The following is a 69,489-nucleotide window of genomic DNA, read 5'->3' as shown; positions in this document are numbered from 1 at the left end:
TTTCTCACCTAAGGTGCTTGGAGCTGCACAGAAGCAGTCCAGGCCCCAGTTTCCAGGTGTGAATGTGCTCTGTGTGTCTTTGCAGGGCTTGTGGACTGCAAGGGTCTTTCTCCCTTAAGGTGACAGCAACAGGGGCCAGCACAGACTGACCCAGAAAGGCTGCCCTTGTGGTTCTGGGACCTCAGAGCCACTATGGGGGAAGTGACACTGACAAGATGTTGCTAGTGGAGAGTGATACAGGTACAAACAGGCAGGTGCTGTCCTCACCCCAAGGAGGTGCGCAGTGACCCCTGGCCTGGCAATTGACCCACTAGGGTCTCTAATTCCTCACCTGACAAATGGAACTACCCAGACTGCTGATTTCCTAAAGGGAGGGGAGGTGTGAGGTAAGAGTTCCTGAGGACAGGACTAAGTAGTAGGGGTGAGGTGGACAGAGGAACGTCTAGACAACTGCTTTGATGAGGAGGTAGTGTGGAGACAGCCCAGAGACCTACGAGATAAAAGGCGCACCATGTTGGGAAAACTGCAGGGGCTGATGACCTCAGGTGAGACTGAACTTGTGGGAGGAGAGCTTCATTTTGGGGGCAGCAGAAACACATTCTCAGTGGCAGTAAGTGCCACAGAGAAAATTGAGGCAGTCCTGGGGAGAGCCTTCATGGCAGGGACTGGTGTGTGCTCTGGAGGGAGCACTCAAAAGTGCAGGTGCAGGACCCTGTGGCCAGCAAAACACCAGTGTTAAGCGATGGGGAGAGGCCTGGACTATGTAAGCCTGGCAGGAAGGGGCCAGGTCATAAGGGGCCTGGGGGCCTGCTAAGAGTGCTGGGGGTGCAGTAATGGGTTCTAGGGGTATGCTAGGTTGCTGGCACAGTGGCCCCCAGTTAGGAGCAGATGGGCAGATGTGGGCCCACACATCTTTGGTAACTCCAAAGGGCCTGGTGTTATCAGCCTTTGGTGGTCATGGTTCTATCTTATTTTCCAAGGTAGAAATGGCTTCAGGATATATGAGCAGAACTAGGACTGCCAGATTTAGCAGATAAGATGACTGGTATTACATGGGACATATACATACATATGGGCGGCAGTGTGGCTTGAGCTGTAGGGTGCCTGCCTAGCAAGTGCAAGGCCTTGATTCAAACCCCACTACACGAATGTTGCTTTCCGTTTGTCTGAGTCAGGGTTCAACTGGTAGTACTGTGGGCATTTCCTCATAATAGCAAAAGCGTTTTCAGAAGGTGAAAGCTGTGACATCATCCCAAAAAGGTGACTCTGAGGGCTGGAGGGGTAGAACCCCTGCCAGCAGGCAGGGAGCCCTGACACAGAACTCCTAAGTTCCTAAGGGATGGGTTGGAAGGAAAGTCTTACATGAACTCCTACACCCCGAGGACTTCTCTGGCCGTAGGCGCATCTTTTGTTCTAAGAGGTGGGCTCGTGGACAGCTTCAGGATGGGGCTGGTCACTAGGAAGACCAAGCATGAGTGCAAGCTCGGATCTTTCAGCTCACCACCTGTCCTCTGGAGAGAGGAGCTGGAAACTGAGTTTATAAAAGATGAACCACTGTAAGAATCCTTGAATATGTGAAAGCTGGAAAGTCCATTTTATGGGGTAGAGTCTGTGGGGGAGGGGTGGAGAGAGGATGGTTAATGGGTCCAGGGGGCAGTGGGGCAGGAGGAATAGCCTCTAGTGTTCTGTGGTATCATAGGGTGATTATGGTTGAAACAATTCATCGAATATTTCAAAATAGCTACCAGAGAGTATTTTGAATATTCCTAACACAAAGTTAGGATAAATACCTAAGGTGATAGATATGCCGGTTATCCTGATCTGATCATCATACATTATGTGCACATATTGAAGTGTCACACCCCACAAATATGTACAATTATTACGCATCAGCTAAAAATAACACATACATTTATTTATTTATTTATTTATTAGTTTTTTTAATTTTTTTATTGTTGTGCTGGGGGTATATTGTGACATTTACAAAAGTTCTTACAATATGTCATAGTTGAATTCACCCCCTCTGTCATTCTCCTCCCCCCCCATTCCTGGAATAGTTTCAACAGGTCTCATTTTTCCATTTACATACATGAGAACACATACATTTAAAAAGCCCTAGGGCTGGAGGTGTAGCTCCATAGGAAAATAATGCTTTGCATGTTCAAAGCCCATCCCCAGCAGCAAAGAAAAATACTCTCTAAAAGCTGGGTTTGGGGACCAGGTACAGGTGACTCATGCCTGTAATCCTAGCTCCTTGGGAAGCTGAGATCAGAAGGATCAAGGTTCAAGTCCAGCCCAGGCAAATAGTTCCCAAGACTCCGTCACCAAAAATAAACAGAGCAAAAACGAACTGGAAGTGTGACTCAAGTGGTAGAGCACCTGCTTTGCAAGTGCGAAGCCCTGAATTCAAAATCCAGTTCCACATACAAAAAAGTTAGGGTTGGGAAGCTTCCAGGTTGGTGAACACATTCACGTACCTGGAGCCTCAACTCCAGGGAGACAGAAGCTCCTCTGCTCCAGGCCTTTCTGTACCTTACATCCTGTCTTTTATAACAAAATGGTAAATCCCTGAGTTCTGTGATCCATTCTGTCAAATTATCCAATCCAAGGAAAAGGTGATGGGGACCCCGACTTACACCCCCAGGCCAGAAGTTCCAGAGGCCCAGACTTGCAGCTGGCATCTGAGTGGAGGGCCGGGGGCATCCTGGGGACTTAGCCTTAACCTGGGAGGTCTGCTGCTTACTCCAGGTAGATGGTATCCGAGGTGCATGACTTGTTGGACAACTTTTAACATTGAAAATGAAATATCAACTCACCCCTGTAATCCTAGCTACTCAGGAGGCAGAGACCAGGAACAGTTCACAAGACCCTGTCTCAAAAAACCCATCACAAAAAGGGCTGGCTCAAGGCGTAGGTCCTGAGTTCAAACCTCAGTACTGGGAGAAAAGAAAGAAAATTAAATATTGGCCAGGCACTGGTGGCTCACACCTGTAATCCTAGCTTCTCAGGAGGCAAAGATCAGGAGGATCACAGTTCGAAGCCAGCCCAGGCAGATAGTTCTCCAGACCCTATGTTGAAAATTCCCAATGCAATGCAGGCCTGGTGGAGTGGCTCAAATGGTAGAGTGTCTGTCTACTAAGCACAAGGGCCCTGAGTTCAAACCCCAGTGCTGGACATTTTAAAAAGTTTTAAATCAAATTTCATTGAGAAACTGTAGACTCACATTGAGAGGTCTCTCGTGTGTCTTGCTCAGTTTTTCCCAATGAGGACATTTTACAAAACGCTCGTACCTTATCACAGCCAGGGTATTGATACTGATAGCGTCTCCCCCAGTCTCACCTGTGCTCAATGGCGTGTGGAGAATTCTGTAGAGTTGGATCACCCAGCATGATCAAGCTACTGAAGCGCTGTGGCACCACCAGGGTCACTCACAATGTCCACGTGTGGCCACATCCACCTCCTGTCCTCTGCCTTGTCACAGACCACCAGCTTCCACCAGTCTAACCTCTGTTTCTAAAATTGTCGTTTAAGAAATTACATATGTTGAATCACATAAGTAACCTTTTGGGATTAACTATTTTTGCTCAGTATAATTTCCTGAAATTTACCCAAGCTGTTGCATACATCAACACTTGTTCCTTTTTAATGCTGAATAGGGCTGGGTGGTGGTGCCACACGCCTATAATCTCAGCTCTGGAAGCTAAGACAGGAAGACCTCCCATTTCAGGCCAGCCTGGGCAATGTGGTAAGACTCAGTCTCAAAAGAAAAGAATAGTATCCCACGAAATGGATGAACCATTTCAGCACTGGGGCTTGAACTCAGGGCCTGTCACATAGGTGCCATACAAATGTCTTCTCCCAGTCTGCAGCTTGTCCTTTCATCCATCTGCTGAGGGGTATCTGGGTCCCTCCTGTGTGGGCCCATCACAAGTACAGCTGCTATCAACGTTCACATGCAGAAGTCTTTTGTTCTCTGAGATAAATGACCACCACTGCCGGTCACATGGTTGTTGCATTTTAGTTTTTATCTAATTTTTATTTTTGGCAGTACCAGGGTCTCATGCTTGCTAGAAAGGCGCTCTGGCACTTGAGCCATGCCCCCGGTCCACACATTCAGTTTTTAAAGAAACTGCTAAGATGTTTTACCATCTTGCATTCCCACTAGGCAGGTGAGAGGGACCCACTTCATCAGCATTTGGCATTTTGTTTTTTGAGATGGGATCTCACTATGTAGGTCAGGCTGACATTGAACTTGAACTTGTCATCCACCTGCCTCAACCTTCAGGGTGCTGGGATTACAGATGTGAGCCACTACACCCAGCTATGTTAGTTCCTTTTAATAGGTGAGATCTCACTGAGCTTTCAGTTTGCATTTTCTTCAGGCTGTCGATGCTGAACGTCTTGGCATGTGCCTATTCTGCAGACCCTCTTTGATGGAATATCTGTTTTTATCTTTTGCCCTTTTAAGTCAGATTGCTTATTGTTTTTACTGTTGAGTTTTGAGGGGTTTTATAAATCTTGTATGCCCTTTGTCAGATAGGTGCCATACAAATGTCTTTTCCCAGTCTGCAGCTTGTCCTTTTATCCTCTTAACAGGGCTTTTGCAGAACAAACATTTTAATTCTCATGAGGTCCTGTTTACCATTATTTCCTTTTATGCTTTTGGTATCAAGTTTAAGGGTGTGTGTGAGTGTGTGATTGGGGTTTGAACGCAGGGCTTCCCACTTGCGAAGCGGGCACTCTACCTCTTGAGCCGTGCCTCCAGTCCATTTTGCTCTCATTATTTTGGAGATGGGGTCTCGGAAACTATTTGCCCAGGCTTCAGTCCTCTTGATCTCAGCCTCCCAAGTAGATAGGATTACAGATTACAGGTGTGGGCCACTGGCACCTGGCAAGTCTAAGGGTTTTTTTTTGCCTCTCTATTCTTTTTGTAAAGGATTTATAGTTTTACATTTAAGTCCTTGATCCAGCTTGAGTTAATTTTTTGCATAAAGTACAAGCTATTTGGGCTGAGTTTGTCCTCCTTCTCCATCTCCGTTCCCTTCCCCTCCAAATAAATTAGCTAGACTGATTCTTCTTACTTCATTCAAGTTTCTCAAAATTGCTTTAGTATTGTAGCTCCTTTGCTATTCTATGTAAATTTAGAATAATCTTGTATCTACAAAAAATCTTGCTGGGATTTTGATAGGAATTACGTTAAACTCGTATATTGATTTGGAGAAAAGTGGCATTTTTATTATCTTGTGTCTTGTAATCCATGAACATGGTGTGTATGTATTATTCAGATCTTTGATTTCTTTCACCAGCATGTTGTAGTTTTCAACACACAAGTTAGCTATACATCTAGTAGTTAATTTTATTTTAAGCCGCTGTAAATAGTGTTGTGTTTTAAATAGTGTTTCTAGCAGGTAGGCATACAATTGATTTTTTAAAAGACAACAGTGGCTCACATCTGTAATCCTAGCTATTTGGGAGGCTGAGATCAGGAAAGAGCAGGCAAATAGCTCTCAGACCCCATCTCCAAAAATAACCCGAGGAAGAAATACACTGGAGGTGTGCCTCAAGCGGTACAGCACCTTCTTTGCAAAGCACAACCCTGAGTTCAAACCCCAGTCCTACAAAAAAATTTTTTTTTTAACTTGTGTCCTGAGATCTTGCTGAACTCACTCACCAGCAGTTTTATTGGTGGCTTCCTTGGGCTATTTGTGTAGGTAGTTATGCCATGTGCAAACTGACAGCTGTATTTCCTCCTTTAGTGATGAATGCCTGAATGCCTTCTCTCTCTCTCTCTCTCTCTCTCTCTCCAGCTAATACTTCCAGAATTCAGCGCTTTGCTCTTCGTAGCCAGGCGCTCTACCACTTAAGCCACTCTGCCAGTCAGTCTCCCTTCCTCTTGACTGCTAATTGTGTTTTTGAGGGATTGGTTCATTTCTCTTGGTTGTAAAATTTATTTGTGTAGAGTTGTTCATGGTATTGCCTTGTTGGTGGTGTGTTCGTTCCTGATGGTGTATGTGTATGCACATGTATGTGTATGGGTTCATACGTGTATCTGTACATTCATCTCGCTATAGAGAGACACAGAGAAAGAGAGGCTTTTTTCCTTTCTTTGTTTTGTTTTGGTGCTGGGAATTGCGCCCAGAGCCTGGTGCATCCATGCTAGGCGTGTTCACTGCCATTCAGCTATACCCCTAGCCAGAGACATTTACTTTAAGGCATTGGTCTGTGCAATTATGGAGACTTTGTAAGTCTGAAATCTGATGGGGGAGGCCAGAGGCTGGAGGCTCAGGAAAGAGATGCAGTTCTAGTCCAAAGGCTGTCTGCTGGAGAACCAGGAAGAGCTGACGGTACAGGTGAAATTGAAAGGCTGTCTGCTGGAGAATCCCCTCTTCTCTGGGGATCCCTTTTGTTCTTGAGCCTGGCAACATTACGAAAAGGCAATCTGCTTTACTCATGATCCACCAGTTTAGGAGCAAATCCTCCAGAAATCTCCCAGAGAAACCTCATAGGCTAATGTTTGGCCACACATCTGAGTGCCGTGCCATCTACACTTCACCCTCACCACTTCTCTCAGATCCTCCCGATGTCTGCAGGGTCTCCTTCCTGACATTGGTGCTATGTCTTTTTCTATTTTTGTATTTTTTGGTCTTTCTTGAAGTTGGTCAATTTTATTGATCTATTTGAAGAACCAGATTTTTGACCCATTGACTTTTGTTCAGTTTCTTTGATGTCTGTTTGTGTGTGTGTGTGTGTGTGTGTGTGTGTGTGTGTGTGTGATGAGACTGGGGTTTGAACTCAGGGCTTCATGCTTGCAAAGCAGGCTGTCTACTGCCTGAGCCACATCTCCAGTCCATTTTGCTCTGGTTATTTTGTCATTTTGGAAATAGGTTCTCATGAACTGTTTGTCCAGGCTGGCATGGAACCATGATTGTCCTGATCTCAGCCTCCCAAGTAGCTAGGATTACAGGCATGAACCACCGGCACCAGCTGTTTCTTCTTTTCTAAGATACGCGTTTACTATTACAGATTTCCTTCTTGGCCATGCTTTATTTTAGCTGCATCTCAGTTTTTGTTTATTGCATTTTTGTTTTCACTCATCAATAGTTTAAATTTCCTGATTCCTTTTTTTTTTTTTTTTTGAGTCGAGGTCTTGCTTTATAGCCCAGGGTGGCCTTAAACTTGCTATCCCCCTGCCTCTGCTTCTTGAGTTGCTAGGATTGCAGACGTGTGCTACCATGCCCAGCTTCATGCCTTCCTTTTTGAATCATGGATTATTTATAAGTTTATTGTTTAGTTTGCAAGTATTTGGAGTTTTTCTTGAGGTCTTTCTGCTAATCGTTTCTGCTTTTATTCTATTGTGATCAGATAACATATCCTGTATCATTTCAATTCCCTTGAGGTTTGTTTTGTGACCCAGCGTGTGGTCGACCTTGGTTAATATTTCATAGGCGGAGTGACTGGTGAAACATTCTGTAAACATTGTTTACATGTGTGGTTGATGATGTTGAATTCTTTATCTTCACTGACCTGTCTAGTAGTTCTAGAAGTTGCTGCAAGTGGGGACATGGGGGATTGAACTCAGGATCTTGTCCATGGTAGGTGAATGCTCTACGACTGAGCCACGCCCCAGCCCCGACTGGGAGCCTTTCATTGTCTTGTCTTCTAGTTCATGGACTCACTCCTCTATCATACTCGTTTTGCTAGTGAGCTCATCAACTAAGCTTTTTTTACTTTGATTTATTTTTTTTCAGTACTGTATTTTCCATTTGATTCTTTTAAAAAAAATTCTGGTTTTAATTTTTTTTAGGGGGTAAGATTTTCCATTTGTTCATTTGTTTGAAGAAGATTTGCAATTGCCTATTGAAGCATTTTTGTGAGACCGTTCTTTTCGTCAAATAATTCCAAGACCCGATTCATCTCAGTGTCGGCACCTGTCGTCTCTTCTCATTCAAGTTTTGAGTTCCTGGTTCTTGGTGTGGATGAGTCATATTCTAGTTGTAACAGGCTAGCTTAGATATTATGCTAGCAGACTGAAGCCTACTTACGGCTTCCCAATCGTTTTACCAGGCCGTCTAATGTGTAGATTCAGGGCATCCTGGCCCACTCCTGTGGGTTGTGGTTACGATGGTGATCCAGTTTTCAGAGCCCTCGCCTTCCTGTTCTGGTATGTTTTGTTCATCTGGTGCCATTGAGGCTGCTGTTTAATTCTGCAGGTGCTGCTTTTCTGGACAGAGGTACTTCTGCTGCTCAGGCCAGCTGGCTGCATTACCCACAGGCTTTGCCCATCTCTGCTGACCTCCCTGGAGGTGGGAGGTGGGGGTGCTTGGGCTTCCCTCACTGCAGGGTGGGAGGCCGACTAGCACGTTCTGCTGCTGGTTGAAGGGTCAGGAGATGCTGGGCCCAGCTGCCTTTACCAGTCCTAGTCCCAGGCCTGCCTGCTTCCCTCCTCCCACTACTTGAAGTCCTGTAATTGTCTGCTGAGTCCCTTGAAAGTTGTATTTAGCTGCAGGAGCAGGCAGAGATCAGTCCACATCATCTAGTCCTGAACTAGAAGGCTCTAGTTTTGTTTTTCTTTATGTAATTATTTAGACCAGGTATTTAAAGTAGCTTCATCAAGACAGGCCTGGCACACCACTCAACTCCCCTATTCAGTGTGCAGTTCCTGGTTTTAGTGTATTCACAGTCAGGCTGAGAGCAGTTTCATCATCCACAAAAGAAACCCCACACCCACCCGCAGTCACTCCCCATTTCCTCCTCCCCCAACCCTGGCAACCAAACCTGCTTTCAGTGCTTGTAGATTTGCCTGTTCTGGACATTTCCTGTAAGTGGACACAGTAATGTCCTGTGTCTGGCTTCTCTCCCTGGGCAGAATGTTTTCCAGGCTCATCCATGTGTCAGGTCTGCATTTTTTTGTTTTGTTTTTTTAAATGGGACTGGGGTTCGAACTCAGGGCTCGCACTTGGAAAGCAGGCACTCTACTACTTGAGCCACACTTCCAGTCCATTTTGCTCATAGGGTCTTGAGAACTATTTGCCCGGGCTGGCCTTGAACCTTAATCCTCTTGATCTCAGCTTCGCTGGTAGCTAGGATTACAGGTGTGAGCCACTAGTGCCAGCGCTGCATTTATTTTTATTGTCAAATAATATGCCATTTATGGGTATGCCACACTTTATTTACCTATCCGTCAGTTGTTTTCACTTTTTGGCTATTGTGACTATCATTGCTCTGAATCCTTACACACACACTTCATGCAAGACATGAATCTTCATTTCTTTTGGGGACATACATAGGAGTGAAACTGCACATCCCACGTTAACTGCATGCTTAGCATTTGGAGGTAGTGCCCACTGTTTTCCAAAGCAGCTGGGTGGGGGTCCCATGTCTCCATGTCTCTAGCCACACTCATTACCTGGCTGCTTTGGTTTGAGTCATCCTGGTGGTGTGCAGGCTTTCACTTGTAGGTCCCTGATGGCGAATGCCATGGACGTCAGTACATGTGCTCATTGGCCATTTGTATGTCTGCAGAGGAGAAGTGTCTATTTAATTTGGCCATTTTAAATGGCGTTTGTGTTTTTGTCGTGGAGTCAAGGGCTTTGACTTTCATTCTGAAGGAGAGAGAAGCCAGGAAGGTTCTCCAGCACAGGAGCAATGGAGTCACCTGGGTTGCTGCATAGAGACAGAGGTGCAGAACAGTGAGTTGGCACATGGAGTCGATGGTGAGGGGCTCTGGACTAACAGAGGAGTTGGTCCTGTCAGGCTGGTTCTGGATGCTCTGTGAAGGGGGAGCCCACAGAATTTGCTAATGGGTCTGACGTGAACAGTAGGCGCTGCCTCTCACTCAGAAGCGTGAAGGTGCTGGTAATTGAGACTGTTCATTCATGTCTTACAGCTGCTGTGACAAAGAACCACAAGCTGAGTGTCTTAAAGCAACAGAAATTGATTGTCCTACAGTCTGGAGAAGTCACAAATGGGTGACTACAGGGCAGCCTTCCTCTGAAACCTTCAGGAGAGGATCCTTCCTGCCTCTTCCAACTCCTGTGGCTGTCACTTCTGGGTGTCCTTGGCTTGTGGCAGCTCAGTCCATTCTCTGTCTGCATGGCCACATGACTGTCTTCCTGCTATATTGGAATGTTCCTCTTCCTGTAAGGACACTAGTCCCGGGGTTACAGCACGGCCCTGATCTTGATTACACGTACAAAAGCTCTGCTTCCAAACAAGCCTGGGGGTCAGAACTGTGGCTGAGGACTTCAAGACCTTCCTCCAGGAGACACAACTCTTTCCCCAACAGAGGGAGACAACAGAGAAGTTTGGGGATGCAGGCAGGAGCTGAGCCTCAGAGAACCTCAAGAGACAGAGGGGCTGAGCAGGTGTAGTCTGAGAGGCCCATTAGACGTGCCCCGGAGATGCTGAGGAGGCAGCTGGATACAAGAGCTGTCAAGCATAGTTTTCAGAATGTTGAAAACATGACTCATGCAACTCTGAAGTGAAGCTGTGTTGAAGACATATTTAATCATCAGCAAACCAGCATGGTGAATGAAAAAAAACCTGGTTTCAGTAAACTTGCTAGTCTAGATTAAAAAATAAAACTTGGTTAATCTCTACAAGGTCAAAAGACTGGCATCTTCTCTGACTAATCTTTTCTCCCAGACGAAAATAATTCCTATCAGACAAGAATAATTTTCTTAGCCATCTGTTTTCTGCGAGTTAAAATCTGCCCTTGCTGAGTTGTACGGTGTCATAATCAATAGGATGTGGCAAGTTGAACAGTGTGCACCCCCGGAATCAGCTCTGCTGGACAACACTTGGTCAGCCACCACCGAGAGGACGCACACTATCCTTTGGCCTAGTCCTAAGTTTTGGAAAAGTTTTATTAGCTGTCCTTGTGATGATAAGTAATCTCCAAAGGTTATTGTCAACCTTGGAAAGCCGGTTTCTTATGTGCTGACCTGATTCATCTCCACGGCACTCTAAGAAGTGCTAATTAACATGGGCTAGCCTCCTTGTTAGGTGGCACATCTAAGCCACGTTTACGCAAGACTGAGGCGGAAAAGCAACTCTGTCTGGAGGTGTCATCATGAGGAATGTAGGACTGAGCCTCTATGACGCCCCAGATGTTTTGTGATTTTTCTCTTCTATTCCTACCCTAGGAAGCCAAGCCAAACTAAGCTCCCTCAAGTTCACCTGCAGTTTTTATGCATGTAGGTAAGTTCCTGTCCTTCCATGGGTCTAGTGTCTGCCATAGTTCTTGCTTGCCATAAAGCTGAGACCTTGTACATCAGAGTACAGATGCCTGGACAGTGTGGGTCTGAGGGCAGTGTGGGCACTGGTTAAACATGTACTTCAACTCTTCTCCTTCATGGTAGGTGTGTCATGATGGCTAACATGAAATTTATTCTCAAATATGATACCCACACAAGCCTTGGTTATACAACTGATTTGTTTTCTTGTGAAAAGGACTGATTTCTATCTAGCTATGAAGAGTTTAAGGGTGGTTAAAACTATTTTCTTCAAATTCTGCATTAAGAAAAATACTATTTAAAGAATGTTTCATGTGTTCAAGAAGACATAATCTACTAAATTAAAAATTAGAGATAGATTAAGAAGAAAAAGAGGGCTTTATCTTATTCCTGCCAGAAAACAGAACTTGAAAAAAACCGACTAACACCCTGCTTCTTGCCCTTTGTTTGTGTTTGTACTTCTGGCTGGCAGATCTGATGTTCTAATGGTCTAGTGATCTAATGGTAGTGATGTCCCTAGGACCGAGCTTTGGACTGGTGAACAAACAGGGGTCAGTGGGTGATGCATTTGGGGCCAGGTTTGTCTGGTGCAGCCCAGTGGCCACATATGGGGGGAACTGAGCTAACTGAATGTACAGAAACCTCTCAATGTTGAGTTACATAAAGGAAAGGACAGAATTGGAGGTCCGGCCATGAACTCAAGGTTTTCTGACAGCAGAAAAGACATCAGTGTGTGTGTGTGTATACTTAGATGTGTCCCAGCTCTCTCCGCCCAATATAGATGGAATCACACTTTGTAGTGTTCTGTATCTTGTTTCTTCCATTCAGCATGATGTGTTTGAGATTCAGCCATATGGCTTCAGGTGGTGCAATCCATTCATTGTATGGAGATACCTCAGTTCAGTCATCCATTTTACTGTCTGTGTACAGTCGAGGCTTTCCCTCAGTGTTTGCTGTTAAAAACAGTACTTTGAACATTCATGCAGTGTTCCCTGATGAAGTGCAAGTTTCTCAGGCATACACCAAGGCATGGACTGTACCAAGGATAGGTATGGACTTAATCCTGGCCCGGGAGTGGGTATGCCACCATGGCAGCTTGCATCTTCCCACCCTGGCCACAACTTCTCCCATACCACATGCTTCTCTTAAAATGTGACTCTGACACTTCTTCCATCATGAAGTCAGATCTTTATCCCCCATCTCTTCAGTTTGGACAGACTTGTCATTGTGGCAGGAATGATGCTATGGGACTTCTGAGACTAGCATATGAGAAGGGATACAGGTCCCATCTGGTTCTCTTGGGACTCTTGCTCTTGGAAACTGGTCACCATCTTTCAAGGAAGCCTCTAAGGCCCTCAGCCCACAGCTTGAGCCAAGCCACCTGCCACATGAGCGCATCGTCTTGGAAGAGGCTCATCCAGCCCCCAGTGGCCAACGCTGCCTGGGGTAGACTAGCTGTGCCGGTTGAATCCTGCTCAGATAGCAGATCTGTGAACAGACGGAATAAATGTTTCCAGTTACAGAGTTTTTGGGGTGGTTTGTTATGTAGCAATGGATAACTGATACAAATGCACAGCTTCTCTGGTAATGCCGTGTTATTTACCAAGATAATTGTCCACTTGACATGTGGGGCAGTAGGGCGTGTGTTCCAGCCGCTTTACCTGCTCGAACCACTGGACATTTCCAGGTTTCAATGTTTGTGGCTTTTAGTTTGCATTTCCAAAATTGTGAGGTCATTGGCCCTTTCCATGTTGATTATGACTCTGGTGTCTTTGCTCATTATGGGTTTTGCTCATCGCTCTACTGGCCCTTCTATATGTAAAGAGTTCCTTATGTGTTCCGGACACCAACCATTTGCAGAGTATGTATATTGCAAATGTATTCTAGTTTTTTGTCTTCATTCTCTTCAGACTGTTTTGAGGAACAAAAATAGGGTTCATACTTTCCATCCTTTTATTCTTAATGTGTCATTTTTCAGGTGTGTAAGTTTACATAATTTAAGTTAATTGCATTCCTGAGTTTGCACAAAGTAATAAGTCTTCAAGAACAAAAGAAGTAAATTCTTTTTTGTTTGCCTTGAGACAGGGTCTCGCCATGTAGCCAAGGTTGGCCTCAAACTTGCAGTCTTCCTCCTGCCTCCCAAATGTTGGGATTACAGGCATGTAACATCGCACACAGCAAAAGAAGTAAATTTTAAGTATTTGTCAGATTTGGGTGGAAGTAGTAGGCAAAGGCCAATAGCAGGCCTATAGTGAAATCATCCATTTTTAGGTCACCAGCAATTTGAGGAAATGAATTTGGGACACCAAACTTGTGTGTGCTGTGTAGTGCCTAACACTTATGTTCTGATCTTAAAAAGCTCTGCTTTTGAAAACGAGTCTAATTCAATCACAGTTCTCCAATTACTTGTATGAGCTCTAGATTTAATTTTCTTAGAATTTTGATAATTCCTCCTCTATACATTGTGTGATTTACTTTAAAGAGGATCCTTCCTCTCTGAAGGCTTTTCAGCATGTCTCTTCATCCTTGAAATTCCAGAATGTCCTTCTGGCATGCCATACATAGGACTTTTTCTGCACTCCTGTACTCTCTTCCATTCTCTGAGAAGCCATTGTCTGTCTCTGGCTTTCTCATGTGCTGTGGAGCAGGGTTTCATGTCTTTTCATCTTTTCTTTCATGAGACTGTGTCTTGCTTTTGCTCTGTGTTGTGGGAAATCCTTGAGCTTGTTGGTTTGCATCCGGTTTCCCCAAGGTGGAGAGAAGCGTACAGGTTTGGTTTGCTTGCACTTCACTGCTGGCTGTCTTGGCATGTTTGGACTCAGGTCAGTAGGTATCTGTACAGCAGATGTGACATTTGCAGCTCCTAGGTCTGGTGCACATGTGCTCAGGGCCCCAAGCCTGGGGCTGCTCCCATCATGGCCCATGGCGGGTCTGGAGTGAATACTGGCTAAAGGTAGGGCCTTGCTAAGGACTGACTACTGGGTGACCTTGGCTATGGTACTAACCTACTCTGTAGTCTTTTACTTCCCAACCCATACTTTGGGGTGTAGGGGGAACAAGTGCTGTCCAGCAACAGGCCTGTGGGGCTCTATTCCTGACTGGGATGCTTGGGTGAGCAAGGCTGCCCCACTGGCAAAAAGGTATTTGGTGGAGCATCCTGACTAGTGGTGGTGTCCTCCCTACCGATGTGCAGGAAGCTCTCACTGACTCAAGTCAGGAACCAAGCTATATCCTGAGAGGAACAGCCTCTCTTCCTGCAGGGCCTGTCCTAATGCCACAGGCACACATCTCCAGATACCAATCACAAGTCCTCAAGGAAACCAAAGAGCCATGTAGGATTCTACCTCATCTTAAAATACTTTGGAATTAATATTAGAAGGAAAATTGTCAGGAAACCATTGAATTTTAGAATTTAAACCAAAGGCCAAAGCGGAGAAGGCTGGATGCTGAGTACCGATCAGATTTCTAAGCTCCTGCCCTGCCCGTGGGGGCACTCGCTGTGTTTGAAATGTCCAGTGGTCTCTGTAGGTTTTATGCAATACTGGGTAGGGAGTAAGGGTGTATATACCTACATTCTAGGTATATAACACTTAAAGGAGGACGGTGTGAGCTGGGGGACTACCCCTCAGGCCTGGCTGTCAACGGACCTTCTGGGGCCTCCACACTTGTCAGGGACTTCTTCAGTCATCCCCATTTCCTCCCAACATCCTGCTCCACCCAGTCAATGATCCCTCCACTCCAGGTCCAGCCTTCCCTGACTCCAATCTTCTACCCTATCTGGTACCACCAGGGGTAGGGCGCCAGTTACCCACGGCCCACTGTGGGACCCACTCCTAGACTGGTGACCCTCCCTCAGGTTTCCGTGCTCCTGGCTTCCTCCTGGTATCTTCATGGGGAGTCACCCTGGTTCACCCTCCATTCCCAGGGCCTCTGCTCTGGGCCTTCAGACCCACCCTGGTCCCCCAGCCCCACACTCTCAAGACCCCCACCATGGTCTCCCAGAACTACCCTGGCCACCCCATCCCACTTTTCAGGACGCCCACCACGGCCCCCCAGAACCTCCCTGGTCCCCCAGCCCCATACTCTCAGGACCCCCCCCACGGCCCCTCAGAACCTCCCTGGTCCCCCAGCCCCACACTCTCAAGACCCCCACCATGGTCTCCCAGAACTACCCTGGCCACCCCATCCCACTTTTCAGGACCCCCACCACAGCCCCCCAGAACCTCCCTGGTCCCCCAGCCCCACACTCTCAGGACGCCCACCACGGCCCCCCAGAACCTCCCTGGTCCCCCAGCCCCACACTCTCAGGACCCCCACCATGGCCCCCCAGAACCTCCCTGGTCCCCCAGCCCCATACTCTCAGAACCCCCCCCACGGCCCCCCAGAACCTCCCTGGTCCTCCAGCCCCACACTCTCAGAACCCCACCACGGCCCCCCAGAACCTCCCTGGTCCCCCAGCCCCACACTCTCAAGACCCCCACCATGGTCTCCCAGAACTACCCTGGCCACCCCATCCCACTTTTCAGGACCCCCACCACAGCCCCCCAGAACCTCCCTGGTCCCCCAGCCCCACACTCTCAGGACCCCCACCACGGCCCCCCAGAACCACCGTGGCCACCCCGCCCCGCACTCTCAGGACCCCCACTCTTCGCCCTCTCCTGACCCCGGCCGGCTCCGCCGCCCCTCCCCCGCAGGCCCTCCCCGCGCCGCGCTGGGCGAGCGCGCGTCATGGCGGCGGCGGCGGGCGGGGCGCGTCTCGCACGCAGCGCGCCGGGCGGAGCGCTCGCCGCATTGTTTGCTTCGCTGGGGAGCGAGCAGCGCCCCGGCCGGCGTCCGAGCAGCTCCGCGCCCGCGCCCGCCGCCCGGCCGGGCCCCGAGCCGGCCTGAGCCGGCTGCGCCGGCGCCGCCGACCCCGCCCGAGCCGCGGCGCCCTGCGGGCCCGGAGCCGCCGGCCGAGCGCGCCCGGAGCCCGGCGGGGCCCGGCTACGCGGCCGTTGGCGGAGGAGCCGCGGCGCCATTAGCGCCGCCTCGGCCGCACCGGCTCCGCGCCCGCCCGCCCGCCGGGCTCCCGCGGCCGCGGCGCCCCGAAGGTGAGTGGCGGCCCGGGCGCCCCTGCCGCCGCGCCGCCGCCTCCCGCCTCTCGGGCGGTGCTGCCGGCGCCATGTTTGGCGACGGCGGCGACTCCGCATTGTCCGCGGGCGGGGAGGCCGGGAGGACGAGGAGGCCGGGCGGGCGCGGGGGCCAGGAAGCCGAGGAAGCCCGGGCGGCGCGGGCCGGGGCTGGCGGGGACGCCGGGGAGGCCGGGATCGGGACCCGGGTGCGGAAGGCCGGGGCGGGATCGGGGCCGGGGAGCTGGAGGCCGCGGCGGCGCGGGCGGCGAGGAGGCCGTGCGGCCGGGGCGGGGGAGGAGGCGGCTGCGGAGGCCGCGGCGGCGCGGGCGGCGGGCAGGGCCGGGCCGGGCCGGGCCGGGCCGGGCTTGGGGGCGGGCGGCCCGCCGGGGTCCGCCCGGGTCCGGGCCGGGCCGTGCCGAGCGGGTCGCGTTATGTAACAGATAGGCCGGCTCTGCTCTGCCCAGACGGGAAACTCCCTCGGAGAGGGCCGAGCCGCCCGCCGCCCGCGGGACGCTTGCAGGAAACGCCGCGAAACGGGCGGCGCGGCTTTCCCGGCCTTTGTGCGAGAAGCCGTTTTGCAGGGCACGACTGCCGGCGGCCCTGCTGGGGAGCCGCCCCTCGGTGCCGGCATTGCCGACGCCCCGAAAGCGCGCCGGCTCGGGCGATGGTTGAGGGCTGGTCGCCGGGTGCTGTCCCCGGCCTGCCCCGGGCGCGCGCGCGCTCGTGCTCACTCCTCGCACCGTGCGCTCCGCGAGTGGGACTGCGGCTGGGCAAGGCCAGGCAGGAAATGCGCCCGCTGGTCACAAGGCTGCCCGGGACGGCGTGAGCAAACTTACTGGTGAAGGAGCGCGATGTGGCCTCTGCCGGCCCTCCCCCATGGAAATGCTTGTTCCTGTGCAGACCTGCAGGGCCAGGTGCAGAGCCGCGGTGTAGCGAGCTGAAGCAGACGAGGCTGTTGGTCACTCTGCCGGACAGCGCTGCCAAATGCCTTCCTTCCCCTGCTCACAATTACATTTCCAAATTACAGAGCTGCTGGGACCGTTGAGTATTAGGTTAAATTCTTGTAGAAAAGTGGTTAAAGCGCTTCAGTGCTCCCTGGGAGAGTATGGGTTGTGGGGTTGGTTATAGTTAGAGCCTCTCGGTGCTTCACGGTAGAGCAGAAAATTACAGGTTTGTCTTTAATCTGGGGGTAATCAGCTGTTGCTTCTGCCTCCCCTCAGTAATGAGTCATGAACCTGTCCCTGGGTGCACTGGGATCCCCCTCCTTGCAGACCATTGGGCTGAGTCCTGGGGGCTGCACCCAGTTCACCTCAGGAGGGATGGCATTGCTGACAGCTCCCTGGCATTCAGAGGCACTTGGGACCTCTCAGATGCAGGCCTTGGGATTTGGCTGACCACAGTGTCTTCTTTATAGGGAGTTGCTATCTAATCAGGACATAAACGTTAGATTTCTACAACTCAAAAGGTCTGTCTTTAAAAGCCCATGCAGGGATTGTGGGGCTTTTTGGGACTTACACAGAGAAACCTGCTCTTTGAGAGCTTTTCCTGGAGAGCTAGATCACTGTGAGGCTGTCACTCTGACGCTAGACTTTCCTGACATGGGCTTCAGCTTGTAATATTTGTGAGTCAAACTCTTAACAAATCATTTTGCTCTCTGTGTCAGTAAGGCGTGGCTGTTTGGATGAGCAGTGCTCATCCTTGTCACCCATGCTGCTGCCCTGCTTGCTGTGGTGGTCCAGAGCGGGCATGTCTTTGCACATGGTGACTAGACATCAGCCCACACCAGGGAAAACTGGAAGTAGAAGCAGTCGGCAACATTTAGAGAGGGGAGGTTTCCCCATGCCACAGCGTGGAGATGCAGGCTGTGAGCTCACTGATTTTTGTCCGCCTCTGAAAAGTAACTTCTCATAAATGTTTCAGGCCCCTGAGCTATCAATAGGAAACTTCTGAGGGCTCTGGGCAGTGTGGAGCTTTGGGGTGTCTGCCCCTTCTGTGGAGCAAGAGCTGAGCGCCTCATCTTCACCTATACAGGAAGAGAGCAGAGGTGCCCTTTGGCGTGTTTCACATAGCTTGAAAAAAGGGCGCACATGGGTCTAACCCAGCCTGAGTGGTTTTCAGAGTGGTTACTGTTGAGACTCTGCAGAAGCTGGATTGGGCTACCCAAGGGCAAAAATGTCCCTATGGATCAGTACAGGGCTATCCTCTTGGGTCCTGGTCTGTGGCTGGTGGCCTTGTGCTTTGGGGTATGTTTGTGGAGAGAACAGATAGGCCATAGTCTGTGTCCTGCTGTCTTATGTTGTTGGGCCATGGAAGCTCTAGCCCTCATCTGGGAAGCTGCCAGGAGTGTGGTGCACTTGGGCTCACTGGCAGCAGTGGAGAGGGGAAAGGGGACTGAGGGGTAGCATTCCTTGGGATGAGAGACCCATTGAGCATGCCTGCTTTACAGTCACAGCCTCCATGCCTGATGGAGCCTAGCCTTGAGCATGGACTTTTCCTGAGGGACAGCCTGAACACCAGAAAAACATTCTTACCCTTGTGGACAAGAACTGAGTCCCTACTTTGGAGGGCACATCCTGCTGATATCCTCCAGGTGACTTGTTGGCTGTTCAGCAGGAGCCCCTGAGGGCTGCTGCTCTGCCATCTCCTTCCCTGCTGCCATTGCTTCTTCCTTCTGGTTCTGGGGAAATCTCTGAAGCCTGGCAGGGAGGTGCCATTGGAGGCTTGTTGAAACGTGGTCATGAGTCCCAGGAGGACTTTCGGAGACTCAGCAGGATGTTAGCTGTGAGCTTCATCTTAGTGTGTTGAGTTGATTAGTTATGCTGCCCAGACATACTTTCATGGCTTTCTCACCCTGCATGGAATTAACTTTTCCTTTGACTTTATTTTAGGTAATCATTGCCAAATGAGGAGGAAAGGACGATGTCATCGAGGCTCTGCAGCGAGGCACCCTTCCTCTCCGTGCAGTATTAAACACTCCCCCACCCGAGAAACACTGACCTACGCTCAAGCTCAGAGGATGGTTGAGATAGAAATTGAAGGGCGCTTGCATCGGATCAGTATTTTTGATCCCTTGGAGATCATACTAGAAGATGACCTCACTGCTCAAGAAATGAGTGAATGCAACAGCAATAAAGAAAATAGTGAGAGGCCACCTGTTTGCTTAAGAACTAAGCGCCACAAAAACAACAGAGTCAAAAAGAAAAATGAAGCCCTGCCCAGCACCCATGGCACGCCAGCCTCAGCCAGCGCTCTTCCTGAGCCCAAGGTGCGGATTGTGGAGTACAGTCCTCCTTCTGCACCCAGGAGGCCTCCTGTGTACTACAAGTTCATCGAGAAGTCGGCAGAGGAGCTGGACAATGAGGTGGAGTACGACATGGACGAGGAGGACTACGCCTGGCTGGAGATCATCAACGAGAAGCGGAAGGGTGACTGTGTCTCTGCAGTGTCACAGAACATGTTTGAGTTTCTGATGGATCGCTTTGAGAAGGAGTCGTACTGCGAGAACCAGAAGCAGGGTGAGCAGCAGTGCTTGATCGATGAGGATGCGGTGTGCTGCATCTGCATGGACGGGGAGTGTCAGAACAGCAATGTGATCCTCTTCTGTGATATGTGCAACCTGGCTGTTCACCAGGAGTGCTACGGTGTGCCCTATATCCCCGAGGGCCAGTGGCTCTGCCGCCACTGCTTGCAGTCTCGGGCCCGTCCTGCTGACTGCGTGCTGTGCCCCAATAAGGGTGGTGCCTTCAAAAAGACGGACGATGACCGCTGGGGCCATGTGGTGTGTGCCCTGTGGATCCCAGAGGTCGGCTTTGCCAACACGGTGTTCATCGAGCCCATCGATGGTGTGAGGAATATCCCCCCAGCCCGGTGGAAACTGACATGCTACCTCTGTAAGCAGAAGGGCGTGGGTGCCTGCATTCAGTGCCACAAAGCAAACTGCTATACAGCATTCCATGTGACATGCGCCCAGAAGGCTGGCCTGTACATGAAGATGGAGCCTGTGAAGGAGCTGACTGGTGGCAGCACCACCTTCTCTGTCAGAAAGACCGCTTACTGTGATGTCCACACACCTCCAGGCTGTACCCGGAGGCCTCTGAACATTTATGGGGATGTTGAAATGAAAAATGGAGTCTGTCGAAAAGAGAGCTCAGTCAAAACGGTCAGGTCCACATCCAAGGTCAGGAAGAAAGCAAAAAAGGCCAAGAAAACACCAGCCGAGCCTTGCGCGGTCCTGCCGACCGTGTGTGCTCCATATATTCCCCCTCAGAGGTAAGCACATCTGAGCATTGGCTGGCGAATGGACCTGTAGTGAAGTACCTAAGGAGGAACTGAATTTGGTCCTACAGGGAGCCCTGCTGTATGGCCATGGCACTTCCTTCTAGCCCCTAAGATGTGGCTGTTTGCATTTACCACTGTTGGAGGGGCAGAGATGTTGTAAGACTTCAGCCTGATTAACTTGGGTGATTTATAGTCTCCTCACGGCTAGCTGGCCTGCAGTATAAGCCAGACACTGCCAGAGTAACCATGGTCACACTAGCGTTCACTTACCCACAGTCTCTGCCTCTTGTGGCATCCTGGGTGTTGTTGCCATCTTTAACATCCCTTCACCCCACCAAATCTTGGGACCTTGTAGAATTAAAAAGAAAAAAAAAAAAAAAGAAAAATGGCTGGAAAAGTCACAGTGTGGTCTGTGAGGTAGCTCTTTTAAAGTAGAGGTTAGAATGGGAGCTGTGTCAGGAGGGCAGCTATGGGGAGGGAGATTGTGGCCTCCTTCCTGCTTTGTTGCAGACTTTCTCATTTTCCCACAGTTTGTTCAGTAGTGCATATGTTGCCTGGTCTACAGAAGGGCTCTCTGACCTAGAGCCCATGTTCTTTGTTCATGGTGGTGGGAGTCAGGCTCTACCCTTTCTCATATATGACCCAGGAACTGCTTCAAATTCCTTTTTTTTTTTGGCAGTACTGGGGCTTGAACTCAGGGCCTACACCTTGAGCCACTCGACCAGTCCTTTTTTGTGATGGGTTTTTTCAAGATAGGGTCTCGTGAACTATTTGCCCAGGTTGGCTTCGAACCGTGATCCATCTCTGCTTCCTTAATAGTTAGGGTTACAGGCATGAGCCACTGGTGCCCAGCTCACATTCCTCTTGATCTGCCTTGGCGTGCCTCATCCTTTGTGTCCTCTTTCCTTTTATTTTTTGATTGTACAGGGTCCCCAGACCCCTTGTGTCTTCTTGACCTATTCCTCTTACCACTGACTGCTTTTATTTTGTTACCTTTAAAAAAGCTCTGTGCCTCGTTAAGAATATGCGGTAAGTGACTGAGTGAATTTTCACACCAGAACCTGTGAATGCTGAGTAAATGCTGCTTTTCCAGGTGAACCTGTTCCTTTTGTGCCTACTTGAACACTTCCTTGACCTTGAGGAAGTCAAGTTTTGTGTAGGGCCTGGGCTTTCACACAGTCTGGTCAGGTATGTAAAGCCCTGAGGTGATGAGGTACAGATGAAGGGGACATCTGGCTCCTGAGAGCGGCTTGCGCTGTCATGTTACAGGGACTGTCATGCTCTTGTCATTTGGAAGGGGCACACATTAATAAAATGCATTAGTTAGTTGTGCACAAAGCAGACAGACTTTGAAGATGCTTGTATTATAAAGGTCAGAAGTTGTCTTTAACATATCTAATGCTTGCATTTTGTGTTATTTCCCTGAGTATCTGGTTTGAAGTTATTCATTCTTACCACAAGTTGTGATTTCATGGTGGAATTGGGTGTTACTGTGTTACAACTTTGCAGCCAGCTCACTAGCTGGGCTGGGGGTAAAAACTTGTTTTACCCTCAAAGGAGCTAGCACTAACTTCGTATTAGCAGAGGTTTAAAATTATTTTTGTATGTATTATTTTATTTTGCTGGTGATTTTCCCAAATGGAATCTTGTTTTTCTTTTTCCCAAAACTGTGATACTCACTGTAGAATCAGTAAATTCAGGCAAAGTGAGTAAAAAGGGCTCATGATCCCTCCCATTCAAAGAAGATGCCAGTCAAAATGAAGCTGCCTGTCTTTGCCTGACTTAAAGATAGTTTCACTTGGATTTCTACTTATGAGCCGGAAAGGATAGGAGTATATCAAGAGGCCTAAAAGTTTAAGCTTTACCACAATTGAAGCAATTGAAACAGAAAGGCTGTCTACAAAAGACAAAAATCTAAAGCACCTCCCTTTCCCTGGCTGGTACCATGTGGCTTCTTGCTCCATGTGAGGGTAGGGCCTGTGGAATCCTGTGTCCTGTCCCATGGTTTCTGGTATTCAGGTTTTGGGATAGGAAGGCCTGACAGGTGGGCAGGACCGTTGTCAGGAGAGAGTATCCACAGGTCTGTAGTGGCCATGGCTGACGGAGAAAACTCAGGTTTTGGACCTTAATATTTCAGAGCAAGTGAGGTAGCTCAACAACGAATGGGAAGTTTGGCCCATGTTTCTTTTTTTTTTTTTTTTTTCCGTTCATCTAATTTAGGAGCAGAACAAACATATTTCAGCTTTGAGTAGGAACAAGAACGTGTACCTGAGCAAGTATTTATGTTGCAGACCTTGCAGTCTGGGTTGCCCTGATTCTCCAGGATACCTTGGTGTTTTAGGCGACCTTGCCACTCTTGGATAAGCTCCACTGTCCTCCATCTATAGATTGCATGGCGTTCGACCCCCTCCAGGGTGTGAGGGACGGGCCTTGAACATAGCAGTACTTGGTGTAGTTGGAGGCTAAGGCTTGCTGGCCGCTGTTCACCTGCCAGCACTGTTGTTAGGCCCTGGGTGCTGCCCTCGGATACGTGCGCTGCCCTTGGTGGGGTGCTGTTTGTGGTCGTTTGGCTGTGCACTTGGTACAGCTGGACAGTTGTGACATGATAGTCTAGGCCAGCTCAGGAGCAAGCTGGTCAGGCCAGAAGAGGACCATCGGCCCATCTGAGCAGTGTTTAGGAGGTCTTAAAGAAAGAGGCTCTCCTTTATTTAATTTTTAAATAATAAAGACTGCTTTTTACTTGTCTAAGCCATAGACTCTGGAAATCAGGTGTGGATATTTCTGGCTTTGCCTACCCATTTAAGTGCTTTTCCTAGAACTCTCTGGTGACACCTGCCCCACTCCAGCTGTGGAGCTATATGGCCCTACCTGATGTGGGTGAATGCCACATTTTGCTACGGGTGGATGTGGTGGGCTTCTTGGTGGTTCTACCTGTGAGGGTCCCAGCCTTCAGGACTGCCGAGCAGCTACAGAGGGTTTTGACTCTACTCTTGAGCTGTTCCAGTACTCAGAATTTTTGTTTCCGTGTCTTCCTCACTTCTAAAAAAAGTTTTCCAACAGAAAAAGTCACGTGAATTCTGGGAAATGTGTCTTTGCATGGTTTTGTCCACACACCACTATTGTGTGGTGTTTAACATAAACTTAGATGATGTAGGTCAGTCATGAGATGTGTTAGGCTGCTCCTGGGAAGCATGGCGTGCTGTTGTACGGTCAGTTTTTTTTAGTAAGTAGAAGGAGTGTGCTGAAACAGTTGAGTAAGTACAGCAGCCAGTTTCATGGTTGTGTACTACTGTTGTCAGGTACCACGCACAGTACCTAACTGGATACGCCGTTAGACAACTGGCAGCGACCCCACAGGTGAGATGAATGGTGTTATGGAGTCATTGGTCTTTAGGAAGTTCTCGGCTCCCTTGTGGTCTTGGGGGACCACCCTGTGCTGCTCATCATTGGGATCACTGCTATGCAGTGTGTCACCTTGCATTTGGGAAGACACACAGAGCAGGGTCTAAAGGGAACAGAGTTTCTTCTCTTCACATGTGCTCTCTCGATGGGCTTTATCGCCTTGCCATGCATTACATGCTGCTTTCTGGTTGAGTTCAGGGAAGGGTGTGGGAGAGAGGGGACAGGTGAGGGGTGGGGCCTCCTGGATCCTTGGAGTGACAGACTTTAGGTTCCCTGAAGCATCAACTCTTGTAACTCTGGTTGTACTTGGGGGAGTGACTGCTAATGCAGGGGCTGGTGGCTGCTTTCATCTGCACTTGGGCTTGCCCTGGGCTGCTTGGATAAATCAGTCACTGATTTATCCAGTGACTGGATAAATGATGAGGCTGGAGTTCCTTCTGTTTGGTTTGTTCACAGTGGGACCCACATGCTGCTGGTAGGCACCCTCTATTTTGCTGCAGGTGAGGACCAGCATGGAGCCTGAGTGCAGACTGTCCACTTCATTAGATCAGTAATCTTACCAGCTTTTGGGTATAATAATAAAAAATTTTGGCTTCCCCCCCCATGTTCCTGGCAGTTAATTTTATTATATAGACCATCCCAGACTTATGATGGCTTACTTTTTTTTTTTTTTGGTAGGACTGGGGTTTGAGGGCCTCATGCTTGCTAAGCATGCTCTCTACCTCTTGAGGTATTCCGCCAGGCCCCCTCCCCCCCCTTTTTTTTTTTAATGTTGGATATTTTTGAGTTAGGGTCTCACTTTGTCTGGCTAGCCTTGAACCATGATCCTCCTGATCTCTGCCTGCTGAGTAGTTAGGATTACAGGTGTGAGACACCAGTGCCTGGTGATTTACAATTTTTGAAAAAACAGTAAATGTGAAAATGATACATTTGGTAGAAACTGTACTTTTGAATTTTGAATTTTCTTTTTTTGGGGTAGCCATGTGTAGTACGATATTATCTGGAGATGTGGGTAGCAGCAGCCAGCCGCAGCTTCCAGGCAGCCCTGTAGTCACAGGGTCCTGTGTTGCTCAGCTAGGATGCAGTTTGCTCCTGCAGATTGACTGCTGGGAGGCAGATGATGTCCACGATACTGCTGCTTGGGAGATGGGGTGCAGTGGCTCAACCCTGTAATTCCATCTGCTTAGGAGGCAGAGATGTGATGATCAGGAGCCCCCATCTCAGCCAGTAAAAACCTGGCAAAACCTTGAGACCCTGTTTGGAAAATAGTGAAAACAAAAAGGACTGCGGTCACGACTCAGGTGGTAGAGCACCTGCCTAGCAAGTTTGAGGTCCCCAGTGCCACCAAAAAAAGAAAAAAATAGTGCCACTTGGGAAAGAAGTACTAAAATAACAAAAAGTGATATGAAATGCTATGTGTGCAAAGCAGGGCCAGTGTGTTCAGAACTTGCTGCCGTATTCTTCTGACCGTTTGGGAATCTGCTGTGACAGGAGTAGCCCCTCTGTAGGAGCTCCTGCCCTGCTACAATCTGCTGTGAGGTGTGAGTGCAGATGGTGGGGTGAGTGGGTGTTCACCTGAGAGGTCTGTGCCCTCCCAATGTTGAGCACAGTTTATATTGTGGCAGAGCTGGTGCAGTCTGGGCACTCGAAGGCTGTGTCTTTAGGACTGCTGTAGCTTGCCCCCTGACACAAGGTACTGTGATTTGAACTCAGGTACTCTACCACTTGAGGCATGTTCCCAGCCCTATTTTTTGACTCTTGAAAGCTGTGTATTTATTGAACTAAAACTAGTGTTTGCAGTCTTCCTGCTCTGCTCACGCTATCTGGGGGCACCTACTCCGGTGGGACTGGGTCTCTTTCCTTGGCACGAAGAGCACTCAGCAGAAAGGGCTTATCCTCCCCCCGCCCCCCATGAGGCCAGCTTCTCTTTCTGCTCACTTTCACCATGGTTAGTTACTTTAGGCAGAGGAAGGGCCTGACATATATTTGAAGTTTTCTTTACTAGTTACTGGGAGCAGATTATTATTGTTTCTGTGTAGATGTGACCTGGCATGCTCTGAGCCCACCTGAAGTTAATTTAACAGCGGAATAGATGGGCTTGGCTCTAGACTTGTGAGGGTGCCTTCCACAGGCACCAGCCGAGACCCTTGTTTTTTTTCTTTTTGCTTGGAGATAACCTTACATTTAAAAATGTTGCAAAAATGAGAGCAAAGAACGCCCAAGTCATCTACCTAGTTATCGGTTGCTGGTGTTTTATTTTGTTGTGAGCTCTGTATATCTTTGTTCATTGGAGGGGTTCACATATGTGCCCTTACCCATGGGGTCAGTGTGCCTCGCAGAACACAGATTTCTGAGTTGTGTCTTTGCAGTGAGCAGGAAGAACACTGATGCCTCCTGGAAGCCTTTCCCCTCTCCTGAGGAACCTAGTCCAGGGTTAGCTGCTGCTTATAACTGCGGCCTTTCTTCATCCTTCTTGGATTGGATGTTTCCGAAGCTTTTCTTGGTCTTCTGTGATGCTTATTTTGAAGACAGCTCTTCCCCTTGGCTTAGTTAGGGTGTGGACCTCCCACCTGGGTATACCTGGATATGCAGGCAGTATCCGCCTGTCCTTGATGGTGTTACTGAGTTCTCCATTGTGCAATTTCTGGAGTTTGTTTAGTTTCTTTCTTTTTTTTTTGGTGGGACTGGATTTTTAACGCAGGGCTTCATGTTTGCAAAGTAGGTGCTCTCCTCTGTTTTTGCTAGTCTGTCAGTTGTTGGAATGGGTCAGAAAGTCCTGGCTCAGTTGCCCACCACAGCAGAATCTGGGTCTGGCGCAGAGACCTGGGTTACCTGGGAGAAGCTGCTTCTCACCAGCTGTGTGGGGTTCAGGCCAGCCATCTGGCAGGATTTATAATAAAATTGGACACTGTGAAGGGGGCTATCTCCTACGCTCCTGGTCATGTACTCATGGTGAGTGCCTGTTGCAGCAGCCAGTAGGGGCACCCACCCCGCCAGCTCCCTCCTGGTGACTGTGACTGTAACTGTGATCAAGGTGTTACCCAGACCATGTGACTTTCTGTCGACCAGAGGTGAACATGTGGTCTGGTGTACTCCTGCAGTCCTCATCCAGAGGCAAATTCTGGGCTTTAAGGCCTTGGGGGCAAAAAAGGTTTTAAAATAGCATTATTACTCTTTCTCATGACTTCAGGATCCCATTATGGATTTTCTGAAGGGAAAGGCTTATCCAGGCTGATCTCTTGAGCTGTCCTGATTAAAGATTTAGGTAATAAGGGAGATGTTGGGAAAGAAGGAGGATGGTTTCTAGAATCCTGTCCACAGTGACTGCTTGAGTGTCATGCTTGAGCTCCTGACTGCACATGTGTGGGTAGAGGTAATGTCTTTTAATGGCATTTTCTCATCTTCATGATTTTTGACTTAGATCTAAAATAAGGAAAAAATTAGAGGCTAGCATATTCTGACTTGCCAAATGAACAGTGAATACCACAAAGGCACGTGGGGACCCTGAAGTCTTCTTCGCCCATTCTTGTCCTCACAGCAGCATGCATTATAAATTTGGGATGATGGTTCTGCATTTGTGCACACACTCTCTGGAATGCAGTTGTGTCTTCAGACCTTTGTGGAAGCTGTCTGCCTCTGCCTGCGTGCTGTTTGGTGCCGTTCCGTGGTCCTGGATCCCCTGACTGGAGCTGGAGAGTCCGCATAAAGGAGGTGGTGGCTCCCTGGGGATGGGTGGCTGGGCCGTGTGGCACCATGCCTCTGCAGGAGCTCTCTTCAAGTGGATTTGGAGGTGGGCAGTCACTGCTAATGCTATCTGTATGGGTATCAGCAGGTTCCCACCTGGTGGTGTCATTCCCTCACCAGCCTGCATGAGGTTAGTGTGTGTGTCTTCTCTGTGTTAGACTGTGTACACGCTTGTCATTGTACCTCGTGTCCCCTGGGTTTAGTGATGTCTAGAAAAAATTATTTTTCAACTTGGGAATCTTTTTTTTTTGTGGTACTGGAGTTTGAACTTGGGGCCTCACACTTGCTGGGCAGGCGCTCTACTACTCGAGCCACTCCAGCCACTCCACCAGCCCTCAACTTAGGGGAATCTTTAGAGAGAAACCCACTTGATCTGCAACTCAGCTTCAGAAGTGCTTGTGCCTGACCAGCCTGCCCTCACCTGCTCCTTCCTTTCCATTGTTCGTAAACGTGAAGCAGGACCCTGTCAGTTTTAAAATTGTAACTGGGTTTATAACGTCTCATGAGTGAGTTTCACCATGTGTCTTTTTCCACCTGTGCCTCTTGGGTGTGCTTAGAAATCCACTCCTCCCCTGAGGTTATGAGTCAGGGATTGATTATTCAGGGTGACACGGGTGCTCTGTTTTTGTTTCTACCCACGAGTTGTTTGTCCTGTGGACCACTCTGCTGGGCTAGCTGATGAGCAAGGCCCGGCCTGGCCTTGTCACCCCAGAGCTGTCTTGACCAGGCCTTGGTCTGAGGTGGGGTGGACCACCTCGCTCCGCAGGGTGGTCCCGGCTGCATGCCCTCAGCTTTTCTGTGTGCAGAGGGTGGCAGCTCCAAGGTCTGCTTTTGGCTGGGTCCCTGTGACGGTGCCCACAGGGACACAGCCTGGTTACCTCACCCTTCTCATAGTGCCTCCTTATACATCATAGTAAAAGTCTGGTTTTTTCCTTGAAAAATTTATTAGATTTATTTCCAGGGATGTGATTTGTTACTATGGTAATTTAAAAAATAAGCGTTCTGTGTGTGTACACACAGGCCTTTATTTTTAGATTGATAGGATGCGTTGTGGACCCTCTTGGGTTATCTTTGTGTATAAGTGTGTGAAAACTGACCATTTGAGTGGGTTTTTCCTATATTCAGTTTTTCTTTATCCAAACTCAGACTAGGTGTACCAGTCGAGCTGGTTGGAGGGCCTGTTTCTGGTTTCGTGGTGAAGGCTGCATGTGTAGACTCGTACAGTGCTCTCGTAATTGGGAGGCTTCCTTAAAAGTAGTTCTTTTTTCCTTTTTTTTTTTCCAGTACTGGTTTTGAGCTAGGGGCCTACACCTTGAGCCACTCCACCAGCCCTTTTTTGTGAAGGTTTTTTTCAGCATAGGGTCCTGAGGACTGTTTGCTGGTGTTGGCTTTGAACTGTGACCCTTTTGATCTCTGCCTCCTGAGTAGCTAGGATTACAGGTGTGAGCTACTAGTGCCTGGCTTGCTCCCTTGGATTTCTGCTTAGCAATGACAAGTAGTTTTTGTTGTTTTTTGAGAGAGGGTCTTACTATGTAGCCAAGGCTGGCCTTGAACTCTCAGTCCTCCCAAGTGTTGGGATTAGGAGTGTGTGCCACCACAGCAGGCCCAAGAACTAGCTTTTAATAATAAAATTTAAGTTTTTTGTATTTTTTTTATGGTGCTGCAATGGAACCCAGGTCTTTGTGTATGCTAGACAAGTGCTCCACCAATGAGCTACATCCACAGCCCATTCTTTGGAATGTTTTTTGAGAGAATTTTGAATTGTTAGTACTGTAGATTTTTAATATGTTTTAAGAACTGATAATACTTGATAGATGCCAAATAACATGAGGACCGTTTGTGTAAATTAACGACCCTGGATTGAGTCTGTGCCACTACTGGGCTTCTTCCTCACTCCCCAGTGCAAGCATGTCCTTGGGTCTTTTCTGAACAGCTTTACTGGGACACAGCTCACACCATAACATTTTCACCCACTTGAATGTCCAGTCCAGTGGATTTTAGTGTGGTTACAGTGTGGAGTACTTATCACCACATCCAAGTTTAGAACATTTCAACACTCCAAAAGAAGTCCCCTGCACCTCCCGTCCTCCCCCACCTCTGGTCTTCTGCTCTGGGCAATCTCATGGAGCTGGAGTCCTGCACTGTTTTTGTCCTTCTGTGTCTGGCTTACACTTTGCATAATTTTTTTCAATGTAGATATGTGTTGCAGCACAAATTAGTGCTCCATTCCTTTTTATGACTGAATAATATTCCATTGTTTTGGGTGGGTCACATTAATAAAATTCTGCTCATCTGTTGGACATTTGGTTGTTTCTGCCGTTTGACTTTTAGGAATAGTGCTGCTTACTGAACATTTGTGTACAAGTTTTTTTGTGGACATATGTTCTGATTTGTCTCGAGTATTTTCCTAGGAGTGGAATTGCTGGTCACGTGATAACACTGTGTTTTAATACTTTGAGGATCTGCCAGATTGTTTTCCAAAGAGCAGCTGCACCATTTTAGGTCCTCACGCTGTTGTCTTTCTGATTATAGCCGTCTGTGGTGCCCAGTGATGGCTCACTATGGTCGGATTGGCAGTTCCCTGATGGTTGAAGAGTGTTGCGCTTTCTCTGCTGTTGGCCATTTGTGAGTTTTCTTTGGAGAACTGCTTATTCACTTCCTTTGCCTTTTTTTTTGTTTGTTTGTTTTATCTGACATTTCATTGTTGAGTACAGAGCTCTTTATTCTGGATGCTGGACTATCAGACACATGGTTTGCAAGTGTTTCCTCCCGTTCTGTAACTGGCCTTTGCATTTTATTCAAGCACGAAAAACTGAATTTTCATGGTGCCTACTTGATCCTCTCTCTGTGGCTGCTTGTGCTTTTGCTGCCACATCTAAGAGGGTCTTTCCAAACCCAGGGTCATAGCAGGAGTTTCTCATCTGCTTGTTTAGCTTTGGTGTAGTGTGTTACAGCTCTGCAGGGCTCAACAGCTCTGGGATTCTCCTGGGTCTGTGGAGGCTGTGAGCTGCTCACCCTATACCAGTTGGGATTATAGCTTATTTTGAGATAGGAACTGGCTGACTTTTGCCTGGGGTCTCCAACCACTATCCTGAGTAGCTGGGATTACAGAGGTGTACCACCATGCCTGGCACTTGAGAAAATTCTGAGTGTATTCTGCAAACATTTTCTATATATATATATAATTTTTTTTTTTCTTTTTTTGGCAGCACTGGAGTTTGCCCTGTGTCCCTCCTCTCTCCCTGTAAGGCTCCCTCTTGGTCTCTGCCCTCCAAATTTAACGTTGTGGTGCTCCCACACTCTTGTCTGCTGCGGGTCCCCAGGCTGGGCTGTGTTGTTGTGTGCCTGTGTGTGCTTCAGCTTGCTCTGCTGCCCCACGCTTCCTGTGAGCTGGAGTGGGCTGGGGATGGGTGGGTGTGGGGAGTGGTGGGTATGGTCTCTTGAGGATCTGCTTCCAGGCCCTGCTGGGTGGGGGCCTTCTCTCTGGCTCCCTCTTTGATGTATAACCAGTGCTAGATGAGCAGTATTTGGATGCATGCATTTGGGACACATCTCAAATGTGTTTTTATCAACGTCTGTTGTTCACAGCCTATGGGCTGTTCACCATTCCAGGAATCCTAATGCTGGAGATGGGGTCACTTGTTTTGTCAGGTCACATCTTGTTTCATAAAGCAGATCACTAACCAGCATCTCTGTGGATCTTCAAACGCTTGAAATATGCTTATATCTGTACTGCTTTCTCTGACTTACTTGGGCGTTATCAGGGATTGAACTTGGCCTTGCGCTTGATAGGCAAGCTGTATGGGCTCATCTGATCTTTAAAATAACCCTGAAGACATCTGTATTGATGTTAAAATTCTCCAAGTTGTATGTGTTAGAATTTATACCATTTACTGCCCACAGATTAGGCTGCTTTTTTTTTTTTTTTTTTGAACTCAGGACCTTCACCTTGAGCCACACTGCACTAGTCCTATTTTTTGAAGGGTTTCTTGAGATAGGGTTTTGCAAACTATTTGCCCAGACTGGCTTCAAACTGTGATCTCTTGATCTCTGCCTCCTGAGTAGCTGGGATTACAGGCGTGAGCCACTGGTGCCCAGCTTAGGCTCCTTTTAAGAATGGTCAGAAAGCAGCCCGCGATGTGACCATGGGTAGCCCTGCCCCACTGTGGCTGCATAACTTGTCATAGGGCCGTGGCTCTGGCCAAGGTGCTCTCTACTTGTGCCCGCCTCCTGTTGCAGCCCATCTTCCCACTTCTTCTAGTGTCCTTTGGTTGGCTGCTGTTCATGTGTTTTGTGGGCTGGGTATCTGTGACACCTTTAGTGTGCACCAACAGTCGTGGTGACCCAGGAAGGGCCATACTGGATTGAGTTTGAACTCAGGGTCTTGTACTTGAGCCACACACCCCAGACTTTTTCCTTTATTATTTTTCAATAGGGTCTGGCATTTTTGCCTGGGGCGAGCCTCTAACCATATTCTTCCTATCTATGCCTCACCTGAGCTGGGGTTGCAGATTTCTGCCACTACTGCCTGCCTTATTTGTTGAGATGTGGTCTTGCTAATTTTTGCCCAGACTGGCCTGGAATCTCCATCCTCCAGATCTCTGCCTCTCGAGTGTCAGGGATTACAGGCGTGAGCCACCTCTGCTGGCCATTCTTTTTTTTTTGTGGTACTAGGATTTGAACTCAGCCCTACTTGCCTGGCTATTCTTTAAAAGCTTCCCTGTTGGTGTTTCTATTGTTTAGCATTTTGTAGTCCCTCTGAGGACTGGCGAGGCCTGTTGTCATTTAGCCCTGGCCTTACAGCTGCTCTGCCTCAAGTTGTTACTGTCTCTCTTTGAGGAGCTGAGCAGGACCAGGCCATAATCTCCATCTGTGAAAGTAAGCCTGAGTTGTGACCTAAACCCCAGTATCTCAGCTGACACTGACCAGCACGAGCTTGTGTGTAGATTGAAGAGCACGTGAAGAATTAAAAATGTTTAAAGTAGCTGGGTGCCAGTGGCTCAGGCCTATAATCCTAACTTCTTGGGAGGCTGAGATTGGGAGGATCTCAGCTCAAGGCCAGGCTGGGTTCGAGACACCCCCATCTCCAAAATAACCAGAGCAAAATAGACTGGAGGTATGGCTCAAGTGGTAGAGCACCTGCTGCTTTGGAAGTTTGAGGTCCTAAGTTCAAACTCAAGTCCCACCAAAACCAAACCAAACCAAACCAAAAAAACAAAACTTAAAGCTTTGCTCAGCTTTGTTTCTTTTTAGATGTTTAATCTGATCAATATTTTGTGGATGAAATCTTCATATAGTTGAAATTCGAAGCACCAGGGATAGTAGAGATTGTGTCTTGGCCCAGAGAGAAAACAAGTGTGAACTCATCTCGTTTTATTGAAAGTACATTGTTGTTTGCAAGCACTTTAATGTACTGCTTCAAAGTTAAACTCTGAGTTTTTCCGTGTTTTAGATTAAATAGGATTGCGAATCAGGTGGCCATTCAGCGGAAGAAGCAGTTTGTGGAGCGAGCTCACAGCTACTGGTTACTCAAAAGGCTGTCTAGGAATGGCGCCCCCCTGCTGCGGCGGCTCCAGTCCAGCCTGCAGTCCCAGAGAAACACACAGCAGGTACGTGCACACAACCCGCCCATCTAACCTCCTAACACTGCCCAGACACAGTCCCTGAGGAGAGGGCGCCTGGGCCAGGCTGGACATGGCGCTGACCTCCAGGCCCTGGCCACTGAGCTGTGGTTGTGCAGGTGACTTAACGTCCTCATGGCCTGGAGTGTCTTCAGGGCTGAGTTGGTCTTTCTTCCTTTAGTCTTCATTCACTGGTGGAGCATCTGCTGCACTCCATACTCTTTCAGTCCTGGAGACTACGGATGCCCAGGGAAGCCACAGGAACGTTTGGGGCAGAGAAGGCCGGAAGGGAGGCCCAGTGAGAGCCTAAGTCTGGTGGGGTGGGGCTGCGTGTAGCCTTGGAAGTACTGCACAGAGAGGGAGGGACTTACTTGGCCTTGCTCTGAAGGTGGACTTAGCATTGACCACAACCAGGAGGGAAGAAGGTGAGAGGGGCAAAGGGAGTATAAGTTTCATGTTTTTAAAAAGTGAAGCTAAGTAAACCAAGTGTTTTAGCTCTTAATATGGGCTTATGGAGTCATCTAACATTGTAAAACAGTTAAGAGAGGCTGGATTTAGAAAGTAAAGAAGTGCCTTCTTAATTAATTTAAAAATAAATTAGAAACAAGAACATCTCTTCTGCATGTTGTTCCAAAAAATATGTATCTAGCAGCCTACACTCGCTTTACTTGGTAAGGAAAGACTGGCTCATGGGAGGAACAGTATCCTTGGTTGGCCCCCACCCTGGGCTGAGAGCCTGAAGGCCTCAGCAGAGCCCATGGGATTCTGTGTTGCTCTCTTTACTGTAGTCCTGAGCATGGAGTAGATCTTTTAGATCTGTGAGACACTGACTGATTGTAATAGAAATGTGATCCTGTAGAGTACCTGTGGCCCTGTCCCTGTACTGGCCAGTGAGCAGTGGTGCTCTGGCTCTGCTGTGTAGAGTAGATGCCCGCACCTGCCGACAGTCACGTGGACTTGCCAGTGTGTGGGTCTGATCTGGGTGGTAGAGTTCTCAGGTCCCCATGGAGGCTGTAGGTAGTAACTGCTTGTCACCACAGATGCCTGTCTATCCGGGGAGTGTCTGGGGCCTCCCATGTGTCATCTATCATGTCACTCCCCTCTGCTGCATTCTGGGGCTGACTGGGGTGTTCTGTAGGGGATTCATGCTGCTTCAGTTTGGGAGCCCACCTCACTGAGCACAAATCCATATATCACCAGGTTCTGAAGTGCCTACTTGGCCAGAATAGAGGTGTACATGACTGTTCTTTGGTTGCTGAGTGAATCAGCAACGTTTTCCACCTGATCATGTAGTGAGATGATAATCTCCACTTTTGTAGCATCCTTTCCTTTTACAGCACAGCCCTATGGGGTGTCCAGCATGGCTGCATGGCCTGGGCACCAGAGGAGAGGGCCCTGGATGCAAGAGGGGTCTTACGACATTGAGCCAGGAAGTGGTGAAGCACACAGCAGGGTTGGGCGCTGGCAAGATCGAGGCTTTGGCCTTTGCTTCTGTAATGGTGGAGGCATGGGAAAGAAGATGGTGGTGGGAGGAAGTGGAGAATCCAGGCCTCTGATCTCATTTTGAGCAGGAAGGGGACTCTCCATAAAAGCCAGGGCATAAACCACATATTCGTGGGTTCTTTATAAACAGCATAGGAGGATTTCCAGCTATGGGACTCATCTTTCTTCACATACCCAGGAGCTCAGAATGAAGGGCCCAGGGCTGTGTGGTCTGTGGGTGCTTGGACTCCCATCAAAACGGTACTGAAAGGAGAAGGGGGCTGCTGAAAGGGAGAGAAAAGAAAGAGGGTGGGAGATGAGACAGGATGGTGAACCCCTCCCATTTGAGGGTCACATGCTGCCCTCTGGAAGAGCCACCCCGGACCATGGTCTAGACTCATCCTGTCACAAGCAGATCTCTGAGGAGGAGCATTTGCTCCCACGACAGCCTCGAAGCAGAGGCGTCTGGGGCCATCAGGAGGGAGGGAGCACAAGAGCTGTGGATTTGAGCTCTCAGGCTTGCAACAGCATTGTGCCCAGGTGGGCTAGGGGTTCTGAAAGGAGAAACTTTGAATTACTAGAAGGGCTGAGCTTTCTACCCAGCGGGGTGCTGCTGTGCTGTGTCAGAAGGCAGCATGGGTGGTGAAAGTGGTCCTAGCCAGGGCTGGTTTTTCTAGGAGTGTCCAAAATAGCTCAGGAAGCATTTAAGGCTGATGTTCATTTTTGGTGCTAGGGATTGAATCCAGGACCTCATGCATGCAAAGATGCAAAGCATGTGCTCTAACCTCAGCTCCTAGTGTGTGTGTGTGTTTGGGTGTTTTTTGGTGGCACTGGGGTTTGAACTCAGGGCCTCATGCTTGCTAGGCAGGCGCTCTACCACTTGAGTCACTCTGCCAGCCTTTTTTTTTGTGTGTGGGGGGGGTGTTTTTGAGAGATAGGATCTTGTGAACTATTTGCCTGGGCTGGGCTGGCCTCCTAACTGCGATCCTCTTGAGTAGCTAGGATTACAGGCGTGAGCCACCAGCACCTGGCCCTTAATGGTTTTGGAACTAGGGATAATTGATGTTGGAATTTGATCCACCTGTGGTTTTTGGTGATCTCTGTTGGGGGGCCTTGCCCCCTGTGGCTGAATTCTGAGGGGGATGGCAGATGAAACAGATGAGCTTCTCTAAGAGGTGAGGTCCCTAAGGTTTCTGGTGCTGCAGCTGGGTCTGGGAGGCTTTCCTTTGGCTGTGTGCTGGATACCTGTAGCTCCTGGTCAAGAAGGTACTGCCCTCCGCCATCTGAGGTGGTGCATTGGTGGGCGGAAGGAGGGGGGTGGCTGTTTAGATTTGGTGGAGTAGTTTGTCAGGCTGGCCTCTGCTCATCCTGCTTCCTGGTCCTTCCTGCCCCTATATGGCCTGTCCTCCAACTCCCTGGAACTCCCCTGTCCTCTCCCTCCCGCTTCTCCCAATTGGGTAGCTTTTCAGGAGGCTTGGGGCTGGCAAGCTGAGACTGGCTGCCCTTAGGGTTTTAGGCCTATGATGGTGTCCTGTGGGAGCCCTTGTTTTAGGAGCTTGCAGCTGCATGACCTGTCCCCAGCCCAGGGAATTTTGATTTGCCTGTGGGGCTGGTCCTCTCTGTGGAAGTGGGGTCTGGTTGCCTTCCCTCATCCCAGCACTTGGGTCTTCATTTGTGTTTGGAACAGAAGCACTGTGGCACTTGTGTTTCTGTCCAGCCGTGAGAAACACTTCTGTGCTTCTCCTTCTCAGAAATCACTTCTGTTCTGCTTTGTGGAGGCTTCCAGAAATGACTTCTGTGTAGCAAGTACCTGAGGTTGTGTACACCAGCTCTTTCTGTCTTCTGAGGCTTCATGTAGGCCTGCAGGCCACACTGCTTGATGACCATGTGGCCACGTCACTGAGGACAGTGTTTCTTTATTAAAACCAGGCCATGGGTGGCCTTCAAGTACGTGAGAACGGCCTGTTGGCAATCAGGAGATTTCTTCTGCTTCACAGAGGTTACCAGGCCAGGGGTCCTTACGGTTGCTTTTTTCAGAAGTCTTTCCACCCAGTGGGTGGGATGTCTTTCTGATGTTCTTGGTGGCTTGGTTTCCAAATTTACCTTTTTATGTATTACTGGATTTGTTTATGTGGATGGTAGCTGTTAGTCCTCATTTAATGCTTGGGAAGTTTTGGTACCATTAAGTCACACTCTGAAATGTGTGCCATGATGGCCACTGAGGCTGCTCGGGTAGAGACAGAGCATCCTTGCCGTCCCCCCGCCCCCACCCAGGAAGGGGTTCCTTACTGTGAAGAGTGGCAGCCAGTAGTTTAGAGTCCATGATTCTTTCCCTCACACCCTATGTCCTTCTATGAGTGTACTGGCAGCCTGGACTGTGGAATCTAAATGCCAGAGCATCTCTTGGTGCGTGTGGACACGGGCAGAGTAGTCCAGAGAGATGAGGGGTCTCATGAGTGTGCTCTGTGTTCTAGAACTGGGTGACAGTGTCTTGCCTGTGACTGGCAGGCATGTGTGTTTGGGGGGAACTGGCCTGTAGTACAGAAAGACAGGTGTCTGAGGTGGCCATCTTTCTTCCCATTGAGATACATTAGGGCGTGCTGAGCTGCTGTGGTGAGGAGCCCCAGACATCGGCTATTGTGGTTTCTGTAGGTGGGGAGCAGCGTCTCTCCCTCTGCTGCCTCCACAGGGCAAAGGGTGCCGACTGCTGTGGGCTTGCGTGAATGGTCTTGGTCTGGCCCACCCTGGCAGGGCAGTAAGAGAAACGGAAGTGTGAGGTGGTGTGAGGGTGAGGCCTGGGGGGAAGGAAGCAGAGATAGGGTCTTGGTTGGATAAATGGGGAATGCTGAGGGTGTGGTGGTGTGTGGCACGTTGACTGGTAAAAAGATTTACGCGTCTTGTGCTGAGTGTTCCGATGGCTGCCCTGGGGTGTGTGCTTTCTCTGCGGTAGCCGCTCCTGTCATTGCACCTTCCTCAAGTGGAAAGGGCGCCTTTGGGAGCAGTGTGGGTGAATGAGGCTTCTCATCTCATGGGAGCTCTGAGTGCCCACCTGCCACTGTGCCTGTCTGGGCTTTTGCAGCACCGTACTTCTGTTTTGATGATTCAAGTGGAAAAGGGGCTGGTGCATGCTCTCTGCTGTACTGCTCTGTCCCCAACACGGGGAGCAGAGGTGCTGCAGATGAGGACTGCAGCATGCACCCGGTGTTGGAGGGGCCAGAGATGGACCTCCATTCTTGCCCAGCGAAGCGGACAGTGGGATCCCAGGTTACCCTCAGCTGTGAGTCAGGGCGGCTCAACTGTGCGCCTCTTGAGTTCCTAGCTCTTGAAGGTCAAGCTAGGGCCCCACAGCACCTTTGGCCTCATTGGCTCCTCCTCTCCTCTCGCTACGGCACATGTTCACAGGGGTTCTAGAGAGAGAGTGGACAAGCCTGTGGGAACCCAATGCTGCAGCTGGTTGCGTCATGCAATACTCACAGGGTCTCACCTGTGCTGGAGTCTTCCCTTAGCAGGAAGAGCTTCTGGGTTTGACTAATGAGAAGTTTGAATTGATTTTCTCAGAGAGAAAATGACGAAGAGATGAAAGCTGCCAAAGAGAAACTGAAGTACTGGCAGCGGCTCCGGCATGACCTGGAGCGCGCGCGCCTGCTGATTGAGCTGCTGCGCAAGCGGGAGAAGCTCAAGCGAGAGCAGGTGAGCCCTTGTGCTCCAGCTGAGCCCTTGCACCTTCCCCAGGACTGACCCTGGAGTGGCCTGGAGGCATCCAGTCCCTTGTGCTCCACTTGGTCCCATGCAGCACCCTTTGTGGTCCTCTACACTTCTGACCCATCTCCAATGTGTCTTCACCTCATAGTTGGCCCTGCATTGCTGCCTCCCTTGTGCCAGAGTGGGTAACCACCCCTTGGATGGAGGGCATTGTGACCTCTGCCTTGGCCAAAGCACACGTGTTTGTAGCAGCTGAGGCCAGAGGGCTGCCTCCTGTGCGGGGTACTGGAGACTGCACACAGTTACTCTGTAGTGGTGGTTGAAGTGTGGCTTCCGCGGTGTGCAGTGTGTGAGGTGCTCACAGTCCTCCAGAGATGGACGGACATTTGTTGTTATTGTTAGGTTAAGGTGGAGCAGATGGCCATGGAGCTGCGACTGACTCCACTGACAGTGCTGCTGCGTTCAGTCCTGGAGCAGCTGCAGGAGAAGGATCCTGCAAAGATCTTCGCCCAGCCTGTGAGTCTGAAGGAGGTGCGTGTCACATTCTTCCTTGTGGGTGACTCGGTTTGCGCTGTTACTTTGGAGAACTAGTTACTTGCAGTCTTAATCCTCATTGTTACCGAATATGTGTATGTGTTTTTAATCATAAAGATATGTTTCATTGTAAAGTACTGAAAGTGCCTGAGTGTGTCTCCCCCAAGACTTCTCAGCTGGTGGCGGCAGTGTCACCTCATTAATGTGCTTTTAGTTAAAGGACCTTTGATCAGGTTGGGTTCAGGTCTCATTGGCTTTGTGCTGCCACCTGCTAGCTGTGTGAAGACAGGTGTGTGAGTGTGAAGTGTGATTCATTATGTAGATAAAACAGAATAAGTCAAGAATCTTTTTTCAGTTTTTAAATGATTGTATTTCCTCCCTAAAATTAGGTGCCAGATTATCTGGATCACATTAAACATCCCATGGACTTTGCCACAATGAGGAAACGGCTAGAGGCTCAAGGGTATAAAAACCTCCATGCGTTTGAGGAGGATTTTAATCTCATTGTAGATAACTGCATGAAGTACAATGCCAAGGACACCGTGTTTTATAGAGCCGCAGTGAGGCTGCGAGATCAGGGAGGTGTTGTTCTGAGGCAGGCCCGGCGTGAGGTGGACAGCATCGGCCTGGAAGAGGCCTCGGGAATGCACCTGCCTGAACGGCCCGTGGCAGCCCCTCGGCGGCCTTTCTCCTGGGAAGACGGTAAGAACTGGGTGCCTCATCCAGGAAGACGGGAAATTGCTCTTCCTAGCAGACTGTGCAGAGCATTATGTTTCCAACATGTGATCAGCACAGACATTATTGAGGACACTTCTGTTCCTTTTCATTCTCTGCCATCCAGCGTGTGTTGTACACTCAGCACACCTCACTGGGGTTCTGCCATGTTTCAGGTGCATACTCGAGAGTCCAGTCTAAGTGCTACAGACTAAGAAGGCAGTGTAGTTGGGGATTTGCACCTGTAAGAGCCTACACCGGCTCTAGAGGATGTCTTGCAACAATGAGAAAGCTGTTGGCATTTGTTTTTTTGTTAAAAGCAGGAACTCTCATCGGCTTTGCCCCTGACCCGCTCACTTGCTAGTGGCTTGCACATGTGGCAGAGAGGACTTGAGGAGTGGCATGTCCCCGGTGCTCCTGGACTCCAATTTGGGCCTGTGCTTCTCTGGCTACCCTGGGCACATGTCGTGCTGTTGCTTGTCAGCTTCTTTAGGCGATGCTTGGAAACCTCCGCCTCTTGGCTTGTCAAACCCATCTTAGTGTTTGTTGAGAACATGGGTGCCCAGATGGCTTGGTGGAGCACCTCACAGCTGGGTTTTCCTGAATTCAAAATTGTTATCAAAACCCAAAGCTCATTTACTCAAAGGTCCTATTCCTGGTTTCTACTCACCATCTCTCCTGATAATCACTGGGCAGTGCTGGGACTGGACTTCTGACTAATTTGGCCTAGCCTGCTCCATCCTCTCCATGTCCAGCTAGTCGCTGTGTCCTGACTCTTTTCCTGTACTCTTTCTTCGAGCATCAGTTCTGGCTTTGCAGGGATGCAGGACCCCCTGACTTCAGGCCTTCTGCAGTCTGACCCGAGGGACCATCTCTTCCAGCACTTGGACACATGCCAGGGCATGTGGAATAAACTGAAATTTTGTTTAAGATAGGTATATGTTTATGTTTTTTTCCCCTGTGATTTCAAGGGTAATAAGTTTTGTAGGAAATTGGGAAATAAACACAAGCAAACCCAGAGCTGACAGGTAGAGCTTGTTAGGTCAGAACCAACCATCCTGTTGTGAAAGATTCCTTAGGGTTCCTGGGTAGAGCTGAGTCTGACAGCCACGGTGTTGATGTGAGCTCAGTCCTTCATACACATCTCTGCTTTGCATCTCTTCTTTGCATGTCTCCTGTGGGGAGTCTGTGATGGCCTGGCCGTCCCTGACATGTGCATCCCTTGATGCCCATTGGCCCCTGGCTGGACTGTGCCCCTTATGATGTTGGATATCCTTAGAGGCAGAGGGCCCATGTGACCTGGGAACCCTCTACCCCACAGGTCCAGCTCCTTGCAGTCTCCAGGTCTTCTCCTCCAGGGCTGCTCACTCTGACCAGAGTATTTCTCTGAGAGGATAGGAGTTGGAGGCCTCTGAGTTGGTGGTACCTTTTATAAAACGACAGTACATTGCTAAATGAATTCCTATACCAAGCTTTCTGCTAAAGAGAAAAGTAAAGATAAGAAGTTCCATTTCATTTCTTTCATTGGTTGGGGTGGGGAGAGCAGGTGAGTTGTGTCATCATAGAGGACACTGAGCTTGCTATGGCACCTTGGTCCTCTGTTTAAACAGAAACAGTCCTCTCAGGGTTAGAGGTGTAGCTCAAGTGGTAGCCTCTGGGTTCAAACCCTAGTACCAACAAAACAAACAAACAAAAACAAAAAACTGGCAGGCATCACAAGGCTGTTTTCATTGGGGCTTCAAATGATGAGACTTTTTGTTTACGTAATGTCCTCGAGTCATATTTGTGAGGCTTTGTTTGAAGTGATGATGGGATTACAAGCCCTGGGTCAGCATGCTGTGGGTGGTTTACTCATTTCCTAATGGCTTGCACTGTTGTGCAGATGAGGTACTTTGACTTGGACAACTGGAGGACACTGGACTGGCTGCTGTGACTGGACAGATTTGCTTTATGATATGTCTTCTCCCTCTTGCTCCCACTCCTCTTCTGGCTCCTGATTTTATCTTAAGATAGCTCTGAAGAGTAGTTTTCTTGGTCATTTCTCACTAATTGGTCATTTGTGCTTTGGTGAAATTGAAACTGTAGGAACTTGTATAGTAAGCATACCTGGAATTTAGAAGGATCTGTGAACTCAGTAAAGCACACAGCAGTCTGTGTCTAGGGGAGACTTGACTAGGACAGCAGTTGTGCTGTGTGAACATGCCAAGTAGTCACTTCCATTGTGCCTGCAGGCTGGTTGAGCATGTGACTCTGGTGGGCTTTGCATTTCACTTAGAATGGGTTGTCTGCATAGCAGGGCCGGGTTGGGTCTTGTTGAGGTCACACATGTCAACAGCTTCTGCTGTGGCTATACTGTCCCCCTGTACCTTGGCTGCTGCAGCTGCAGGGGGAAATCTTCAGAAGATCCTGTGTCTCCTTGGGGCAGTAGCATTCCTGTTGGTTCAGAGTGTGGGTGAGGGGCCTGTTCGAATTCTCAAATATCCATGCTGGGGCTTTTACAGGATGGTTGGGACCAGTGCATTATTCTCCCAGATGCCAAGGACCTGATGACTGACGATGTGTGTCTTTGGTTCAGTGGACAGGTTGCTGGACCCGGCCAACAGGGCCCATATGGGCCTGGAGGAGCAGCTGAGAGAGTTGTTGGACAAGCTGGACCTTACCTGCTCTATGAAGTCCAGTGGCTCACGGAGTAAACGGGCAAAGCTGCTCAAAAAAGAGATTGCAGTCCTTCGGAACAAGCTGAGCCAGCAGCACAGCCAATCCCCATCAGCGGGGCCAGGTACTGGAGGCTTCGAAGAAGACGCTACTCCGCTGGGGCCTGACCCGGGGGAAGAAGGTAAGCGTGGTGCGGTGGGAGGGCTGTGCCCATGGGTGTGGGAGTCTTGTAGTTACCACTAATTTTGTAAGTCACAAAGCACTGATTGCTGGATAGTCCCACCAGGTTTTTCTTCCCTTTTTAAAGAACATTACAATTATGTCATCTGGGCTGTATTTTAGCACTTACACGGTTTATGTAAATGTTAAGGCATGCAATGAGATATTTTTTTCTCAACTTGAGCCTGGAAAACTATTTTAAAACAGTGGTTTAGGTCTTACACTGTGTTGAGAGTAAAGGTGGCTTGTATGACAAGAACAAGAAATATTTTTGCTTGGTTTTGTAAATTGAGGGAGCTCCACTTAATTATGCCCTGGATGATCAGACACAGCGTTTTGGAAGGACTTTTCACATGCTGAAGGGTAGGAGAGGCCCCTTACCAGCTCCTCTTCAGCAGCCCTTGCCTTGAGTGACCTTCAGAGGGTGCCCACTGTCTTCATAGCATTGAGAAACATCTGGGGAAAGAGCTGGACAGCAGGAGTGTTGGGATGGGTGGGAGAGAAATGCAGGAGATCAGAGCCATCCAGCGCAGATGCACAGCGAGAGCCATTGCTGGGTTATTGTGTGCATCTAGTTGGGGGAGATGGAGGTGAAAATTGGAAACTGCGTTGAGTGTGGAGAAGGGGAAGCTCAGCCTGCTCCGCTCACCCTGCTCCACTCGCCCTGCTCTGCTGCCTCATCCTTTTCTGCCACAGATAACTGCATTTCAGTTCCATGAAGTGGAATGTAGAGTAGGACCCTCTCCTGTCACCATTGTCAGCATTTTGGCTGACAATCTCCCTGAGTTTCTTTCCTGGTGTAATCAGATAGGAACAGGAAAACATTAAAATAAGACATAGACGTAATTGCTTTTTGATTTGTGTGGCCATCTGTGTCAGGAGTCACAGCCCTGCCTTGCTCTCAACACTGCCCCTGTGTGCGCATGTGCTGTGCTTCTTCATCCAGTCCCCACAGATGGATGACTTCCAGTCCCTCTTTCCTCTTGTGTGATTGTCCCTTTGACTTGCTGTGCTAGGTAACCTGCAGAAAGCAGGGCTAGCACCATTGAGTTCTCCTAGCCTTACAAAGTTACGTTCAGTGTGTCCAGCTGTGAGTGCCCCCCACTATTGTGTCTTATGGGTGATAGAAGGTGTGGTTGGTCCACACAGTAAAAGCTGTGGGGCGAATTTACTCTAAAAGCCTTTGTCACCAGGGGAGAGACACCACTCTGCCTCTGTGGGGTCCTGTGCTTTTCTTTGAGGAGCATTCGTTCGTGGAACTTATGATTTGACAGCCAGACCCACCCAGGATCCCCACTGCTCCCTTTTGTTCTTGGTGGGTCCCACATGGCATCATCACCTGCTTCCCATGTTAGCCCTTTGCTAGGTTTATGTACTATTTGTCCTGAAAAGAGGGCATTTGGAGGAGGGTGGTCAGCAGGTTGGCTTACAACCTGCCTGCCCTTGAAATCATCCTCCTTCCAGAGAGACCTGACCTTTCCCAGGCACAGCTGGGTGCTGCCTTCTCGGTTCTTTTCCCAGAGTTCCCTTCACCAGCACCGCTTCACAGGGCTGAGGACCCTGCTGTCTGCTATGAGTGTGGCTCCTTAACCCCTCCCAGCCTTGAGCAAGAGCCAGCTGGTGCCCTTGGATGACTTGTTTTGCTTTATTTTGCTGAGGTCGATTTAAAGAAAGTACACATAGTGATGTCTCAGACAGATGCCTGGGCTGGTTAGAAACCCTTAGGCCTATGTCTAAACCTATCAAACCCAGGAAAAGGGTGTTTTCCTTCTAGTGAGGGGAAGGTGACTGGAGAAGGAAACAGCCTGACGACAGTCCATTCTGAGGCCAAGCAATGGGGCAGAGGGTGGTGTCCCCTTGAAGAGATGGAAACTCTCTAATAGAGTCAGACTTGGAGCAGGGCAGCACATAAATGTTTTGAAGACAGCAGGAAGCAAACCTGTGAACTCAAGTAGAAATGCAGACTTGCCATACTTGTCAATAAGCAGAAACCCAGATCAGAAACTGGGAAACATTTGAGCATGTTCTTCTAAAAGATACATTGTTTTCTTAAATGTAGTCCTCAATTTCCATATATAAAAAGACTTAATACAGTCACACTTCAGACGAGATCGGGCGCGTAGACACAGTCACACTTCAGTTATAATTGAACAGTATCTTCATGGCGTTTATGTTAATTTGAAAACGCTTTAGGAGACTCACATCTGGGTGCTAGGCCCAAGGTGCCAGTATCTATAGGCAGAAGCTTCTGGCTGGGACAGGGGCTTGCCTGCTGTGACTGTCTGCTGGCTCTAGGGAAAGGCTGTTTGTCAGGCAATCATCCACATTGCCTTTATGGTTGTGGAGTTCTGGCTGGGTAAAGGCCAGAGGATAAGTAGAATTTGGTCAGTATCAGCCTTGTGGGACCAACTGGAACTCTTAAGTAGTTGTCTTACCTCACACCCAGCTGGGCTGTAGTCAACTGATGGGCAGAAGAGTGAAGGCTGGGGCTTTGGGAAGAGCAGAGTCCACACTGCTTACTAGCAAATGTGGCTGGCCCCTTATCCATGGGTGAGTCATGAAGAGGTGTGCCTTTCCCCGGCCAAAGGCCCCAGACTCAGCAGTCGTGGGGAACCACTCTGTGCACAGGAGCTGGGAGCTCTTTATGAATACACTTTATGAAGGATTTGTAATTGAGCACACAGTGCACACTGTGCAGGCTCTTCTCCCCTTCAGGTGGCAGGAATGGAGCAGGAGGCAGGCAGGGTGAGGACAGTGTAGTTGCCAGCTGTGTGGTTGGACTGTCCCCTGCATGCTGTGCTGTGGTTTCCTGAGCTGCTTGTGGCTTTGGTGGCAGCAGCTGATGGGCTTGGTGACCAGGTGTGTGAAGTATTAAAGATACAACGAATTTTCAGGGAGTAGCTGCTGCCAGTAGACATCCTCTATGTGAGGCACCATGAAAACCATTAGGGCTTTTGCTGCTGTAGGGAATATGGCGAATCCTGGCCAGGGGGACCTTGGGAACTTTCATAGTCACACCCAAGACTCACATAAGAGTTGTATGGAGTTTATTCTAGAATTTAATTGGGCCTGTTTTACATGTAGCCAAATAACATAATTGTTAGCAGCCAGTGAGCTTTTAAAAAGAATTCTCATACTTTTGTATTAACTTCCAGTAAGATTCCCACTCGAGAAGCCTGATGGGGACATTAGCTATTTGGGGCAGCACTGTACAGTGGGCCCTCGTGAGGGTTCAGTCCTGCATGGTTGCCTGACAGGCTTAGGTGCCACTGTTTTTCATTTTCTGATGAGAAGACAGACTCACAGAAGTCGTGGCCTGTGGTCCTGTGGCTGGTGGAGGTAGCTTTGCATCTGGGCCCCTGCCTCCTTTCTCTGGTACCCTCCATTGTCCCTCTGGTAAACTGATGTCCAGTGAGCCGCAGGGTGGCAGCTGGGAACCTGGGCTCCCACACGGGACTGAGCATAGAAGCGGTTCATGGGTGAGCATGTATGGCCACGTGGTGCTGTAGGTGTGGCAGATCTTGGAAGGATCAGCAGGTGTAGATTGTGGTGGAAGGCCTGTGAGCAGGGCCAGGGGCGTGGTCACCTGCTGCCCAGGCAGGAGTAGATGTCTCTGAGTTGAGCTGGAGGTGGGAGATGGGGTTACAGGCCTTTTAGATGTGTGGAGTGGGTGGGCAGAAGGCCTAGAACTCTAGGCAAGAGGCCTCATGGCGTCATCGCCCTTGGCCCCATGTTGCCTAGGCCGACTACTGGCTTTGATCCTGAAGAGGCCATGGGGATTGCAGAGAGCACTTTGGGTGTCACAGTCAGAATGAGAGCCTGATGAGAGGGCATTCAGAGTGTGTGTGTGTGTGTGAGGGGCGACCAGGGGAAGAAGAAGTGGTAGGAGGTAAACTGAGGAGTGCTGCAGAAGTGACCTGGTGGTAGTCACCTGGCTCAGCCTTGGGCTTCTAGCACCAACCTGGGACACCAGCCAGCCCCAGAGACTTCTGTCTTTGTGCTCATGTGCACCAGGGACGCAGTGTGCAGTGATCACAGAAAGCTCTCAGCAGCAACTCGGCATGCTCCCTAATCCCATCTGCTCAGTGCTCCTGTGGGCTTCCCAGTGCTGGGTTCCTAAACTGTTAGTGACCTTGAGTGTGGTAATGGTGCAGGAGTTAGCATTTCTACTTCCTGGAGAGGATAATCTCCCTAAGGCATGAGTGTCATGCATTAGATAAGCTTGTATCTCCTGGATAGAGCTTTTTAAATAAAAGTCCTTTTAAACAATGGGCCCTTTGTTGGTTGCTCCTTCCTTGGTGTTGTCTTGTAACAGGCTCCAACAGAGCACACTATTTAGCTCAAAGCCGCCTCCAGTATTGTTCAGACAGTAGCAGTGTCTGGTTTGGTGCTGGCTCCCAACCTTGCTTTGAGGTGGTCAGGAGAGCTACTTTGGTACCACGCTCAAAACCTTTGCCTTGAGTTAACCGAATGGCCCAGAGACATAAGTGAGCTTATAAGTTGTGTAGCTATTCATGCATATTTCAAATGTTCTGTGGGAAGTGTTTGCAAGCTCAATAAAATAAGAACTACACCTACTGCAGGTGTGCACTACTTTGGACCAGGTGCATTGGCTCACACCTGTAACCTCAGCCACTTGGAGGTGGACATCAGGAGGATCACAGTTTAAGGCCAGTCCTGACAAAAACTGAGTGTGGCTCGTGCCTGTGGTCTCAGATTGTGGTCTGTGGTTGACCCAAAAACTAAAGACCCTACCTACCTGAAAAATAAGTAAAGCAAAAAAGGGCTGGGGGCATGACTCAGGCGGCACAGTGCCTCTGCTTAGTAAGTACAAGGCCGAGGTCAAGCCCTACTACCATTAAAAAGAAAAAATATATGGCACTCTGCATTCAGATTGCTGCCCTTGCTTTCTTATCACACTTCCTATGGCCAGAACCAGTCTTGCTTGGAAAGAGCCCTCAGCATTTTATCTAGGGTTGAAGACCCTCTCGCTCCTGGCCTTTTGGCCCTGGCTGTCCCTTAATGCACAAAGCCAGGCAGATATACCTCCCAGGGTCGGACCTAAGACCTCGATTCATATTGGTAACCTTTAAACACCTTTTTAAAGAGGCAGAGACAGGCTTTTTCCAGAAATTGGTTAAGTTGAATATGTAAAAAAGTTCTCAATGAAAGCATTTGGGAGTCCTGCATGCATGGACACAGACGTGTGTCCTGAGGTGAGTGGGAGGCGTCCTGCCTTCCTCAGCCTCATGGCCACTCGGCACTCCCGTGTCAGATGATCGAACATTTGTTTCCTCTGTTCACTGCCTGAGGTGCAGCTTAGAGCCCTTGGGAGCCCTTACGGCCCCCTTAGTTCTGTGACTATCTTGTCTTCCTCAAGGTAAGTGAATGCTGATGGCAGAAATTGTCATGAACTCAAATAACGTATTTAATATCGGTGGGTGTGAAGTACTCTTTCACAGTTTTTTTCCAGAAAGTAACTTTGTGCACCTGGGCCTAGGGCACCAGGTCTCAGCCTTCGGTTAGGGAACCACACACAGGGTGCCCGACGGTCCCTTGGGGCCGCCCACTGCTCAGCAGTTGTGTGTGATGCTTGTTTCCGTAATTGAATTAGTATTTGGTGGACTTCACAATTATAGTAAGTTTTATAATAGATTTTATAATCTTCAGTTTTCAAAAATCACTTTATTTATAATTTTTTCAGGAGATAAATCTCCCCCTAAACTTGAACCATCAGATGCATTACCTCTTCCTTCAAACTCGGAGACTAATTCAGAACCACCAACCCTCAAACCAGTAGAACTCAACCCCGAGCAGAGTAAACTATTCAAAAGAGTCACATTTGATAATGAATCACATAGCACTTGCACTCAGAGCGCACTGGTAAGCGGACACCCTCCAGAGCCCACCCTCGCCAGTAGTGGCGATGTGCCTGCGGCGGCGGCCTCCGCAGTGGCGGAGCCATCAAGCGATGTAAACAGACGCACTTCTGTCCTCTTCTGCAAATCGAAAAGTGTAAGCCCCCCAAAGTCTGCCAAGAACACTGAAACCCAGCCAACTTCTCCTCAGCTAGGGACCAAAACCTTTTTGTCTGTAGTCCTTCCGAGGTTGGAGACTCTACTGCAGCCAAGGAAAAGGTCGCGGAGCACATGTGGAGACTCCGAGGTGGAGGAGGAGTCCCCGGGAAAGCGCCTGGACACAGGTAAATGACGGTGGCTGCGTGGAGTGTAAAACTGCTCCATTTCCAGTGAAGAAGACCCACACTGCGTTGGTGTCCTTGAGGGAGAGGCCGCAGGCTGGTCTGGCTCCTCTTTGCTCCCTCTCCCCCTTCCCTCTGGAGTTTCAAATATCAAGAGCAACTTAAGGTGTGGTTTGGTCAGGCATCTTGAATATGGCGTGTGTGTCTAGGTGAAACATGACCTGTGAGTGGTCGCACAGGCCATTTCCCAGCCCGCAGGAGGGGCTCCAGAAGTCCGCACTCTGAGCCTGGGCCTTCCCTTCCAAAACATAGCTTGTCCCCTGAGCCGTCTGAGAGCTGTCCTCTCCTGGCTGCAGCACTGTGCACAGTCGGTTACATTTTGATGTTTTACGTAGCTTGTTGTGCCTATCCATTGCGTTATCATGACCTGCTGACATAACACTTGAAGCATCTCATTGCCTACGCTTTTACACCTTACACTGTGCACTTTACCAAGATGTGACCCTGCACACCTCCCTCCCACATGCCCATGAACTTGCACTGTGCGGTGGTTGAAGGAAGCCACCTCGCTCTGTTGGAGCCTCTGTTCCTCAGATGAGAGACAAGGAACTTTCTGTGTTCTGTAACAACTGTGTGTTGTAGGTCCATTCCATCTGTACCGGCCATGCCTCTAAGAGGTGCCGGGCTCAGCTCCAACGTCTCCTTTCTGGAATCGTGTTGGTAGCGGGTTTGTCCTGGTTTTGGTCCTGGCTCAAAGCTGGGATCCTGTTTGTTCTCTGTCCGTCTGTTACAGCTCGATAAAGAAGAAGTGCATTTCCTCTGGCCGCCCTGACGTTGGGCGTTTTCTCTTGCGATTTAGAAGTGAGAACAGTGACTGGCTAGGTGCCGTGCCGCTTTGATCCCCAGTGTGATGCCTGAATCTCGGGTCCTCTAGCCATGACAGGCTGGTGAGCTCGTCCTCCCCTCCTCCATCTGTCCAGTCTCCTGACTGAAGCATCACACAGAGGTCTTCACGCACAAGTGCATTACCTGCCTTGGCCACTAAACGCATCATGCTTTTGTTGCCAAAATTTGTTAGTTTTTTTTTTTTTTTTCTTTCTTTTTGAACCCAGAGCCTTGTGATAAACTATCTCATTTTTATTTTGCACATACAGTTTTGTGGACACTTTTGTGTCCTTTTAAATTTAATTTTATTCTTTGGTGGCACTAGGGTCTCGTTCTTGATAGGCAGATGCTGTACCACTTGAGCGGCGCCCCCCATCGGCCCCCCAGCCCTCATTGGGTTTTTTGTTTGTTTGTTTGCTTCAGTTATTTTTTGAATAGGGTTTTGGGTTTCTTGCCCAGGCTGGTGTCAGACCACGATCTTCCTGTTTACGCTTCCTTGTAGCTGGTGGCAGGTGTGCACCACATCCAGTTTTGTTAGTGAGATGGACTCTCACGAACTTTTTGTCCTGATGGCTGCCTCTCGGGTGGCTGGATTACAGTTGTGAGCCGCTGCACCTGGCCTGTGTCATCTTATTGGACGAATTGATAATAGCATTTTAAAGTTTGATAAAACCTCTTTTTTCTGTGAAGCGATTGAAATGGTCCACAGAAAGTTGGCGAAGATTAGAGACTGAGCTGTCGCCTTTCTTAGAGAAGGGCTTTCTCATTTAGAGAAAGACTCTTCAACCTTGTATTTTGAGTTCACGTGAAAGTCCACTGAGATGAAGAGCGGGTCACAGCTCAGTGTGTGTGTCAGGGCCAGGTGACACGTGCTCCCCTCCTGCACTCACAGTACGCAGCTCAGGCTGGCTTTCTGCTGCCTTAGGGGTTCATGTCTGTCAGCAGCTTGGCACTGCAGGTAAAGGACCCACCAGACAGCTGGTGTCCAAGGCGGCAGCCTCTCTTCTGCCAGCACGGAGCAGTTGTAGGGACTTGGAACTCCATGTGGAGAGTGACATGTCCCTCGTCCGCTCTCACTTTCACGTGTGAGTGGAGGGCTTTTCGGGCTTCGGTGGTGACGGTGAGTCTTAAGCAGACCTTCAGTACGCATGACCACAGAGTGCGCTGATCCTGACTGAAACGAGGGTTTCTGCTTTCTTATTCCAGAGTGGCAGTAGATTTCAGTGGAAGCATGGTGAACTCCTAAGCATACTCCAGAGCAGCCGGGGAGCCTTAGTAGCACTAAGATGTGACCCTCAGGAGCACAAGGTGTCCGCTGCGTCTGCTTGGCCCAGGGCGGCTAGGCGCAGGCTGAATGAGCCCCACCATCCTCGCTGCTGCACCTCCAACCTGAACGCTCTGGTGCTCTCTGCGCACCTGGATTTCTTGCTCCAAGTTGCAGTTCTTCGCAGTCTGAGGACTGAAGTGTTGAGAACCTTCTCATGTTTTCCACATTCATCTGTGTACTGTGAACTTTTAGGGGAGCTCTCTGGTATTCTCCAGTGCACTGCAGGATTCCAAGTTAGATTCAGTGCAGACTTGCTCATTCCGACAGCGCTCGCCTTCAGTCCTCCTTGCTTGCACCTGCGGGCTGGGCATGCAGCGTGTTAGGCATCGTGGAGGCTCAGAGCGTGTAACTGCTCTTGTGGGCATCCCACCTTTGGAGCTGGCCCTGTCTTGTAGCTTCCTTCCTCTGTGACTGCTCATTTGTTTCCAACAATGGACTATCAGGCCAGGACCTGTGCTGCTTGCCTCTTACTCGTACTTTTGATGGAGATTCTCCTGCACATGGGGGTGGGGCTGGGCATGTGAGCAGCGTGTCTTCCATGGCCCTGGACTGTTCAGGAGGAGGCTTATCTCTTCCTGCTCTTTCAGTCAGACTAAATGGCTTTTTCGCTGTTTTCCAGGTTCTCACTTAACTACTAACATGCTGGGTAGCTCACTCTTTGGATCCTAATCCTTTTCTCTTACCTCGACTTGGACTGGAGTTCTGCTAACAACCCTTTGGAACTCAGAGCGGTTGCCGTCTCCTTGCCTTGCACGTAGTTCTTGTGGATCACGTTGGAACCATCTGTTGAGCCGTCCTCTTTTAAAAAGACACACAAACACCTGCCCTTGGAGGAGACCTCTACCCTTGGCCAGCCCACCTCTGCCTTAAGTCAGAATCCAGTAGTGGGAGCAGTGCTGGCGCCCGAGCAGGTGCCCGAGCAGGTGCCCAGCACCCTCCTCGAGCTGGTGGGACATGTCAGCGCTTTGGGCCTCTCCATGGATAGTTATGAAGGAGGCAAGGAGAGCCCCGTGCCTGGGCAGAGAACCTGCCGGGCACAGACGACATAATGCGCAGTCTGAGCTCCATCCTAAGCATATGCAGAACTGTCCTGAGGTGACCAGGGATTCTGATTGGGGCAGCCCGACCTGGCCATCCAAGGGACTTTGCGCATGGCGCTGTCAAAGACGAGGCCTAATCAGTGTCTCCTTGCTCAGTTGTTAACGTCTGTTATTTCTCAGTTCTCTACATGTTTTCCCTTCTCCCTTCTCTTTTCCCTTCCCTTCCTCTGTATAACGCAACAGTGCCAACATCTGTCTCACTGGTGGCCGTGCTGAGATCCTGCTGGGTCAGCTGACAAGCTTGCCTGCAGAGAGCTGTGGCAGGGGCCATGGCCTGGCCTCTGCTCATCCTAGCCTTGGCTGCCCCAGTTGGCCTTCATGGCGCTTCTCTCAAAGAAGCACGCAGTGGCTGGGGTCTTCTTGGTTGCTGTGCTTTTTGAAAGGTGCAACAAAAGCACCGTTCTTTTGGCAATAGCAAAAGTAAAAAACATGTCAGTAGAAGATAACACTGCCCTGAGATGCTCTCATCCCACTGTTCTGCAGCAGGGCAGGGGCTCACAGATGTTGGTGAGTGTGAATGGGTGGGGACTGGGGCAATGGGCTCATGCCCTGTTGTCATATTTCACATGAGCCAGGCACAGTGGGAGCTGGGGAGCACTAATGATCCTCCATGGTGTGGGTATGTGGGCTGAACCTGGCCCGTCTAGCTTACTGGACCCTGGTGTTCTTGCCATCTGCAGCACAGGGTTTTCTTGACATCCATGTGGGTTGGAAGGTGAGGCCCCAGGGGACTGGGCCTCAGCTATCCTACTTGCACACCCTGGTCTCTTTGGTGGACTGCCTGGAACTTCTCTGTGCCCTGTGGGTGTGAGCTGTTCAGAGAGTGGTGTCCTTATTGTCTCAGGGGGCCCTGTGTGGCCACCCCCTGCAGTCCCAGGTGTGCCATGGAAAGCCCTGGGTAAGAGGGGTTTTCAGCAGTGCTGTTTTTGGTTGAGTGTTAAGGGCCAAGCCAGCGCTGGGCATGGCTGCAGTAGCACCTCTGCATGGTCTCCTCTGGAGCCAGAGCAAGATGTTTGGGTTTCTGCTTGGTCTTCATAAACTCTCGGATGTGCATTCCAGGCTCAGGAGCCATTTCTTCTTTTCCTTAGTTTTTCATCATGCATTTGACTTTTTCAGTTACTCAGAGCTTCTCCTCCTGTGTACACCATTTAGAGGCTCAGGTGTGTGAGTTCCTGCTGTTTCCAAGTGCCCTAGGGGGTCACAAGCCCATCCTTGTGTGACCCTAATGTCTTGGGCTCCTGGCAGAGGTGGTCCTGGGATTCCAGAACTGGGACTTCCAGACCTAGTGTGTTTTCAGGTCTTTGCAGGATTGACAAGAGCAGAGGTGTCGAGTTGGTGGAGTGGCTCAGATGGTAGAGCACCTGCCTAGTAAGCATGAGGCCCCAAGTTCAAACCCCAGTACCACCAAAAAAAACCGAAGAGCAGAGGTATCTGTGAGCTCAGCCATCTTCAGTGCTGGCAGAATGCTTTGCCTTCCTGTCCTGTGGATGGAATGTTCTGCACAGGAAGTGAGTCCACAGACGGCAGTGGAGGTGGAAACAGGGAGAGCTTGTGTTTGGCTGCTGTGTCACAGCTCTGTGGCTTCCAGGCACCTGCCAAAGTACCTTTCCAAGCCTGGGCCCAGGATCCTTGGATTGCATTGCCTCTTGGGACCTATCCCAAGAGCCTGGACGCTCTCTAGGTTCTGGTCTGGCCACGCAAGCAACCCAGCCCTGTTTGAGCTGCAGCAGCAAGAGGGCTTCTCTGCCCAGCTTGCCTCTGGGATTTTCCCAGTAGTGGTGCCATCCTCTTCCCAGGCACTCAGTGTGTTCTCATGAGGTGTGGAAACTTCATGTAAATGGCTCGTTAGCCCAGATGCAATGTGCCCTGTAATGAAACTCAGGAAAACTAGAGGGAGCCATTCAGTTATTCTCTTCTCAGAATCATGGACCTTCCCCTAGATTTTTCATCTTTTCCTTCGGTCAGTGATATGAGGATGGAGCCATCTTTGCTGGGGGCACTGGTGTGTGTGTGAGGGCTGCATTGCTGGGTCCCTCCTGGGCTTCCTGCTTGGGCTGGCCCTTTCCAGGCTGGCCTTCCTCTTCCCCAGGTGACTGGCACCTGCTGTGTGGGTCCTTCCTTGTTGGAGGTCCTTCCAGGTGCCCTGATGGACCTAGCACATGTGAGGAGACCAGCTGGTAAACTTGTAGAGAAGTTGCCTCACCCGGCCTGGGCTGTCTCTGGGTTCCTGCAGTCTTGGGGTGGCACACCACCACAGTGTGGGGAAGGGTAAGTGTCCTTCAGGGCCACATTAGGATTCTTTACATCAGTGCTTTGGGTCTTTTCTCAAGCCTTTGGAGTGGCCAAGTGTCCCCATCCCCCATGCCCTAAGTGAGTGGCCTTCATCACTGGACTGTGCATATGGACCTGGTCTGGCCTGGCCTTAGGGATGTCCTGGGCTGCGTCTTGGGGCAGAAGTGCCTGTGATGGTGACCTGCTCTTCAAGACCTTCAGACTCGTCAGCAGACCTGCCTCCTGGGGCCTACCCAGCTCAGCAGTGGCAGATAGCTCTGGTGGACGTGCAGTCCCTTCTCAGACTCCAGGTCTTGGGGCAAGGGCTCTGTTTATCCATCTGTTGGTCCACCCAAGTTGGGTGGCCTGTTTGCTGCTGACCCAGGTCAGAGTGGGGGCAGGAGTCACAGCTCCTGAGGAGGCATCACATCCTACAACTGTTGGGGCTTAAGGGAACAATCCAGTCCCTTCCCCTATCCTGTGTCTTCTGCTTCACCAATAAGCCAACGTTGGAGGGTGACAAGAAGCTGCTGCCTCTCAGAGCCTCCTGTCAGCAGAAGTGGGTCCTTTTCACTGAGGGAGTATGGAAACCCTGGATCTGGCCTTTGACCCTGAGTATTTCTAAGAAAATACTGCAAGCTTACACATTTTACTTTGAAAATAGATTTTTAATTAACTTCTTAATGATGAGGTATGTGGGAAGATGGGACTGGTTCCTTTTTTGGAAAAGAAAAGGTCACCTTCCCTTCCCCCCTACCCCCATCCCCTCCAGTCACACTAGAGGGAAGCAGGCCACCTGTGTATTCTGGGACATCACCCTTCTGATTGAGGGGAGGCCTCTGCAAGGGCCTTGGACAAATGTGTGATTCCCACTTACTGACACAAAGGTGGGCTTCTTGAGGAGGGAAATAGGTTGACTCAGATTTGCCTTGATGATGGTGCTTTTCAAATTCCGCCATGCTGTGATACTGCAGTTGTTCAGCCATTGAGAATGTTTGATCACCAGCGAGGCCCCCATCAGCACTGTCCCCCCACGTACTTTGGTGTGGATAGTTTGAAGTGTTTTATTAGTGTTGTTCAGGTTCTTATTAAAACCTAAACCTATTTTGAAAGAATGTTTGTTTTGCTGGGACTCAAACTCAGGGCCTTGCATGCTAGGCAAGCAGTCTACCACTCAGCTGCATCCCCAGCTTTTTGTTTTGTTTTGGTTTTTTTTGTTTCCAACCTTAATTTGCTATTCCCAGAAGCTCCACAGATAAGAACATTTTTGTTGTTGGTGGCCTCCACCACCCTGGGGCTCTGAAGGAGCTGTCCAGATGCGGCTCATTCCCCATCGGGTAGACAGGCTGGCCTGCTGTTACCTCAAAAGTTTGTGCGATCTGTGTATCTGGGAAGGGGTAACAGGTGCCCTTTGCTTTCCCGTCATGGAACTCTGGGGAAATCTTTGGTAAGAGTGCTTCTTCATCCCAGTGCTCACAGAACTGCTTCAGCTTTGGTTTATATGACTTATTTCATCAGCGATTGCTTCTGCATCTACTGAGGGCACGCTGGTGAAAAGTAAGATACTGTTTTGCATGTGAAATTTGGAAAATACATTCCAAAATACGTTCTGCCACATGCTGTGTAAAGCATAGGAATGAGTTGGGTTTGAGCAACAGCACTGGAAGAGCTGACCAGGTGCCTGTCTGCCTGTGTTCCAGGTCTCACCAATGGCTTTGGGGGTACAAGGAATGAGCAGGAGCCGGGCAGTGCCCCGGGAAGGAAAGCTGCACCCCGGCGACGCTGTGCATCTGAATCCAGCATCTCCTCCAGCAACAGCCCACTCTGTGACTCAAGGTGAGCATCGGCCTTGTCTCTGCCATGCAGTTCCTGGGTGTCCCTCTGCCTCCTGCCCCTAGCCTAGGCTCTCTGAAGCCAAAGGAGCTCAGCTCCCATCTCATGGCCCCGTGAGAACGGCTGGGCGAGGGCTCATTTGTGTGCTGTGCACTTCACAGGCAGCTCCCCACGTGATACGTTAATCTGCTTTGTAAATCTAACTGGAGGTACGAAGCAAAACAAAGATCAACCCAGGATTCGAACCTGTAGTTAACATTGTTCTCCCCAAATCCCTGCCTGTGTGCTCTGTGGGGCCACTTCCACAGCTGGGACAGGGAGGCCCCTGAGCATCCTCACTGGGACAGACTCACTTCTTCCACCTCCACTTGCAGGTCTGCCTCAGGGTGGTCAGCACCACCTGCAAGCCTAACCTGGTGAACGGCAGCCATGTGACACAGCCTGGCTTACGGTGAAGCCATGGCCAGGGGCATCTGTGTCCTCTGGAGCTTCAGTTCCTGACTGGACTGTGTTTTTCCTCCTGAAGTTTTAGTGCACCCAAGTGTGGGCGAGGCAAGCCTGCTCTCGTGCGGAGGCACACGCTCGAGGACCGCAGCGAGCTGATATCCTGTATTGAAAATGGCAACTATGCCAAGGCGGCCAGGATTGCAGCTGGTGAGTTGTGCATACACCTTCTGGAGGGCGTTTTGGAATGCAGACATGGCGGATGGGGCTTCCACAACAGACTGGGCCCTGGTAGCATAGGGCCGTGAGCCAGGCCCACTGCATCTGGTGAAAGGCTGTGATCTTGGGCCTATCCCTGGCAGGGACTGCATCCTGCAGGTGGAGTCCATGGGGAGAGGAACGATGGGCTCTCGGTGCTGACTGGTGATCACTGCCCAGGCTAGGTTCTGTTTAGGATGTCTTCCATTTGCAGGTGAATATGTTAACAGCAGAGTTGTTCCAGCCTCAGGCCATGGGGGACCTGCCGGGCTGGCACTGTCCTATCAGAGAGGCCAGCCGCAGGGACAGATATGCCCTCTATTGCCTGGGGCTTGGGGTTTGGTGGGCACAGCTCTCACTGTAAGGCGTCTGTGCTGTGCAGGGTGTCAGAGCAGAGACCTGAAGGAAAGGGTCCAGGGACAGAAGGGAGCTGTATGGGGAGCAGAGCAGGAGGCCAGGTCACCTGGGCTACAGTGAGCTGTGTTGGGAGCCCAGAAAGTTCAGAGTCCAGAGTGCTGGTTTGCTGCTGTGAGGAGGGGCTGGGAGCCAGTTGGACCACCCCTTGTCACCAGCAGCCAGTCTGGACTTAGCGGTGATAGGAGAGTTCCAGGCTGCCAGGATGTGCCAGGGAGGCTGGGAAGAGCACAGGTGGTGAATGTTTGGGGTGAGCCAGACTTTGGTTTGAATTTGGCATTTTGGTTGCATAAGATGTATCTTGAATACACCAGCAGGCGGAGGGGTGGTCCTTGGGTGAGGGGCTTAGGAGTAGTGAGGGGTTGGGGACCTGGCATCAAAGACCTTGGAGCTGGAGAGGGCATGAGGTTCTCTAGGTCAGTAGGAGGATAGTGGGCTGTGGGCAGGCTGCAAGAGGAGCTGGAGGCGTCCATGGGCCCCTGGTCCCATAGGAAGGGCAGTGGAGGTGGTCATCTGGCTCCCCCAGGCTGGGTTGATACTCATTGTGACTCCCTTCCTGCTGGAGAGGCTGTGAGCTGGGCATTTCCAGGGGACCAGCAGCTCTGAGTGCTGTGTTGGGCTAGGAAGAGCACTGCTGCTCCCTTGCTGGCCACTCACTGCTGGGTCCCTTCTTTCCCAGAAGTGGGGCAGAGCAGCATGTGGATCTCCACGGACGCCGCCGCCTCTGCTCTGGAGCCCCTGAAAGTGGTGTGGGCCAAGTGCAGTGGTTACCCCTCCTACCCAGCACTGGTGAGTTGGGCACTTGGGGTGGAGTCTGCTCTGTTGGGGTCTGGGACCCCATCACATGTGCTTCAAGGTGTGGTGCTCCCTGTGCTGCCAGAGGTGTATGTGGTTGCGAGGCATGTGTGCACGTGACTGCTGTGGACATACGGGGTGTGATCTGGGTTTGAGTGGTCAGTGATTGGAGCCTGTCTTTCTTGACAGATCATTGATCCCAAGATGCCACGAGTGCCTGGCCATCACAATGGTGTCACCATTCCGGCCCCTCCCCTGGATGTGCTGAAGATTGGGGAGCACATGCAGACAAAGTCTGAGGAGAAGCTGTTCCTCGTCCTGTTCTTTGACAATAAGAGAAGTTGGTGAGTGTGGCGCCTGGCTCTGCAGGTCAGACAAGGATGGGGGGTGCCTTCCCGTGTCCTGGGTTAAGGGTGCTGCACTCTGTGCTGCCTCCCTGTTCTTACACGGTTGATGTCCAGGGTGGGAATTGAGAAGAGCACTGCCCAGTGACCTCAGGGACCGTGGGGCTGTGTGTTGAGTGTTGGCCAGTCTCCTCTTGGCAGCCTTCTCTTGCTCACCTGAGTCCCAGCTGGTCCAAGCCGTTTCCCCTCTTTTCTTACTTGAGTCTACAGCAGTGCGCTGGGGCCCTCGCATGGGCTCTCCAGACCCTGGTGCTCTGCCAGGACACAGGCCCCAGGCTGTCCACATCACCTGGCCTTATCTCCACCCTGCTCTGCTCAGAGGCTCCCAGTGCTTGACCTTTAAGATGCCATGGTTCAGACCCCATGACCTTCTGAGGGTCAGGCATGCTGAATGTTTTGAACCACCAGAAGCTGGTCAGCTGTGTGTGGCCCTTGAGATTTGGCCCTGTCTGTGGCACACCTGGAACGCAGAGTGCTTGCTCACTAGAACCTTGTGGAGCTGCTGCTCGTAGGGAGACTACCAGCAGCCCTCTGCCTTCTGTTCTCCCCAGCAGACCCCGAAGGAGGCCCTCTTGCCCACCCCTTTTGTAGTATCTCCCCGTCCTGCCCCCACTGCCACCCTAGAGCTCCCCCAGCCTGTGCTGTGTGCATGGTACATGCGGGTGTTCCATCGCCCGTCCTGCACAGCCACTTGGAGATGGTTTGGAGTTTTTATGCCTTTCTTGAACCCTACAGAGCGACAGAGAGGGCCTGCTCTGCTGCTGTGGGAGGCCCGGCCTGCGTTGCCAGCCTCCTTACTGTGCGCAGGGGCTGACCGTCAGAGGGTCACCTCAGTATGGGACAGCGGTCCTTACTTTTCCCCTTTTCCTTCTAAAGGCAGTGGCTTCCCAAGTCCAAAATGGTTCCCCTCGGTATTGATGAAACCATTGACAAGCTAAAAATGATGGAAGGGAGAAACTCCAGCATCCGGAAGGCTGTGCGGATCGCCTTTGACCGTGCCATGAACCACCTGAGCCGTGTCCATGGGGAGCCTGCCAGTGACCTCAGTGACATTGACTGAGGTGGCTCCCGGCAGAAGAAGGCCTTGCAGGCCATCGCCAGCCCTGAGCCTTGTCCATAGTGTTGATAAGCTGTACATGTTTGTATATTGTTCAAAACTTAACTTATTCTGATTTTGTAGGTGTAGTTCTATAATTCTTTTTCCCCGGGGAGGGGGGAGGTTTCATTTCCAAGTTTTCTATGAAACCATCTGTCTTGGCGCTTTCTGAGTGGGGTGGGTGCGTCCCGAGCAGCGCTGCGTGGGCATCTGTCTCACCGTGGGTGTCTGTCTCACTAGTGGAGCCGCAGCCTCACTACTTTGATCTGTAGCTTTTTTAAAAAGACTTTTGAATGTTTAATAATTTTGTAAATCATGCTCTTTACACAGAGTACCACTTATTTAATAAGACGGGATGTAAATTTACAATGACAAATGTGTATTTTAAGAAAGAAAATGACATTATTTTGAATGGTACTTTGTGCAAAGAGGAGGAGAATAAATGAATGCTGTGTGCATCACTTGCAAATCACCAAAAACACTCCGCCAGCTGACGCCAGGCGGGCCGTTCTCATTGTCCTGTCTGCCCGACTCCTGCAGGCGTGCCTCCCAGCAGATTATTTATTGTAGAAAGTGTACTCATTTGCTTTATAATGAAAAATAAATTTGCAAAGGTATATTGATACGCATTTTTATACAGGCACATAAAAATTCAACTTGGTTTGGGAGCAGAATGTGTTGCGTGGTTATATAAATTGACTCTGGCCTGTGTGTGTTTTGATTTTGTAACTTGTAATCTTTTGTTTACAATGAGGGGCTTTCTGTAAGTTGTTTTAATTTAGAACACTTTGGTAGCAATAGAACTTTGGATACATTTTTGTATGGTACATGTGATGTATATAGAATTAGTACTTTATTTTTATGTTGAAGAGGTAAAGCATTATGTTAGGGGAGAAAAGCAGGGTGGGTTTCCAAATTTGCATTTTTTATATTAAAAATAAAGTGAAGATTTGGACGTTGTGGCCCTTTCATTCCTTCATCAGTAGGAGGCTGGGCAGGCGAGCAGCCTGAAGACTGGGAGGGTGCTGGGGCCGCGTGGGGCAGGTGCACAGGCAGGCGGCACACCTTGGTCTTAACACCTGCCCTGCAATGGCATTATTTATTATTTTGCCTAATTGTATTTTTATTTCAAAGTATAGTTACTTAAAAATTAAAGTGTTCTTTTAAGTCTACATTGTTTGTAATATCTCCACAGAAACTTGAAAATAAAGTCTTCCTTTGTAGTTTTTGTCCAGTGTTTGGCAGGTGCCTCTTACCTCAGCGGTGCCCCTTCCACCTCCACCAAGGAAGGCCAGTGCGTCTGGGGCAGGCCTGAGGCAGTGCCAGGGCCACTTCTGGGGCTGCTGTGGTCCTGCTCAAGGTGTCGTACTAGTTGCTCACCCTCTGCTTCCCAACCCCAAACCACCTGGGATTGCTGGGCAGAGGATCTGCTCAGAGGCTGTTGAACCTTCTAGCCGCTGTCTGGCGTGAGCTGTTAGCTGAACAATGTCCTCTGCTGGCTGTGTCCTGGGACAACTTGGGGGTGGGGTGGGGGGGAGCTGGGCTGTGACTGGCTGTGCGCTGGTACTGGGAAGGGCACTCGGGCAGCTGGCCTGGGGTTGGAGCCTGTTACTCTGTCAGTGGCCTGTGACCCCTGGCTGCTCCACGGCCATGCCTCAGAACCCCCACCCTGCACCACTCTGCAGTGTGAGGCAACTTATCCCCGTCTGCCCAGTACTGAGTTGGTGTCAGCACTAAAGCCAGTCCCAGGTAGATCTCCACCTGCGATGGGAGAGGGGTCCCTCTAGCCTGGCGCTGTCCAAAGTGGCACCCCTCCTGGACAAGGATCAAGTCTTAGTGCTGACCACCAACCTGCTTCACATTGGCATGGCCTGGGCACCTGGCCCAGCACCCCAAGACCATGGCCGCAGCCTGGAGCAGGGGATGGCCTGGACCAGTGTGTTCCAGCAGTGTTGCGGGAAGGGCTGAGGGTTTCCTGCCACTGGTGTCCCCAGCATGGGTCCTGGAGGGGGGAGGGGTCTGGCTTGTTTCTCGAAGTTACAATGTAGAGGAATGTCAAGTTCTCTTAGCCAGTACTTGCCCTCCTGCAAGCCGAGGGCTTCTCCCCTCTTCCATAGCCGTCATTATCTGATCATGTGCTCAGCTGCTTCTTACATTATCAGATACTTCAGAACCAAGGCACAGAACAAGACGGTGCAGGCCCATGTGGACACCCTCCTTGGGTGAGGCTTTGTGGGGTCTGACCATCTGACTCTTTGGGTTGCTCAGGGTGTTTATTCGGTGTTTCCAGGTCTCCTTTCTCTGCCTTGGAGCAGGTGGGAGCCAGTGGTGGGTCCTACACAGCCCAGATGTGGCAGGGTATCATGCGTGAAGGTCTTTGGGCTGCTGAGGTTCTGGAGGCCTCCAGTGTGGTTGGGCTGAAGGGCCATAGTGACGCCAACTGCAGGTGGGTGGCCCAGGCCTGGGCCTCTAGGCTTCATGGTCCTGGTCAAGGCGCTGGTTGGTCTCCATGTGGGAAGTCGGCTTCCCTTGTGGAAGTGCAATGAGCAAGTCAAGCTGCCTGTGACTGTACCCAGACTTCCTCCCGCCTCTGGGCCGTGGCTTTGGAAACTCCAGTGCTGGGCTGGTGCCGCCAGAGCTGTACTCTTGCTCTGGTCGGAGCAGAGGGCACTGAGGCTGGGGACTCCTCCGGGCAAGGAGGGAGTGGAGGTCTTTCCTTCCTTCCCCAGAAATTGGAAACTTAGAACCTGGCAACCCCAGTGCTGGTGCCCACCTTTAAAGCAAGTCTGTCGTGGCTGCATGCCACCTGGACATCAGCAGACTGGGACTGGACACACTGTCCACACACCCCCTCCACCAAACCTCAAGCTTCTGGGGACAGGTTCTGTTGGAGCATCTGCAAGAACAGGTAGCCGGGCCCAGTGTGCCCAGGGCACAGAGTCTCAGACTGAGTGGGTGGTGTGACCTCCTTCCCCAGCCCACCTGGCCGTGCCTCAGCAGCTCACCCTTGGCCGAAGATGACCCTCTCCCTGCACCATTCTCTTGCAAGGCCGGGCCAGTGGGAAGGAATTCGGGGTGTGACTTCCAGGAAATGCCCCCCAAGTGAGTGAGGAGCGGTGCTCTTGCTCTTTCTTTCTGGTGTCTAGAAGGTGGACATTTGGGTGACTGAGCTGGACGAGCCATTTCGGGCCACACTGAGAATGGCAGAGCCGAAAGACAGATGGAGTTTATAACTCTGGTTCCTGTGCAGCGTTTCCCTGTGGGGTTTGTGCATTTGTTTTGCACTAGAAACTGACATTCCTACCCCTTCAAACCCACAATTACTTTTCTTTACAGATGGTGAATCTCAAATGGGTCAAAGAGTGAGGCACTGAGGTCTCTGGTAGCAGAAGGTACAGAAAGGGAACGGCTCCGGTGTTGAGTAGGCTGACCGCGGACAAGACCAGGGCTTAGCTGAGGCCTGCGTGTGCTGGGGGAGGGAAGGCCTTGGGGATCCCACTGAGGGAGGATGCCGGGGCGGGGTGGCGGGGAGAAAGGGCTCCTCACCTCCGCTTTGGGTCTCTGGGCTTCTAGAAGACAGGAGAGGGCGTGTGAGGATGGTCGAATTTCTCAGAGGCTGTCATTTTCAAAACCTCTCGGGCTTTTGACCTGGTGGATCACATACCTGCTTCCTTCTCTCACCAAGTCAAACGGCCAGAGGTCCCCACGAGGACGCGAGAATGGCAGAGGGCAGGAGAGGGTTAGAGTTAGGCCTGGGCTCCACCTGCGACAGTTCTTTCCTCTCTCACTCCAGGTCCTCGGCACGGGGCTCTGTGCCTGCCAGGCTCGGTTGCTCTCATCCTGTGCTCCCCCTGCTCTGCATCTTGGCGCCCTTTGGTTTGAATTTTTCTGTACCTTTTCTCCTTTTTTTTCCTTCGTTGAAAAAACAATTTACTTGAAAAGGGAATCATTGAAGTTCCAGAAAGCTGGGCAACTGTGGCTCCTAGCTACTCAGGAGGCAGAGATCAGGAGGATCACGGTTTGAAGCCAGCCTGGGCAAATAATTCATGAGACCCCATCTCAAAAAAAACCCAAAAAACCAAAAACAAAACCAAAAGAAATCGCATGGTTATTTATAGCCGTGGAGGGAGTGGGGACACTCCCAGAAGCCATGAAAGAAAATACTGATAACTTGATCTGTGCAAACACCTGAGCTGTCATCACCGTGGAGCTCTGTGGCTCTCACCTGAGACAGTCCACAGGCCCAGAGCCCCTGGGTTGCCAGGCAGGGGGCCCTGTAGCATCGCTACACGTACATGTAGTGTGTCTTCCCAAGCCTTCCCCAAAGGGACCCATGAAATGTGCTAGCATGGTAGCCCCAGGGAAGACTCGAGGGATTATTGGGTATTCCCGCTACCATCTGGGGATCCAAAATGTCTCCGTGGTCTTCCTGCCAAAGTGATGGGCTCTCAGCCCAAATCCATTCCACAGTGGGCAGAGCCGGTCTGCAGGGTCCTAGTTGTCTGCTTTGTCTGAGCTAAGAGGTGGCCAGAGTGGATCTATGTGAATCCATTCTCACAGAAGGAGCAAGTTAGGAAAACGAGTGACAAGATAGCTAGAAATAGGCTGGGGTGGGGTGGGGGCTGTCAGACTGAGCCTCAGGAATCTTTTGAGGAGAGACTTCAGGGGTAGCTCCCCACCCTAGCGCATGATCGGGATGGGCCATGGTGAGCCCTCACCATGGTGGTTATTTCCCGTTAGTTTCTGGCCCTGTGTGGTCAGCACGGAGCTGGATGGTGTTCCTCCTGACCACCCTGGAGCAGGAGTGTGAGGCTGGAAAGTGGCCAGGGGTGTCGCTGTAGGGTCACTCTGAGCCCCAGCACTGCCTCAGGCTCACTGCATGACCTCCCTGCCTGATGGTGGAGCCTGGCAGTGACCACAGGATCATTGTGTCTGCTGCGTGGAGAGGTGGCTCCTTCTGCTGGCTTTCAATAAAGCAGGAAAAGCCGACAGCTGTGTTTTTCTTCCCCCAAGAAAACTGTAAGTCTCATCAAGAGAACTGAGTCAGTCGCATTTGCAACACAACCACGGCACCTCGTCTTCTTAGCTGAGGGCCAGCTGCACGTTGCTGCCTTCCGGACCGTTAGCTCTGGATTAGGTAAACTCAACTCTTCCACTCAGGGCCGTCTCCATGTCACCTTTCTCATCCCCACTGCAGGTAACCCACTTCCCATTCAGCTTCCTCTCTACCCGTGACCACAGCAATACTTGGTTCTTCTTCCTGTCCGGGTTCGGGGTCCTGAATCTCAGTTGATTCCTCTCATTGAACTTGCTTGTCCTGGGTTTTGGGTTTCCTCCGATCAGAAGATTCTGGACGACCTCCTCTCCTCGGTGTCTAGATCTTACTTGTGCGCTCATATGCCCTTGGAACCTCAGCTGCCATGTGAACATGACGGTTGGGTTTTGTGTCAACCCGGGGAGTGACACCCTAAGTGGTTGGTTTCATGAATAATTAATAGTCATGTCTATATTTAGAGTTCGAGTCTACTGACAGCATTTAACAACTGCTTGTGGAGAATGTAGGTAGCTGTGGCCACGAGAGGAAGAAAGAAATCATTGAAACTCAACCTCCCAATTCCACTAATCTCTAAAACCAGGAAGCCAGAGTCCCAGAGTTATCCAGGACTCTTTGAAGTTAGCCAGTAATTACCAAGAGTAACCCACATTCCAAGCATCAATTAGGTCTGACACAGGGAGGTTTTCACAAATACATTTAGGAAAACAAAGACCCAGACCTAAGAGCTAGAGAGAGCAGAGGTTAGGAATTTCAAACAGAAATTCTGTCCATTAGAGCAGGAACTAGTAGATGTCCCGATGTCTCAAAAAGACAATGACCCAAACTCTGGAAATCACCCCAGGGGCCAAAAGGACCCAAAGCTTAGAGTTTCTCAATAAATATTCCAATTTTAGAACCTGACCCATGGTTCTCTCCCTTCGGGTACCCCCCTTTCAATCTCTTTAAAGTGTGTTCCTTTCCTGATAAACTTTACTTTTACTATAACCTTTGTGTCCTGTTTGAATTCTTCTCCTGCTGGATGGACAGATGGAGTCAAGAACTGAGGCAATTATCAACACTATTTTTCTGGTAACAGAGAAGTTGCAAATTAGCAAATGGTTGCCAGCCTGCCCATCTGTCTCTGTCCAGGGGCTTCAGGGGCTGCTGCGAAAAGCCAACTGCCGTGCCCACCTCTGTCCACCTGCCCAGGCAGTGGCACTGCTCATGTGGCCCCAGACCCGTGACCTCTCCCTCCACAGCCACCCTGTGGTAAGGTTCCCATGGGCAGCCAGGCTCCTGCACTGTGATGTTGGTGTCACAGGTACATAGGAAGTGCTTCTGCTGAAAAGCACTGACTCCTCACCTGGCCCCACAACAACATGGTGGGATTCCCACTGGTGAGGTCATTTTTTTCTGCACTTAGATTAAAATCACAGGCAGAAACTGGAGCAGAAAAGGTCAGAAAATCTTATTTGTAGAGAGGAGAAAGGAAAGGAGTTGTGGGGACATGCAGCTAGACCTGGAGACTGATGGTCCCCTGAGTTGGGTTGGATGGCAGGTTTTATAGGCTTTTTATTGCCAATGGAAAGAGGATGTTTCTGTGTGAAGATTTTGCTGAGAACAGGTGTTTCTTGGGAAGGAGACGGGGCGTTTCTTCCTGGCTAATCGCCATCTTTGGGGAACATGTGGACCTCTTGCAGTCTGTCCTTCATACAAGGTAACTCAAAGCAGGAGAAAAAGCGTGGCATCCATTCTGAATCTGTGTCCTCGTCTTAAAACGTTGGGTCAGACACTTGTTCAACTCTGCCATAGGTGTGGTAATTATTCAGAGTTTGTCTGGAACTGGAGATGTCTGGCTCAACCCCCCTCCAAACTGAAGGCACAGAGATGAGAGTGACTGAGGTGTCTCACAGTGTCCTGTCCCCTACACCCCCAAAGGCGCCTCAACGTCTCTGGTCATCACCTTGGGTTCTAGGTTCGATTCCAGGAGCAGAGAGCCTCTAGACAGACCACCCCATGATGACATCAGCCCCAAGCAGGAGCAATCATCTCATGGGAACCAGATTGGCCCCCCAAGAAACAGGGACTAATCTTCAGTTAGGCCACCTTGCAGGATCAGAGCTGAGACAGCAGTCAGGAACCGGGACTGCTTCACTGTGCTCACCTCTCAGCCCGGCCAGGTCGTGTTAGTAAATCTCCTTTCTCTGCCCTTTGCCACTGTTTGTACCTTCATTTGGTGTATTGGGGTGAGCGGGCACACCTGACCCCAGGGGACCCCTGGACTTGGGCCTGTGGCCTAGGACTCTAGCTCCACTGCGTGCAGCATGGCAGTGTTTGGGGGAATTGTGCAGCAGCGTGGACATCAGTTTCTGTGCAGTCATCTGCTGACCGTGGCCTGTCACACGGCTTCCTTAGAGAAACAGCCAATTTGTTTCAGCTTACAGAAAGCTGATGCTTCAGTCTTCTCCAGGCCTCACACTGTCCGTGTGAACCTCAGTCCCCCAGAACTTCAAGGATGGCTCAGAGCCTGGGTGCCCCACTGGGTGTTGACTTCAAGCCTGGGGCTGAGAGGGCACGGGCAGATCTGAGAGCTTCCTGCAGGCATCTTCCAGCCCATCTGCAAGTCCTTCGTGCACAGGCAGTGGGCACTCGTCCCTCAGGCCAGGTGTGCTCACCTTCAGTGTCCACTGGGGAAGTGGACCGAGGCAGGGGGCAGCCCTGGGCACAGGGCCCAGGTGGACTGGGCCTCTGTGGGCAGGACAGAAGGGAAGGTGGTGCTGTTGGGAGACACATCACATTCCAGCCAGGGGCCAGGTTTCCTTTCCTGGTCGGGACATGGTACCTCATGGGGGCAGCTGATAGGAGGGTCTTGCAGGGATGGATATGCAGGCAGGTGGCCTGATGGACAGTGATGGCTGTTGGGGTGCTGTGGGGCTGTGGAGGGAGCTGTCGGGGCAGGTGGAGGGAGAGCGAGCTGAGAGACAGGGCTAGAACCCATTGGACACAGCGTGTGGGGATGTGGGATGAGTGGGCAGAGAATAGGGCTGGGTGGGGTCCCAGAGGGAGCAGTTGGAGGTGCAGAAACCAGGCAAAGAGCAGTTGGTGACCTTGGCCAAGGGCTCCCTGCAGCATGAGGGTGGAGGGAGGCTGAGAAGTAGGGGTGGGTGAGAGGGCGGCCTCCTATCTCTGTGAGATTTGCCTGAGTCTGTGCAGGGGGAGGTGGTAGAGCTGGGGGTTAGGGTTAGGGTTAGGGTTAGGGTTAGTAGTAAATATCACCCCTGTGAGCCCCCAGGGGTTGGGTGCAGGGCAGACCCCACACTTTGTCATGGAAAGTCCTGCCAGAGCTCTGTGTCCAGCCAGCATGGAGCTCATGAACAAAGCACGGGGCAGCGTCTCAGCCTGCATGACCCCCAGCTGCCACTTGGGTCACAGGGTCACTGTCCGGCGGGATGATTCACACTGTCTGGCAGGATGGCCCTCACACCCGTGCACCACAAGCAGGTGCAGTTGCAAGGCGAGCAGTGGGGCTGAAGTCCTTTGCCCAGCCTCTGGACAGAGGTGGTCTGGGGAATCTGTGGTGGTCACCATGTAGTTTCATGGACGCTTGGGTGTTTGTGCCAAGGGCCTGTTCCCTGTTCTACAAAGGAAGGCACCACCTTCCCTGAAGCCCCTCCCTACTCCCTCAGGTCCCTCTTCGTGGGTGTTTGGGGGGTCTCTGAGGGTTGTACTGGTCTCGGTCACTGCTGGCCTTGGGACAGACCCTGGTGGGCATCCCATCCAGCCTTGCTCCATCCTGACAAGAGGACTAAGACAAGGAATCCTGCTTTGAGCTTCGTCCCCTCTGGGCACAGCCCCTGCAAGGGAGGCTAAGCCAGGCCTTGACCCCATCTGGGCAAATTCAAGCACTCTGTAGAATGTGGGCTGCCCCAGGACCCAGGCTCCCTCAGAGGGTCAGCGACATCTCAGGCTTGCTCTGGCAGAGGTGGTGCTGAGCTCCAGAGAAGCCAACCAGGGGGATCAGGCCAGGCCAGAAGATCCCTGGGAGCTCGTCGGGGCCAGCCCTGTTCTCCTGACCCAGTCTGCAATCCCAGCCGGACATGACAAAAATCCATCCCCCCAAAGTACAGAGTTCTGTCGCTTTAGTGTGTTCACGGAGTTGTGCAACCATCACTGCAATCAGTTTTAAAACGTTTTTTCCCTTTTTGCCGTTCTGGAGATGGAACCCAGGGCCACACACATACTAGGCAAGTGCTCTGCCACTGAGCTGCACCCCCAGCCTGAGAATATGTTAAACACCCCAAAGGAGACCCCAGCCCCTTAGTGGTCACTCCTCAAGTCCCCTCCCCAGCCCCCAGCAACCTTTGATCTGCTTCCTGTGTTTGAGGAGTTTCCTGTGTGGACAGTTCGTGTACACGGATATGTGGCCTCTGAGCCTGGCGTCTTTCACTGAGCACGATGTTTTTATGACTCACTCTCGTTGCAGGTGTGTCAGAGCTTCGTCTCTCTTCGTGGTTGAGTAATATTCCGTTGAATGGGTGTTGCATTGTGTTGTTTTTCCCCCCATCAGGTGGTGGACATCTGGGCAGTTTGCACGTTCGGGCTCTTAGGAGCAGTGCTGCTATGGACACGCACACGTTTTTGTGTGGGTGTTCGTTCCGTGTCTCCTGCGAGTGGAGTGCTCGGGTGGCACACGTGGTGGGCTCCCTGCTTAAGGTCTTGGGATTATTACAGA

The 69,489-nt window shown here is 50.4% G+C and overlaps 1 protein-coding gene across 7 annotated transcripts; it reads left to right on the top strand.

The window, feature by feature from the left end:
* Positions 1 to 11,176: 11,176 nt before the first annotated feature.
* On the top strand, positions 11,177 to 60,945 carry Brd1 (bromodomain containing 1). Of its 7 annotated transcripts, XM_074084732.1 has the most exons (14): positions 11,177 to 11,199; positions 19,234 to 20,614; positions 33,222 to 33,378; positions 38,431 to 38,562; positions 38,977 to 39,105; positions 39,498 to 39,571; positions 39,662 to 39,810; positions 42,398 to 42,658; positions 48,401 to 48,898; positions 56,179 to 56,314; positions 56,838 to 56,965; positions 58,107 to 58,216; positions 58,412 to 58,566; positions 59,503 to 60,945. In XM_074084732.1, exons 1-14 carry the CDS (start codon positions 11,190 to 11,192, stop codon positions 59,684 to 59,686), a joined length of 3,504 nt encoding a protein of 1,167 aa, XP_073940833.1. In that variant the 5' UTR covers positions 11,177 to 11,189; the 3' UTR covers positions 59,687 to 60,945. The 7 variants fall into 7 exon arrangements, 6 of the variants coding, with proteins under 6 accessions (XP_073940833.1, XP_073940831.1, XP_073940835.1 ...); XM_074084730.1 differs by having other exon boundaries at positions 39,498 to 39,810; XM_074084733.1 differs by having other exon boundaries at positions 11,178 to 11,199; positions 39,498 to 39,810; positions 48,794 to 48,898.
* The last annotated feature ends 8,544 nt before the right edge of the window (positions 60,946 to 69,489 follow it).

This window comes from Castor canadensis, chromosome 8 (genome assembly GCF_047511655.1).
Source record: "Castor canadensis chromosome 8, mCasCan1.hap1v2, whole genome shotgun sequence".
NCBI lineage: Eukaryota > Metazoa > Chordata > Mammalia > Rodentia > Castoridae > Castor > Castor canadensis.
This window is presented reverse-complemented; position numbering and strand designations above follow the sequence as displayed.

Bases quoted from the DNA above. Each gene is read 5' to 3' on its own strand.
- Brd1 (XM_074084730.1), top strand. The intron at 56,315-56,837 runs GTGAGCATCGGC...TTCCTCCTGAAG, and splicing joins AGCCCACTCTGTGACTCAAG to TTTTAGTGCACCCAAGTGTG. The intron at 58,567-59,502 runs GTGAGTGTGGCG...TTCCTTCTAAAG, and splicing joins TTTGACAATAAGAGAAGTTG to GCAGTGGCTTCCCAAGTCCA.